The sequence below is a fragment of the Pteropus vampyrus genome, unplaced genomic scaffold (assembly GCF_000151845.1).
Source record: "Pteropus vampyrus isolate Shadow unplaced genomic scaffold, Pvam_2.0 Scaffold461, whole genome shotgun sequence".
NCBI lineage: Eukaryota > Metazoa > Chordata > Mammalia > Chiroptera > Pteropodidae > Pteropus > Pteropus vampyrus.
The window spans coordinates 841,931-914,019 of NW_011889242.1; positions in this window are offsets into that span (position 1 = coordinate 841,931).

Sequence of the window (72,089 nt, forward strand, 5' to 3'; positions counted from 1 at the left end):
CAAGTGTTTTCAAAACTTGTCTCATAAACTCTTATTTTCAATACTCAGCATTTAGTCTTTGGCCTTTAAGGAATTCTCTGTCGTCAGTAGTGGCCAGAGATTAGCATAAAAGAAAAATGTGGGAGTCCCATATGAAACTGTACAGAGTAATACTCACAATGACTCAGCATTTTTGCTATACTACAGAAAAATGGCGCTTACAGTGTACACCGCTCATAAGTAGCTTTGTCAACCAGAGTCAGCCTCCAAATATCAATGCAGTTAATGTTTGACAGCAGCTTCCATTGCATTCATGCAGGTTGCCTGACCACATATGAAACCTAAGGCCAGTTATCTAATAAGAATTGTGTGTTAACCTATGCTGACGTCCTCATGCGAACCTTCTCATGCAGACATGACCTTTTGATTAAAGTGCCATTAGGTGGTTATGTTACATAGACACTATAATTTTCCCAGTGGTTTTCTAAATTTTACCAAGGTTTAGAGTAATTCAAAACTGAGCACAACATCATCAACCCAATATCATGTGACTGTGTGATGCCCTGAGACCTATCTCTCGACGGTCACGTGAATCCCACAGGAAAGCCTCAGGAGTACCAGGAGATTCCTTAATTCTTGTTACAAGATTTCCAGATGACTTCCACCTCACTTTCCTCTGCTAGGTTACAATCAGCCCCTTCAGAACATGTTGAGGGAACATCCTCAATGTCAATATCTCAGATTTCTTTCCTTGATGATTAAGCCAGTTCCTCTCAGAATGTGTAGTCTGAGGTTTGTTATAGAGAAATTCTGAAGCAACTGTTCTTTCCGCCATCAAGTGGTATCCTCACAATGACAGCATTTTTCCTACAATACAAAAAAATATCAGCTATTGTTTCCACGACTATCCAGTCACTGCCTCACAGCACACTAAGGCAAATGATCAATGCTGCCAATGTGCGACTGTTGCCTCTCCAAACATAAGGCAAAATTAGAGGTGAATTAAAGATCATTGACTGTCTGCATATACCATTGACTTCAAATTAGATTTGTAATGCTGACTTGACATTCGTTTGGAGGTAAGTATGAAATCTGTCTCAGCTACCTTCTTTTCATGCATACTAATGATTTCTCAGTGTTGATGTGAATTTTCTAGTTATATGCACGTCCCTTCAAAAAAAAGCACTATATAGTCTTCCCTTGTAAGGATGTGGATTGGTGACATGGGCCGAAGGCACAAGGCCTGTCTTTTCCTAACAAAAAGTAGAAGGGAGACTGTGAACCAAGGCATTAAGCCTATCCTATTGAATACTAGTAGATAGGATAATTTAAAAAACAGGGTAAGTCAATCTTCAGGTAATTTAAGTCTCTTCTCGGAACCTAGGACTTTGTCTCCTACCTGCATTTCCTATTGTGCTCAAGGGTGCTGTCTATGTTTGCAGTTACAATCCCTACCTCTAGATCCAGGAAGTAGATTTAAGAAAATAGCCAAAAGCATTTCTTACAACTTTCTCCAACATAGACTGAATGGGTGGCATAAGCCCACAGTTTCAAGCCTGTTTTCTGTGAGTAAGTGTTACCTGAAGTCCTTGTCTCCAAACAAAAACCTTCTTAATGGAAGAAAAAATAAAATGGAGACTGAGGAAATCTTAACCAAGCCTGAATCTCCTTAAAGGATATAGTTAAAGACCAGCCCCACAATGTCAAAATCATCCAGTTGGTAACAATATTCATTCTGAAGACCTACACCCACAAACATCCAACCTGGCCTCTGCAACCTGAAACTATTTTGGACACCTTGACCAATAGAATCAAGCTGTTATGTTCTAGAAAAAGGAATAATGGAGGATTCGGTGCAGGGTTCCAAGACTGTTCTCCCTTGAAAATATTTATGATAGAAATTGTACCAACAACACCAACCTGTGTCATTATAACAGTACATTCAGCACAAACTAGTTCCTCATCACCAACTTTTCTTTCAGACAATTTTTGAAAGGTGACCATACCTTACAGCACCAACCCTTTTCTCTAGTAATAGAACATAGTTTGAGCACTAAGAAACCTGGATCAAAGCCTGAACTGTTTTGTCAGTTACTCAATTGAAGAACCTGGAAGCATGGCCAAGCATTGCTATTATTTTCAGAAAGTAGAGTGGAGACATTGGCACATATAAATGACTAACTTTACTTAAGAAATCTTTAGATAGATGACGTGGCACCCAGTCACAAGAACTTTTTGGTAGGAAAACATGTCGATAAAAGTCTATGACCCAGGTCCCAGTCATCTGCCAAAACTAGGATGAGTTCTGTGGACGCTTGAATACATTATACCATGCCAGAATCATTTACAGGGTACGCTCAAGTGCAAAACATTTCACAAATTGAAGCCTGATTCATTGTAAGAAGTAAGGTGAAAACCTACAGCAACAGGAACAAGACTAGTCACCTGGAAGACACAAGATTCCTGCAGGGTCTTCCTTTATCCCCACGTGAATACCTCCAGGCATCCCTTGACCGACATGTAATTCCATGGTGATTACTACGTGATTTTCCAGTGACTTCTACCTTATAGCTCTTCCCCTATCTGCAAACATGTGTTTTCGAAACATGTCTCATAAACATTTATTTTCAATATTTCAGCATTGAAGCATTGGCCTTTAAGCAATTTCTTCTTGAGAGTCGTAGCCTAAGGTTGACCTTCAAGAATAGTGTGGCTCTCTCACCAGAACAATTAAAGGTTATGCTGACAACACAGCATTTCTGCTACAATACAGCATAATAGTGCTTAGAGATTCCACTACTTGAAGGTACCTTCATCATTCAGACTCAGCCTCGAAATTCAAAGTGATGAATGTGTGAATGATGCTCCAGTTGTATACAAGCAACTTGCCTAACTTGAGACGAAACCTCAGGGCAGTTACTTAATGTCAAGTGTGTGTTTGACCATGCCACTGTCTTCAATCAAGTCTTTTCATGTATACATGAGCTTTCGATTGAAAGGCTGTTAGGTGGCTATATTGCATAGGTAATCTTATTTTCTCAGTGAATTTCACCAAGGAATGCAGAAAGGTAACACAAAAATGAGCGCCATAAAATCACCCACATTTCATGTGATTTTCATGTGTTGTCCTCAGGCCAGTCACTTATAAGTCACGTGAATCACGCGGTAAATCCTTGTGAGTAACGTGAGATTACCTAATTCTTGGTACTAGATTTCCATGCGATTTCCACCTCATTACCTCTGCTAGGCCTTTTAGAAGACGGTGAAGTAACTGCCTCAATGTCATTATCTCAGCTTTTTTTTTTTTCATATTGGTTAAGCCAGTCTCTGGCAGATTTTTAGTCTGTGCTTTGATATAGACAAATTCTTAAGTTGTCCTTCTTTTTGCAATGAAGAGGTATCTACACAGTGACTTAGCATTTATTTTTTTACAATAAAGCAATGTAGCAAGTATGTTTCAACCACTATCCATTCGCTTCCTCCTAGCACACTCAGGCACAAATATGAACAAGCCAATGTGTGATTTCTGCCTCCACTGACATAGGCAGGTTTCCTGACAAACAGACAAAATTAGAGACAAATTAAAGATCATTGACTGCCCACATATACCATTGACCTCACATAAGGTTTGGAATGTGAACATGACATTCGATTGGAGGTAAGTACGAAATCTATCTCGGCTACCTTCTGTTGCACGCATACTAATGATTTCTCACTGTTGATGTGAATTTTCTAAGTGATATGCACTTGTCACTTCAAAGAAAGCATTGCATCATCTTCTCTTGTGAGGATGTGGATTGGTGACATGGGCCCAAGGCACAAGATTTGTCTTTCCCTAACAAAAGTAAAAGGGAGACTGAGAACCAAGGAAGTAAGCCTATCCTCTTTGAAAAGTAGAGAAGATAACTTAAACCAAAGAACAAGACTGTCTTCATGTAATGTGAGACTTATATCAAAGCCTAAGACCTTGTCTCCTGCCTGCATTTCTTATTGGGATCCAGTGAGCTGTCTTTGATTTCAGTTACAATCTCTAACTCTATTTCAAGAATGTAGATTTGAGAAATTAGCCCAGAGCATTTTCTCTGACTATCTCTGACATAGACTGAAATTGTGGTGTAAGCCCACAGTTTGAAGCCCATTCTCTGTGAACAAATGTTGCCTGAACTCCTTGTCTCAAAACAAAAGCATGCTTTAGGGAAGAATAAATAAAACAGAGACTGTGGAAATCTGAACCAAGCCTAGACCTCCTAAAAGGACATAGTTAAAGCCCAGGCCCCAATGTCAAGACCATCCAATTGGTAACAATGTTCAGCCTCAAGACCTAGGCCCAAAAACATCCAGCCTGACCATTTTTCCTGAAAATCTTGGGCCTAAATAACCAAGCTGTCATCTCCTAGGAGGAGGATGAATGGAGGACTCTGCGAATGCCTCCAAGACTGTAATCCTTTGAAAGCATTTACAATAGAATTTGGGCAGATGGCACCCACCCTGTTATTCTAACAGTACAATCAGCACAATCTGGACCCACGTCACTAACTTTCCTTTTAGTCAATTATTGAAAGGTGACCATAGCTTGCAGCACCAAGTCTTTCTTCTGATAAGAGAAGATAATGTGGGCACTAATAAACCTTGCCAAATCCTGCACTGTTAAATAACTCATGTGGGGAGCTTGGAATCAAAATTATGTATTGTTCCTAATTCTAGGAAGTAGAGTGCAGCCTTGGCTAACAGAATCTAGCCTAACTTTACATAACAGATCTTTAGGTAGAGGACTTGGCAAACGGTCCCAAGACATTCTTGGTAGGAAAGGAAACTTCGTTGGAAGTCCATGGCCTAGGAGGCAGTCCTCTGCTGGAACTGGGGTAAGTTGGGTGGGCATTTGAAAACCCAGCACCACGCCAAGCTCATATATAAGGTAAACTTGTTTGCAATACCATTCAGGCTCTGAAGCTTGGTTCATTCTACGAAGTGAAATGAAAACCTATGGCCACAGGAACAAGACTGGTCACTTGGTACATACCAAATTAGTGTAGGCTATGTCTTGATCCCCATGTGAATTCTACCAGGTGTGTACTCAATCTCCATATGATTCCTAGAGATTTCTAAGTGAATTACAGGTTATGTCCATCTTATTCCTCTTCTCCTATTTTCAAACAAGTGTTTTCAAAACTCGTCTCATAAACTCTTATTTTCTGTATTTAGCATTGTGTCATTGGCCGTTAAGCAATTCCCTGTCGACAGCAGTGACCAAGTTCTGCATAAAAGAGTAATGCGGGAGTCCCGCATGAAGCCATTCAGAGTTATGACTCAGCATTTTTCCCTTAACAATGGAAAATGATGCTTACAGTTTATACAACTCCCAAGTAGCTTCGTCAATCAGATTCAGCTTCCAAATATCAACACTTTAATGTTCGACAACAGCTTTCATTGCGTGCAAGTATGTTGCATGATCACAGATGAAACCTAAAGCCAGTTATCTAACAACAATGGTCTGTTAGCCTATGCCCCCATCCTCAAGCGAATCTTCTCCTACAGACATGTCCTTTGAAGGGCCGTTGGGTGGCTATGTTACACAGACACTATCATTTTCTCAGTAGTTATCTAAATTTTACCAGGGAATGGAGAAGGGTAACTCAAAAGTTAATGTTACACCTGCAACCAATATTACGTGACTGTCTGTGATATCCTCAGATCCATCTCTTGACGGTCGTGTATATCATGCAGAGAAGCCTCATGAGTATCACGAGATTCCTTAATTCTTGTTATGAGATTTCCAGGCGTCTTCCATGTCACTTTCTTCTACTAGGCTAAAATAAGCTTCTTCAGAACACATTGATGGAACAGCCTCATTGTCAATTTCTCAGTTTTCTTCCTTGGTGGTTAAGCAAGTTCTTCTCAGAATTTGTAGTCTGAGGTGTGGTATAGAGAAATTCTGAAGCAGCCGTTCTTTCCATCAAGTGGTATCCTCATAATGACTCAGCATTTTTCCTGTAATACAGAAAAATTGTGGCTATTGTTTCCACCACTATCCAGTCGCTGCCTCACAGCACACTCAGGCTCAATTATCAACGCTGCCAATGTGCCACTTTTGCTTCCATGAATATGAGGCAGTATTCCAAACAGACAACACTTAAGGAAAATTAACGATCATTGACTGCCCTAATATACCGTTGACTTCAAATTAGATTCATAATGAGGACTCGAAATTGGATTACAGGACAGTTAGGAGGCAGTCTCAGCCATCTTCTGCTCCATGTAGACATTTGACTTCTCAGTGCTGATGCGAATTTTCTCAGTGATATGCACTTTTCACTACAAAGGGAAAACTATATCATCTTTTCTTGTGAGGATATGGATTGGAGATACGGGCCCAAGGCACAAGGCCTGTCTTTTCCAAACAAAAGTAGGTGGGAGTCTGGGACCCAAAGCACCAAGCCTGTCCTCTCAGAAAACTAGTAGATATGAGAACTTGTTCCAAAGGCCAAGCCTGTCCTCATATAATTTGAATCTTATCTAGAAAACTAGGACTTTGTCCCCAGCTCCTATTTCCTATTAGGAAACAGGGAACTGACTTTGGTTTTGAAGTTCCAATCTCTACCCGTATTTCCAAAAAGTAGATCTCACAAATTAGCCAACAACATTTCTTCCAACTTTCTCCGACATAGACTGAATTTGTGACTTAAGTCCAAGTTCCAATTCATTTTCTGTAACCAAATGTGCCTGCAGCCCTGGATCAAAGCAAAAGCCTTTCTTACTTAAGAAAAAATAAAATAGATACTTGTAAAAATATGATTCAAGCCTGGACCACTTAAAAGGAAGCAGTTAAACTCATGGCCACTATGTCGAGATCTTCCAATAGGTAACAATATCCAGTCTGAAGATATATGTCCACAAACATTCAGCCTGGCCCCTGCTAGCTGAAACTATTGTGGACACCTTGACCTACAGAATCAAGCTGTCATCTTCTAGAAGGAAGAAGAATGGAGGACTCGGTGCACGGTTCTAAGACTCTCTTTCCTTGAAAGTATTTATGATAACAATTGGGCAGAAGACACCAAATGTGTCATCATAACACTACATTCAGCACAAACTAGTTTTACGTCACCAATTTTCCTTTAACACAATTATTGAAAGGTGACCATACCTTACAGCAACAACCTTTCCCCTGGTAAGGGAACATAGTTTGGGCACTAAGAAACCTGGATCAAAGCCTGAACTATTTTGTAAATGACTTGATTGAAGAGCCCGGGAGCACAACAATGTATTGCTTTTATTTCCCGAAAGCAGGTTGGAGACCTTGGCACACAGAATCTACCCTAACTTTACTGAATGTATCTTTAGATAGAGTACGTGGCACATGGTCACAAGACCTTCTTGGTAGGAACAAATGTCGATGGAAGTCCATGGCTCAGGACCCTGTCCTCTGCCGGAACTAGGATGAGTTGTCTAGATATTTGAATACACAACACCACACCAGTCTCATTTACAGGGTACAATCGAGTGCAAAATATTATACAAACTGAAGGCTGATTCATTGTAAGTAATAAGGTGAAAACCTATAACCACAGCAACAAGACTCATCACTTGGTAGACACTAGATGACTGCCTGGTCTTCCGTGATCCCCATGTAAATCTCTCCAGGTATTCACTTGAATTCCATGTAATTCACTGCTTATTACTACGTGATTTTCAGGTGACTTCAATCTTATTCATCATCCCCTATGACTGTCTTCCAATCGAATGTCATGTCATAATTCCAAATCTCATTTCAAAACAACAGTATATGCAGGCAGTCAGTGATCTTTACTTCGCCTCCAGTTTTGTCTGTTTTTCAGGAAAACAACCTTTGTTCAGGGAGGCAACAGTTGTACATTGGCAGCCTTGATAATTGAGCCTCAGTGTGCTGTGAGGCAGTGATTAGATAGTGGTGGAAACAATAACCACCATTTTATGTATTGTAGAAAAAATTCTGAATCATTGTGAGGATACCACTTGACAACAGAAAAAATAGCTGCCTCAGAATTTCTGTATACCAAACCTCAGACTCTAAATTCTGAAGTGGACTGGCTTCACCACAAAGGAAAGAAAACTGAGATATTGACATTGAGACCCTTCCATCAATGTGTTCTGAACAGGCTTATTTTAGCCTAGGAGAGGAAAGTGAGGTGGAAGTCGCCTGGAAATCTGGTAACAAGAATTAGGGAATGACGAGTCTTCACTGCAGGATTCACGTGATCTTCAAGAGACAGGCCAGAGAGCATCACAGGGAATCACATGATATTTGATTGATGGTTTTGTTTTCAGTTTTGAGTAACTTTTCTCCATTCCTTGGTAATTGAGATAACCACTGAGAAATGATAGTGTCTATGGAACATAGCCACCTAATGGTCCTTCAATCGAAAGGTCATGTTGCCAGAAAAGGATCACTTGTGGACGGTGGAATAGGTTAATGGACGATTGTTGTTAGATAACTGGCCTTAGGTTTCATCTATGGTCAGGCAACCTGCGGGAACACAATGGAAGCTGCTGTCGAACATTAACTGCATCGATATTTGGAGGCTGAGTCTGCTTGATGAAGATACTTTAGAGCAGTGTAAAGTGTAAGCAGCATTTTGCTGTATTTTAGCAAAAATGCTGAGTCATTGTGAGTATCACTCTGAACACTTTCATGTGAAACTCCCGCACTATTTTTTATGTGGACCTTTGGACACTACTGACAACAGGGAATTGCTTAAATGCTACTGACTCAATGCTGAATATTGAAAATAGAGTTTATAGGACGAGGTTTGAAAACACTTGTTTGAAATAAGGGAAAAGGAATAAGTTGGAGATGACCTGAAAATCACTTAGAAATCATATGTGAATCATGCAGAGATCAAGTAAACACCTGGTGGATTTCACATAGGGATATAGAAATACCCTGTCCTTATCTGGTATCTACCAAGTGAACAGTCTTGTTGCTGTGGCCTTAGGTTTTCATTTTCCTTCCTAGAATGAACCAGGCTTCAGGGCATGAATCGTATTGCAATTGAATATGAGATTGGTGTGCTGTTGTGTTTTCAAATGTCCACCCAACTTATCTCAGTTCCAGCAGAGGACTGCCTCCTAGGCCATGGACTTCCAATGAAGTTTCCTTTCCTACCAAGAATGTCTTGTGACCGTTTGCCATGTCCTCTACCTAAAGATTCATTATGCAAAGTTAGGCTAAATTATGTGGGCCAAGGTTTCCACTATACATCCTAGAAATAGGAGCAATACTTGGTTATGATTCCAAGCTCTTCAAACGAGGTTTTTGAAGAACAGTCCACACTCTGGCCAGGGTTTTAGTGCCCACACTACCTTCTCTTACCAAAAGAAAGGCTTAGTGCTGCAAGCTATGGTAACCTTTCAGTATTTCTCTAAAAGGAAAATTGGTGATGTGGGACCAGGTTGTGCTGAATGCACTGTTATGAAGACACAGGGTTGGTGCCATCGGCCCAAATTCTATCATAAATGATTTCAAGGGAGGACAGTCTAGGAGACGTGCACCAAGTCCTCCATTCTTCCTCCTCCTAGATGACAGTTTGGTTCCATAGGCCAAAGTGTCCACAAGAGTTTCAGATAAAAATGCCCCATGCTGGATGTTTGTGGGCCTAGGTCTTGAGACTGGACATTTTTACCACTTGGGTAGTTTTAACGTTGTGGGCCACGGCTTTAACTATGGTTTTTTAGGAGGTCCTGGCTTGGTTCAGATTTCCACAGTCTCCTATTAATTTTTTTCTTTTTTAAAGAAGGCTTTTGCTTTAAGACAAGGAATTCAGTTAACATTTGTCCTTGGAACTGTGGGCTTAGGCAACCCTTTTAGTCTATCTCGGAGAGTCAGAAGAAATGCTCTGGGCTAATTTTTCATATCTACCATCTTGAAATAAAGGTAAGGATTTTAACTGCAACCAAAGATAGCACACTGGATCCCAATAGGAAAGGGAGGCAGTAAACAAGGTCCTAGGTATCAAGATGAGACTCAAATTACATGAAGGCAGACTTGCCCTGTTGGTTAAGTTCTCCTACCGACTAGTGTTCAGAGAGGATAGGCTTAGTGCCTTGGTTCTCAGTCTCCCTTCTACTTTTTGTTAGGAAAAGACGGGCCTTGTGCCTTGGGCTGGTGTCTCTAATACATATCCTAACAAGGTCAGATGGTGTAGTTTTCCCTTTGTAGTGAAAAGTGCATATCACTGAGAAAATTCGCATCAACACTGAGAAGTCATTAGTCTACATGGAGCAGAAGGTGCCCAAGACAGCCTCCTAACTGTTCTCCAATCGAATTCGTGTCCACATTATAAATCTAATTTGAAGTCAACAGTATACGCGGGCATTCAATGATCTTTAATTTGCCTCTAGTTTTGTCTGTCAGAAAAACTGCCTTATGTCCATGGAGGTAAGAGTCACATAATGGCAGTGTTGCTCATTGCGCCTAAGTGTGCTGTGAGGCAGCAACTGAATAGTGGTGGAAACAATAGCTGCCAGTTTTCTGTATTGTAGGGAAAATGCTGAGTCATTGTGAGGATACTACTTGATGGCAGAAAGAATGGCTGTCTCAGAATTTCTCTATAGCAAAACTCAAACTAAAAATCTGTGAGAGACTGGCTTAACCAATATGGAAAAAAAGTTGAGATTCTGACCTTGAAAGGACTTGTATTAGCCTAGCAAAGTTAATGAATTGAAAGTCACCTGCAATCTTGTACAAGAATGAAGGAATCTCAGAATACTCATGAGGCTTTCCCGCGGGATTCTCATGATCAGAAAGAAACTGCCCTGGGGGAAACACATGGAAATCACATGAAATTGGTGTGATGGTGTGGCACTCACTTTTGTGCAGCACTTTTACATTCCTTGGTAAAATTCTATAAGTACTGAGAAAATGAGATTACTTGTGTAACATAGTCACCTAACAGCACTTCAATCGGAAGGTCATGTCTGATGAGATTTATTTGAGGTCGGCAGCATAGGCTAACACACGCTTCTTGTTAGGCAATTATACGGAGTTTTTGTCTCTGGTCAGGCAACCTGTTTGTATACAATGGGAGCAATGGTCACACATGAACCCCATTGAAATTTAGAGGCTGAGTCTGAATGACGAGGCTACCTTAGAGCATTGGAAACTCAAAGCGCAATTATGCTTTATTATAGCAGAAGTGGTGAGTCATTGTGAGCATAACCCTTAACGGTTCTGGTGGGAGATCCACGCTATTCTCGAAGGTGAACCTTAGGATACTACTGTCGAGAAGAATTTGCTTAAAGTCCAATGACTAAATGCTGAAATCTTTAAAATAAGTGTTTCTGAGACGTGTTTTGAAAACACTTGTTTGAGGATGGTGGAAGAGTTATAAGGTGGAAGTAACCTAAAAATCACGTAGTCATCACCAGGGAATTACATGGAGGACAAATGAATACCTGGCAAGATTCATGTGAAGATCGAGGAAGAACTTGCAGGAATCCGGTGTCCACCAGGTGCCTAGTCTTGTTGCCCTGGCTTAGGATTTCACCTTACTTCTTACAATGAATCAGGCTTTAGTTTGTGAAATCTTTGGCTCTCGAATGTACCTTGTAAATGAGACCGGCATGGTATTGTGTATTGAAACATTCACACAATTTACCTTAATCCCAGCAGACGACTGGTCCTAGGCCATGGACTTCCATGAACATTTTTTTCCTACCAAGAAAGTCTTGTGACCTTGTGCCAAGTCCTCAATCTAAAGGTCCGTTAAGTAAGGTTAGACTATATTCTGTGTGCCAAGGTCTCCACTTTACTTCCTGGAAATTAAAGCATTGCTTGGCCGTGCTTCCATGGTCTCTACTTGAGTAACACAAAACAGTTCAGGTTTCGATCCAGGTTTCTTAGTGTTCAAACTATGTTCTATTACCAGTGGAAAAGCTTGGTGCTTTAAGATATGGTCATCTTTAAATAACAGTATCAAAGGAAAAGTTAGTGATGTGGAACCAGTTTGTGCTGAATGTACTGTTATGATGACACAGGTTGGTGTCTTTGGCTGAATATCTATGTTAAATACTTTAAATGGTGGACAGTCTTGGTACCATGCACCAAGTCCTCCATTCTTACTCCTTCTACGAAATGAGAGCTTGATTCTGTAGGCCAAGGTATCCACAAAAGTTTCAGGTAGCCGGTGCCAGGCTGGATGATTGTGGGCCTAGGTCTTCAGACTGGATATTGTTGCCATTAGATAATATTGATGTTGTGGCCCTGAGTTAAACAATTTTCTTTAATGTGGTCCAGCTTGGTTCAGATTTTCACAGTCTTCGTTTTGTTTTTTTCTTCCATATAGAAGCTTTTCCGTTGAGCCATGGACCAGGCAACATGCGTTCACAGAAAAAAGGCTTGGAACTTGACCTTATACCACCATTTCAGCCTATGTCAGAGAAAGTCAAAAGGAATGCTGTAGGCTAATTTCTCAGATAAACTTCCTGGTAATAAGAGTAGGGATTGGAACTGCAAAACCATGGTCAACTCTGATTCCTAATAGGAAATAGAAGCCGGAGACAAGGTTCTAGGTTTCTGGATAAGACTCAAATTACATGAAGACCGACTTGCCCTTTGGATTCAGTTCTTTAATCTACTCGTTTTCAGAAAGGACAGGCTGAGAGCTTTAGGTCCCAGTATCTTATCTAATTTTTGTTAGGAAAAGACAGGCCTCGTTCCTTAGGCCTGTGTCATTATTCTATATCATCACAAGGAGGATGATGTAATGCTCCCCTTGTAGTGAAAAGTGCATATCACTGAAAAAATTTGCATCAACACTGAGAAGTCATTAATCTACATGGAGCAAAAGGTGCAGAGACCGCCTCCTAACTGTCCTCCAATCGAATGTCCTGTCCAAGTTACAAATCTAATTTGAAGTCAATGGTATATGTGGGCAGTCAATGATCTTTTATTCGCCTCTTGTTTTGTTTGTTGCTCAGGAAAACAGCCTATGTTTGTGGAGGCAACAGTCGCACATTGGCGGCATTGGTCACTGAGCCTGAATGTGTTGTGAGGCAGAGACTGGATAGTGCTGGATACAATAGCTGTTATTTTCTTATATTGTAGGAAAAATGCTCTCATTGTGAGGATACCACTTGATGGTGGAAAGAACAGCAGCCTTACAATTACTCTATACCAAACCTAAACTATAAATTCTGAAAGGGGCTTGCTTAATCATTAAGGATAGAAATCTGAGATATTGACGTTGAGGCTGTTCCATCAAAGTGTTTTAAAGAGGCTTATTTTATCCTAGCAGAGGAAAGTGTGGTGTAAGTCACCTGTAAATCTCGTAGCAAGAGTTAAAGAATCTCGCGATATTCACGAGACTTCCCAGCGAGATTAACTTGATTGTCAAGAGACAGGTCTGAGGGCATCACAGGGTGTCAGGTTATATTGGGTTGATGGTGTGGCACTCACTTTTGAGTTACCTTTCTCCAAACTTTGGTAAAATTTAGATAACCACGGAAAAAATTTTAGTATCCATGGAACATACCCACCTAACAGCCCTTCAATCTAAACGTCATGTCTGCATGAGAAGGTTTGCGTGAGGACGATGACATAGATTAACAGACAATTTTTTTTAGAAACTGTCCTTGGATTTCATCTATGGTCAGGCAACCTGCTTGTAAGTAATGAAAGCTGCTGTCAAACATGAACTGCGTTGTTATTTGGAGGCCGAGTCTGCTTGACGAAGCTACTTTAGAGTCTTGTAAACTATAAGTGCCATTTTGCTGCAGTATAGCAAAAATGCTGAGTCATTGTGAGTATCACTCTTAACGGTTTCATGTAGGACTCCCGCACTATTATTTTTTGCAGAACTTTGTCTATTACTGTCGATGGAGATTTCCTTAAAGGCCAATGACTCGATGCTGAATATTGAAGATAAGAGTTTATGAGTTTTGAAAACACTTGTTTGAAAATAGGGGAAGAGAAATAAGGTGAAAATCATCTGAAAATCACTTAGAAAACACTAGGGAATCACACAGAGATCAAGTAAACACCTGGTTTAATTCACAGGGGGATCTAGGAATACCCTGCACTAATCTGGTATCTACCAAGTGACCAGTCATGTTGCTGTGGCCGTCGGTTTTCACTTTACTTCCTAGAATGAACCAGGCTTCAGAGCATGAATTGGACTGAAAATGAGTTTACGTTATATGAGATTGGTGTGGTGTTGTTATTTCAAACATCAACCCAATTAACCCAAGTTCCAGCAGAAGACTGCCTTGTAGGTCATGAACTTGCAACACCTTTTCCTTTCCTACCAAGAATGTCGTGTGACTGTTTGCTAAGTACCCTGTCTAAAGATTCGTTATGTAAAGTTAGGCTAAATTCTGTGGGGCAAAGTCTCCACTCTACTTTCTAGAAGTAGGAACAATACTTGGTTTATCATTCCGAGCTCCCCAGTCGAGTGTTTTAAAGTATAGTCCAGGCTTTGGTCAGGTTTCCTAGTACCCACACTACCTCCGCTTACCATAAGAAAGGCTTGGTCCTGAAAGATATGGACAACTTTCAATAATTCTTTAAAAGGAAAACTGGTGATGTAGGACCAGGTTGTGCTAAATGTACTGTTATGAAGACACAGGGTTAGTGCCATCCACCCAAATTCTATCATAAATGCTTTCAAGGGGTGAATGAAGTTTTCCATTCTTCACCCTCCTAGGTGATGACAGCTTGGTTCTGTCAGCCAAGGTGTCCACAGGTTTTCAGTTAACAAGGGCCAGGCTGGATGTTTATCAGCCGTGTTCTTGAGACTGGACATTGTTCCCCATGGGATGATCTGACGTTGCCAGCCTGGACTTCAACTATGTCCTTTTAGAAGGTCCAGGCTTGGTTAAGATTTCTACAGTCTCCATTTTATTTATTTATTTATTTTCAATGGAAGATTTTTATTTGAGAAAAGACTTCAGGCAACATTTGTTCACAGAGTACAGATTTGGAACTCTGGGCTAATTTCTCAAATCTACTTTCTGAAAATATAGGTAGGGATTGTTACTGCAACAAAAAACTGCACCTGGATCCCAATAGGAAATGTAGGCAGGAGGCAATGTGCTAGGTGTCGTGATAAGACTCAAATTACATGAGGACAGACTTATCCTATGGGTTAAGATATCACATCTACTAGTTTTCAGAGAACATAGGCTTAGTTCCTTGGTTCCCAGTCTCCTTTCTACTTTTTGTGGGGGAAAAGAGAGGCCTTGTGCCTTGGGCCCATGTCACCAATCCACATCCTCACAAGGGAAAACGATGTAGTACTTTTTTTGAAGTGACAAGTGCATATATTTGAGAAAATTCAAATCAACAATGAGAAAGCATTAGAATGCATGGAATGCAAAGATGCCAAGACAATTTTGTATTGACCTCCAATCCAATGTCATATCTACCTTACAAATTTGATGTGAGGTCAACATTATATACAGGCAGTCAATGATCTTTAATTCGCCTCTCCTTTTGTCTGTTTGTCAGGAAAACTGCCTATGTCAGTTCAGGTAGAATTTGCACATTGGCTGAGTTCATAATTGAGGCTGAGTGTGATGTGAGGCAGAGAATGGATAGCGGTTGAAACAATAGCTGCTATATTGCTTTATTGTAGGAAAAATGCTGAATAATTGTGAAGATATCTCTTCATTGCAAAAAGAACGAATGCTTAAGAATTTCTCTGTGTCAAACCAGAGACTTAAAATCTGCAAGAAACTGGCTTAACCACTATGGAAAAATAGCTGAGATACTGACATTGAGGCAGTTTCTTCAACATGTTTTGAAAAGGTTTGTATTATACTAGTGGAGGTAATGAGGTGGAAGTCACCTGGAAATCTCGTACCAAGAATTAGGGAATCTAGCCATACTCGAGAGGCTTTCCCATGGGATTCACATGACTAAGAAGGGACTGGCCTGAAGGAAGCACACGAAAATCATGTGAACTTGGGGTGATGATGTGGTGCTCACTTTTGTGTTATCTTTCTGCATTCCTCGGTAAAATTCACATAAGCACTGAGAAAATAAGATTACCTGTGTAACAGAGCCACCCAACAGCCCTTCAGTCGAAAGGTCATGTCTGCATGAGAAGACTTGCTTTAGGATGGCAGCATAGGCTAACACACACTTGTCATTAGGTAACTGTCCTGAGGTTTCATGTCTGCTCAGGCAACCTGCTTGTATACAATGAGAGCAAAGTTCGCATATTAACCGCGTTTAAATTTAGAGGCTGAGTCTAAATAATGAAGCTACCTTGGAGCAGTAGAACTCATCTTGCCATTATGCTGTATTGTAGCAGAAATGCTGAGTCATTGTGAGCATAACCCTTAACGTTCTGGTGGGAGATCATCGCTATTCTTGAAGGTGAAACTTAGGCTACTACTGTTGAGAGGAAATTGCATATGATTCAATGCAGAATATTGAAAATAAGAGTTTATGACATGAGTTTTAAAAGAATTGTTTGAAAAAAAAGAAGAGAAATAAGGTGGAATTCAACTGAAAATCACTTAGAAATCACTAGGGAATCATGCGCAGATCAAGTAAACAACTGGTGGAATTCACATTGGGATCAAGGATTACCCGCACTAATCAAATATCTACCAAGTGACCAGTCTTATTGCTGTGGCCGGAGAGTTTTACTTTACTTCCCAGAATGAACCAGGCTTCATAGAATGAATCGTACTGCAAACGACTTTACCTTATATATGACAATGGCGTGGTATTGTGTTTTCAAACATCCACACAACTTACCGTAGTTTGGGCAGAGGTTATTTCCTGGCCACGTATTTCAATTGACATTTTTCCAACCAGGAAGATCTTGTGACCGTGTGTCACGTCCTTTATCTAAAGATTTGTACAGTAAAGTTAGGCTAGATTCTGTATGCCAAGGTCTCCAACCTATGTTCTGGAAATAAAAGCAAAGCTTGGCCGTGCTTCCAGTCTCTCCAATCAAGTAACTTACAAAACAGTTCAGGTTTTCATCCAGGTTTCCTAATGCCAAAACTATATTCTATTAACAGGGAAAGGGCTTGATGTTGTAAGGTATGGTCACCTTTCAATAATTGTATCAAAGGAAAATTGGTAACATGGTACTAGTTTGTGCAGACTGTACTGTTATGATGACACAGGTTGGTGTCTTCGACCCAATTTCTATCGTAAATACTTTCAAGGGAGGACAGTGTTGGATCCATGCACTATGTCCTCCTTTTTTCCTCCTTAGAGAAGATTACAATTTAATTCTGTAGGCCACGTTGTCCACGATAGTTTCAGGTAGCAAGGTCCAGGCTGCATGTTTGTGGAACTAGGTCTTCAGACTGGATATTGTTACTGATTGGATAATCTTGCCATTGTGACCCTGAGTTTAGCTGCTTTTTTTTTAGGTGGTCAAGGCTTGCTTCAGATTTCCACAGTCTCTATTTTATATTTACTTCCATAAATATGGCTTTTGATTTGAGCCAGGGCTCCAGGCAACATTTGTTCAGAGGAAATAGGCTTGGAACTAGAGTTTTCGCCACCATTTCCATCTATGTCAGAGAAAGTCAGAAGAAATACTGTGGGATAATACCTCAGATCAACTTCCTTGAAGTAAGAGAAGGGATTGGAACTGCAAAACTGAGGTCAGCATCCTGGTTCCTAATAGGAAATAGAGGCCAGAGACAAGGTTTTAGGTTTCTAGATAAGACTCAAATGACATGAGGATAGGCTTACTATTTGGATTAGATGTTCCTATTTACTACTTGTCAGAGTGGACCGGCTTAGTGCTTTGTGTCCCAGTCTCATTTAAACTTTCTATTAGGCAAAGACAGGCCCTGTGCCTTGGGCCCTTGACACCAATCCGTATCCTCACACTGGAGGATGATGTAGTGCTCCATTTGTAGTGAAAAGTACATATCACTGAGAAAATTCACATCAACAATGAGAAGTCATTATTCTACCTGGAGCAGAAGGTGGCCCAAGACCACCTCCCAACTATGCTCTAATCAAATGTCGTGTCCATATTACAACTCTAATTTGAAGTCAACGGTATATGCAGGTAGTCAATGATCTTTACTTCGCCTCTAGTTTTGTCTGTTTGTCAGAAAACTGCCCTGTGTTCATGGAGGCAACTGTCCCACAATGGCAGCGTTAATCATAGAGCTTGAGTGTGCTGTGAGGCAGAGACTGGATAATAGTGTAAAAAATAGCCTCCAATTTTCTGTATTGTAGGAAAAATGCTGAGTCATTGTGAGGTTACCACTTGATGGCGGAAAGAATGGCTGCCTCAGAATTTCTCTATACCACACCTCAGTCTACAAATTCTGAGAGGGACTGGCTTAACTATCAAGGAAATAAATCTGAGATATTGACATTTAGCCTGTTCCATCAATGTGTTCTGTAGGAGATGATTGTAGCCTATCAGAAAAAAGTAAGGTGGAAGTCATCTTGAAGTCTCATAACAAGAATTAAGGAATCTGGCGATACAAGGCCCCTATGGGATTCATGTGACCATCGAGAGAGACCTGAGAGCATCACAGGAAGTCACGTGATATTGGATTGATGGTGTGGCACTCACTTTTAAGTTACCTTTCTCAATTCCTTGGTAAAATTTGGATAACCACTGAGAAAATTATAGTGCCTGTGGAACATAGCCACTTAATGGTCCACAATCAAAAGTTCATGTCTGCATGAGGAGGTTCGCTTGAGGACAGCGGCATAGGTTAACAGACAATTGTTGTTAGATAACCAGTCTTAGGTTTCATCTGTGGTCAAACAACCTGCTTGAAGGCAGTGGAAGCTGCTGTCGAACATAAACTGCATTGATTTGGAGGCTGAGTCTGCTTGACCAAGCTACTTTAGAGCAGTGTGTACTGTAAGCAGCATTATGTTGTATTAGAGCAAAAATGCTGCATCATCGTAAGTATAACTTTAAACGGCTTCATGTCAGACTCCTGAATTATCTTTTATATCTTAGAACTTTGGCCACAACTGTCAACCGAGAATTGCCTAAAGGCCAATGACTCAATGTTCAGTATTGAAAACAAGAGTTTATGAGATGAGTTTTTAAAACACTTGTTTGAAAATACAGGAAGAGAAATAAGGTGGAAATCACCTGAAAATTACTTAGAAATTACTAGGGAATCACGCAGAGATCAAGTAAACACCTGGTGGAATTCACTTGGGGGTTAAAGTATATCCCACACTAACCTGGTGTCTACCAAGTGACCAGTCTTGTTGTTGTGGCTGTAGGTTTCATTTTACTTTTATAATGAACCAGACTTCAGAGCATGAATTGTATTGCAATCGAGTTTACCTTATATATGAGATTGGTGTAATGTTGTTTCAAACGTCAACCCAACTTACCCCTGTTCCAGCAGAGGACTGACTCCTAGACCATGGACTTCCAATGACTTTTCTATTCCTACCAGGAATGTCTTGTGACTGTTTTCCAAGTCCTCTACCTAAACACTCATTACGTAAAGTAGGGTTAGATTCCGTGGGCCACGGTCTCTACTCTACTTTCCATAAATAGGAGCCATACTTGGTTGTGATTCCAAGCTCCCCAGTCCAGTTTTTTAAAGAATAGTCCAGGCTTTGGCCAGGTTTCTTAGTGCCCTCACTACCTACTCTTACCAGAAGAAAGGCTTGGTGCTGCAAGCTATGGTCACCTTTCAATAATAGTCTTAAAGGAAAATTGGTGATGCAGGACCAGTTTGTGCTGAATGTACTGTTATAATGACACAGGGATGGTGCAATAGGCCCAATTTCTTTCAAGGGAGTACAGTCTAGGAGGCATGCATCAAGTCCTCCATTCTTCCTCCTCCTAGGAGATGACAGCTTGTATCTATAGGCCACTGAGTCCACAAGACTTTCAGGTTACAAGGGCCAGGATGGATGTTTGTGGGCCTAGGAATTGAGACTGGACATTGTTACCATTTGCATTGTCTTGACGTTGTTGGCTTGGGTTTTAGCTATGTCCTTTTAGGATGACCCGGCTTGGTTCAGATTTCCGCAGTCTCTGTTTTATTTTTTCTTCCCAGGAAGATTTTGCTTTGAGAAGAAGACTTCAGGCAACATTTGTTCACAGATAACAGGCTTGGAGATGTGGGATTACGCCCCCCTTTCAAGTCTATGTCATAGAAATTAGGTAATACGAAAGGTTCTTGTGTAATTTCTTTAATCTACTTTCTGGAAATAGAGATATGGGTTGTAAAGGCAACCACGGAAAGCACCCTGGATCTCAATAGGAAATGCATGCAAGAGACAAGGTCCAAGGTTTCAAAATAAGATTCAAATTACATGAGAACAGACAGACCCTGTGGTATAAGTTATCCTATCTACGAGTTTTCAGAGATAGGCTTATTGCCCTGTTTCCCAATCTTCCTTCTACTTTTTGTATATCACCAATCCACATCCAAAACAAGGAAGAAATGTTGTACTTTCTATGCAGTCAGGAGTGCATATCACTGAGAAAATGCACATCATCACTGAGAATTCATTAATATGTATGGAACAGAAAGTGAACGAGATAGACTTCATACCCACCTCCAATTGAATGTCATGTCCACATTCCAAATCTTATGTGATGTCAACGTTATATGCGGACCATCAATGATCATTAATTCACTTTTGTCTGTTTGTCAGGAAAACTGCCTATGTCAGTGGAGTCAGAAGTCGCACATCATCTGCATTCATAATTGAGCCTGAGTGTGCTGTGAGGAAACGAATGGATAGAGGTTGAAACTATAGCTGCCGTATTGCTTTAATGCAGGAAAAAAGCTGAGTCATAGTGAGGTTACACCTTCATTGCAAAAAACAAAGAAAAACAAAAACAAAAAAACGGTGCTGCTGAAGAATTTCTCTATGTCAAACCATAGACTAAAAATCTGCGAGAGACTGGCTAAAGCAATATGGAAAAAATGCTAAGAAACTGACATTGAGGCAGTTTCTTCAACATGTTCTTAAAAGGCTTGTATTACCCTAACAGAGGTAATGAGGTGGAAGTAGCCTGGAAATCTCGTAGCAAGAATTAGGAGATCTTGCTATACTAAAGAGGCTTTCCCGCGAAATTCACGTCACCAGGAAGAGACTGGCCTGAGGGCAAATCTTGAAAAACACTTTTGTCTGACTCTTCTACATTCCTTAGTAAGATTCATATCAGCACTGGGAAAATAAGATTACCTGTCTAACATAGCCACCTCACAGCCCTTTAATCGAAAGATCATGTCTGCATGAGAAGACTTGCTTGAGAACAGTGGCATAGACTTACACACACTTGTCATTAGGTAAGTGCCCTGAGGTTTCATCTCTGGTCAGGCATCTTGCTTGTATACAACGGGAGAAGCGGTCACACATTAACCACGTTGAAATTTAAAGATTGACTCTGAATGATGAAGCTACCTTACAGCGGTGGAAACTCTAACTGCCATTATGCTTTATTGTAGCAGAAATGCTGAGTCACTGTGAACAGAATCCTTAACGTTTCTGGTGGGAGATCCACGCTGTTCTTGAAGGTGAACTTTAAGCTACTAATGTCGAGAAGAAATTGCTTAAATGCCAAAGACTCAATGTTGAAATATTGAAAATAATTGTTTATGAGATGTGTTTGAAACACTCGTTTGAGCATAGGGGAAGAGGAATTAGGTGGTAGTCACCTGAAAATCACGTAGTAATCACCAGGGAATGACACCGAATTCAAGCAAATACCTGCGGGGATTCACGGGAGAATCAATAAAGACCCTACAAAATCGGGTGTCTACCAGGTGACGAGTCTTGCTGCTGTGGCTGTAGGTTTTTACCTTACCTCTTACAATGAATCAGGCTTCAGTTTGTGAAATGTTTTGCACTTGAGTGTACCCAGTAAATGAAATCGGAGTGATGTTGTGTATTCAAAGTCCACACAACTTACCGTAGTTCTGGCACAGGACTGGGTCCTGGGCATGGACTACCAGTGAAATTTTTTCTTACCAAGAAGGTCTTGTGACCATGTGCCACATCTCCTACCTAAAAATTCATTAAGTAAAGTTAGGATAGATTGTGTGCCAAGGTCTCCACTCTACATTTTGGAAATAAAATCAATGCTTGGCTGTGCTTCCAGGCTCTCCAATCGAGTAACTTACAAAACAGATAAGGCTTTGATTCAGGTTTTTAGTGCCTAAACTATGTTCTATTATCAGGGGAAAGGCTTGTTGTTATAAACTATGGTCACCTTTCAATTATTGTATAAAAAGAAAATTAGTAATGTGGAACCAGTTTTTGCTGAATGTACTGTTATGATGACACAAGTTGCTGTCTTCTGCCCAATTTCTATCATAAATAGTCTTGGAGCCATGCACAGAGTATTCCATTCTTCCTCCTTCTAGGAGATGACAGCTTGATTCTCTTAGGCAAGGTGTCCACAATAGTTTCAGGTAGCAGGGGCCAGGCTGGATGTTTGGGGGCCTAGGTCTTCAGACTGGATATTGTTCCGAATTAGATGATTTGTTGTTGAGTCCCTGAGATTAACTGCTTCTTTTTAGGTGGTCCACACTAGGTTCAGTTTTCCACAGTCTCCGTTTTATTTTTTCTTCTATAAAGAAGGCTTTTGCTTTGAGCCAGGGCTCCAGGCACCATTCATTCACAGAAAAAAGGCTTGGAACTTGAGATTACGCCACCACTTCACTTTATGTTGGAGAAAGTTGGAAGAAATACTGTAGGCTAATTTCTCATCTCTACTTTCTGGAAATAGGAGTAGGGATTGGAACTGCTAAACCAAGGTCAGTACCCTAGTTCCTAAGAGGAAATAGAAGCCGGAGACGAGGTCCTAGGTTTCTAGATAAGACAAAAATTGCATGAAGACAGGCTTTACCTTTCAATTAAGTTCTTCTATCCACTCATTTTCAGAGAGGACAGGCTTAGTGCTTTGGGTCCTGGTCTTACTTCTACTTTTTCTTAGTAAAAGACAGACCTTGTGGCTTTGGCCAGTGTCACCAATCCATGTCCTCAAAGGTAGCATGATGTAGTGCTCCCTTCATAGTGACAAGTGCATATCACTGAGAAAATTCACATCGACACTGAGAAGTCATTAGTCTACTTGGAGCAGAAGTTGTCAGAGACAGCCTCCTAACTATCATCCAATTGAATGCCATGTTCACATTACAAATCTAGTTTGAAGTCAATGGTATATGCGGGCAGTCAATGATCTTTAGTTCACCTCTAGTTTTGTCTGTTTGTCAGGAAAACTGTCTTCTGTTCGTGGAGGCAACAGTCGCACACTGGCGAAGTTGATCATTGAGCCAGAGTGTGTTGTGAGGCAGCGACTGGATAGTGGTGGAAACTATAGCTGCCATTTTTCTGTATTGTAGGAAAAATACTGAGTCATTGTGAGGATACCATTGATGGCAGAGAGACCGCTACCTCAGAATTTCTCTATATAAAAAGACTACGAATTCTGAGAGAGACAGTCTTATCCATCAAGGAAAGAAATCTGAGATATTGACATTGAGGCTGTTCCATCAAAGTGTTCTGAAAAGGGTTATTCTAGCCTACCAGAGGAAAGTGAGGTGGAAATCACCTGACAACCTGTCCTAAGAATTAGGGAATCTCACGATACTCATGAGGCTTTCCCATGAGATTCACGTGACCAGGAAGTGACTGACCTGATAGCAACACATGAAAATTACATGAAATTGGAGTGATGGTTGGGTGCTCACTTTTCTGTTACCCTTCTACATTCTTTGGTAAATTTCATAAAAGAACTGAGAAAATAAGATTACCTGTGTAACATTGCCACCTTACATTCCTTCAATTGAAAGGTTATGTCTGCATGAGAAGATGTGCTTAAGGACAGCGGCATAGGCTAACACATACTTGTCATTCAGTAACTGCCTTGAGTTTTATCTCTGGTCAGGAACTTGCTTGTATACAATGTGAGCAGCGGTCACACATTTATCCGCATTGAAATTTAGAAGCTGAGTCTGAATGACGAGGCTACCTTAAAGCGTTCGAAACTCGAAGTGCCATTATGCTGTATTGTAGCAGAAATGCTGAGTCATTGTGATCAGAACCCTTAACTGTTCTGGTGGGTGATCCACACTATTCTGGAAGGTGAACCTTAGGCTACTACTGTAGAGAAGTAATTGCTTAAAGTCCGCTGACTCAATGCTGAAATATTTAAAAATAAGAGGTTATGATACATGTTTTGAAAACATTTTTTTTTCAGGTAAATGGAAGAGGAATAAGGTGGAAGTCACTTGAATATCACGTAGTCATCACCAGGGAATTACATGGAGGTCAAGTGAATATCTGGCAAGATTCACGTGGAGATCAAGGAAGAACTTGCAGGAAACTGGTGTCCATAAGGTGACTAGTCTCATTGGCTGTAGGGTTTCACCTTACCTCTTAAAATGAATCATGCTTCAGTGTGTGAAATATTTGGCGCTTGAGTGTACCCTGTAAATGAGACCAGCATGGTATTGTGTATTGAAACATCCACATAACTTATTCTAATTCCAGCAGGAGACTGGGGCCTGGGCCGTGGATTTCCATGGACATTTTTTCTACCAAGAAGGTCTTGTGACCGTGTGCCAAGTTCTCTAAAAATCCGTTAAGTAAAGTTAGGCTGGATTCTGTGTGCCAAGGTCTCCACTCTACTTCCTGGAAATTAAGGCAATGCTTGGCCGAGCATCCAGGGTCTCGAATCAAGTAACTTACAAAACAGTTCAGACTTCGATTCAGGTTTCTTAGTGCCCAAACTATGTTCTATTATGAGGGGAAAGGCTTGGTGGTTTAAGCTATGATCACCTTTAAATAATCATATCAAAGCTAAAATTGGGGACGTGGAACCAGTTTGTGCTGAATGTACTATTGTGATGACACAGATTGGTGTCTTTGGTCCAATATTACGGTATATACTTTAAATTATGGACATTCGTGGTTCCATGCACCAAGTCCTCCATTATTCCTTCTTCTACGAGATGACTACTTGATTCTGTAGGCCAAAGTATCCACAAAAGTTTCAGGTAGCCGGTGCCATGCTGGATGTTTGTGGGCCTAGGTCTTCAGACAGGATATTGTTACCAATTAGAGGATCTTGATGTTGTGGCCCAGAGTTAAACTATTTTCTTTAAGGTGGTCCAGACTTGGTTCTGATTTCCATAGACTTTGTTTTGTTTTTTCTTCTGTAAAGAAACTTTTCTTTTGAGCCAGGGCCCAGGCAACATTTGTTCACAAAAAAAAAAAAAAAAAAGGCTTGGAACTTGGGCTTACACCACCATTTCAGTCTATGTTGGAGAAAGTTGAAAGAAATGCTGTGGGCTAATTTCTCAGATATACTTTCTGGAAATAGGAGTAGGGATTAGAACTGCAAAACCAAGGTCAACACTAGTTCCTAATAGGAAATAGAAGCCAGAGAAAAGGTTCTAGGTTTCTGGATAAGACTCAAATTACTTGAGGGTAGACATACCTTTTAGATCAGTTCTTTTTATCTACTCATTTTCAGAGAGGATAGGCTTACAACTTTAAGTCCCAGTCTCCCTTCAACTTTTTGTTAGGAAAGTACAGGCATTGTGCCTTGGGCCCGTGTCACCAATCCATATTCTCATAAGGATGATGATGTAGTGCTCCCCTTGTAGTGAAAAGTACATATCACTGAAAAAATTTGCATCAACACTAGGAAGTCATTAGTCTACGTGGAGCAGAAGGTGCCCGAGACATCCTTCTGTTTCCTAATCTAATGTCGTGTCCACATTACAAATTTAATTTGTAGTCTATGGTATATGCAAGCAGTCAATGATCTTTTATTGGCCTCTAGTTTTGTCTGTTTGTTAGGAAAACAACCTTATGTTCATGGAGGCAACAGTTACACACTGGCGGTGTCGATTATTGAGCCTGATGGTGCTGTCAGGCAGCAACTGGATAGTGGTGGATACAAAAGCTGCTATTTTCTTGTGTTGTAGGAAAAATGCCGTCATTGTGAGAATAACACTTGATGGTGGAAGAATGGCATCCTCACAGTTATTCTATACCAAACCTAAGACTACAAATTCTGAGAGGGTCTGATTTAACCACTAAGGATAGAATACTGAGATATTGATTTTGAGGCTATTTAATCAAAGTGTTTTGAAGAGGGTTATTTTAGCCTAGCAGAGGAAAGTGAGATGGAAGTAATCTGTAAATCTCATAACAAGAATTTGGGAATCCTCCAATACTCAGGAGACTTCTCTACGGGATTCACTTGAGTGCCAAGTGACAGGACTGAGGGCATCACAGGGTGTCACGTGATATTGAGTTCATGGTGTGTTGCTCACTTTTGAATTATCCTTCTCCAAACCTTGATAAAATTTAGATAACCACTGAGAAAATGATAGTGTCTGTGTAACATAATCCTCTAAAGGACCTTCTATCGAAATGTCATGTCTACATGAGAAGGTTCGCAGAGGACGTCACCATAGGTTAACAGAAAATTGCTGCTAGATAACTGGCCTTAGGTTTCATCTGTACTCAGGCAATCTGCTTGAACGCAATGGAAGCTGCTATCGAACATGAACTGCGTTGATATTTGGAGGCTGCGTCTGCTTGATTAAACTACTTTTGAGCTTTTTAATTGTAAGCCCCATTTTGCTGTATTAGAGCAAAAATTCTGAGTCATTGTGAGTATCACATTTAACTGTTTCTGTGGGACTCCCACACTATTATTTGTTGCGGAACTTTGGCCACTGCTGTCAACAGAGATTTCCTTAAAGGCCAATGACTCGATGCTGAATATTAAAGATAAGAGTTTATAAGACAAGTATTGAAAACACTTGTTTGAGGAGGAAGCTGTCTTCGTTTCTCATAGAAAATGACTTCTCATTGTTGATGTGAATTTTCTCATTGCAATGCACTTGTCACTTCAAGGTGGAAATCACCTGAAAATCACTTAGAAACCACTAGGGAATCACATGGAGATCAAGAAAAAACCTGGTTTAATTCACATGGGGATCAGGGAATACTCAGCACTAATCTGGTATCTACCAATTGACCAGTCTTGTTGCTGTGGCTGTCAGTTTTCACTTTATTTCCTAGAATGAACCAGGCTTCAGAGCATGAATCATATTGAAAACGAGTTTACCTTATATATGAGATTGACATGGTGTTGTCTTTTTCAATGTTCACCCAAGTTATCCCAGTTCCAACAGAGGACTGCCTCCTAGGAAATAGACTTCCAATGCCATTTATTATCCTATCTAAAGATTCGTTATGTAAAGTTAGGCTAGATTCTGTGGGGCAAGGTCTCCACTCAACTTCCTAGAAATAGGGCAATAGTTGGTTTATGATTCCAAGATCCCCAATCTAGTGTTTTAAATAATTGTCCAGGCTTTGGCCAGTTTTCTTAGTGCTCACGCTATGTTCGCTTACCAGAAGAAAGGCTTGGTCCTGCAAGATATGGTCAACTTTCAATAATTGTCTAAAAGGAAAGTTGGTGACGTTGTACCAGGATTTTCGAATGTACTGTTTGGATGACACAGGGACATGTCATCGGCCCAATTTCTATTGTAAATTCTCTCAAGGGTGTACATTCTTGCAGGTGTGCACAGAGACTTCCATTCTTCCTCCTCATAGGAAATGACAGCTTGTTTCTATTGGACAAGATGTCCACAAGATTTTCAGGTAAAAAGGCCAGGCTGGATATTTGTCGGCTGAGTTCTTGAGACTGGACATTGTTCCCAATTGGATGATCTTGACATTGTTGACCTGGGCTTCAACTATGTCCAGGCTTGGTTAAAATTTCCACAGTTTCGGTTTTATTTTATTTTTCTAAAGAAGGCTTTTGCTTTGAGATAAGACTTCAGGCAACATTTGTTCACAGAGTACAGATTTGGAACTCTGGGCTAATTCCTCAAATCTACTTTCTGAAAATACAGGTAGGGATTGTTACTGCAACCAAAAATAGCACTCTAGGTCCAACAGGAAATGCAAGCAGGAGAAAAATTTCTAAGTGTCAAGATAAGACTCAAATTACATGAGGACAGACTAGCCCTGTGGATTAAGTTATCCTATCTAATAGTTTTCAGAGAGGATAAGCTTAGTGCCTTTTCCCCTGTCTCCCTTCAACTTTTATGAGAAAAGAGAGGCCTTGTGACTTGGGCCCATGTCGCCAATCTACATCCTCACAAGGGAAAATGATGTAGTGATTTTTTTTAAGTACAAGTGCATATAATTGAGAAAATTCATGTCAACAGTGAGAAATCATTAGTATGCATGGAACGCGATGTGGCCAAGAAAACTTTGTACTGACCTCCAATCAAATGTCATGTCTACATTACAAAACTGATGTGAGGTTAACGGTATATGCGAACAGTCAATGATCTTTCATTTGCTTCTACTTTTGTCGGTCAGGAAAACTGCCTATGTCAGTAGAAGCAGAAGTCGCATATTGGCTGCGCTCATAATTGAGCCTGAGTGTACTGTGAGACAGCAAATGGATGACAGTTGAAACCATAGGTGCTATTTGCTTTATTGTAGGAAAAATGCTGAATCATTGTGAAGATACCTCTTCATTACAAAAGAATGGCTGCTTAAGAATTTCTCTGTATCAAACTAGAAAAAATCTGCAAGAAACTGGCTTAACTAATATGGAAAAATAGCTGAGATACTGATATTGAGGCAGTTTCTTAAACGTGTTCTAAAAAGGCTTATATTAGCCTAGCAGAGGTAATGAGGTGAATGTTGCCTGGAAATCTCGTACCTAGGATTAGGAAATCTTTCTATACTCATGAGGCTTTCCTTCCTAATTCTCATGACCAGGAAGAGACTGGCCTGAGGGCAACACACAAATATCACGTGAAATTGAGGTGATTGTGTGGTGCTCACTTTTGTGTCATCCTTCTACATTCCTTGTTAAAATTCACATAAGCACTGAGAAAATAAGATTATCTGTATAACAGAGCCACATAACAGCCCTTCGACTGAAAGGTCATGTCTGAATGAGAAGACTTGCTCGATGATGGTGGCATAGGCTAACACACACTTGTCGTTAGGTAACTGTCCTGAGGTTTCATCTCTGTTCAGGCAACCTAATGTATATAATGGTAGCAAAGGACGGATATTAACCGTGTTTAAATTTAGAGGCTGAGTCTGAATGATGAAGTTTTGTAACAGAAATGCTGAGTCATGGTGAGCATAACCCTTAACAGTTCTGGTGGGAGATTCTCGCTATTCTTGAAGGTGAACCTTAGGCTACTACTGTCAAGAGGAAATTGCCTAAAAGCCAATGATTCAATGCAGAATATTGAAAATACGTGTTTATGAGATGAATTTAAAAAAATGTTTGTAAATAAAAGAAGAGGAATATGGTGGAATTCAACTGAAAATCACTTAGAATTCATTAGGGAATCACACGGAGATAAAGTAAACAACTGGTGGAATTCACATTGGGATCAAGGATTACTCCACACTAATCGGATATCTACCAAGTGACCAGTCTTATTGCTGTGGCCAGTGTTTAAACTTTATTTCATAAAATGAACCAGGCTTCATAGCATGAATCATATTGCAAACAGTTGACCTTATATAAGAGATTGGTGTGCTGTTGTGTTTTCAAACGTTGACCCAACTTACTCCTGTTCCAGCATAGGACTGCCTCCTAGTCCATGGACTTTCAACGACTTTTCTTTTCCTACCAGGTCTTCTACCTAAAGATTCGTTATGTAAAGTTAGGCTAGATTCTGAGGGCCAAGGTGTCCACTCTAGGTCCTAGAATTAGAAGCAATACATGGTTGTGATTCCAAGCTCCCCAATCAAGTTTTTTAAAGTTTGGTCCAGGCTTTGGCCAGGTTTCTTAGTACCCACACTTCCTTCTCTTACCCAAATCAAAGCTTGGTGATGCAAGGTATGGTCGCCTTTCAATAAATGTCAAAAAAAAATTGGTGAAATGGGACCAGGTTGTGCTGAATATAGTGTTATAATGACACAGAGTTGGTGCCATTGGCCAAATTTCCATCATAAATGCCTTTAAAAGTGTACAGTCTTGGAGGTGTGCACTCTGTCCTCCATTCGTCCTCCTGTAGAAGATGACAGCTTGGTTCTATAGGCCAAAGTGTCCACAACAGTTTTAAGTAACAAGGGTCAGGCTGGATGTTTGTGGGCCTAGGTCTTGAGACTGGACAATGTTACCAATTGGATGGTCTTGACGTTGTGGGCCTGGGCTTTAACTATGTCCTTTTAGGAGGTCCAAGCTTGGTTAAGATTTCCATAGTCTCCTTTATTTTTTCTTCCCTAAAGAAGGCTTTTGCTTTGAGACAAGTCCTTCAGGCAACATTCACAAAGAAGATACTTAAACTGTGGGCTTACGCCACCCTTTCAGTCTCTGTCAGAAAAGTCTGAGGAAATGTTCTTGGCTATTTTCACAAATCTATTTTCTTGAAATAGAGGTGGAAATTGTAACTGCAACCAAGGACAGCACACTGGATGTCAATAGGAGATGCAGGCAGGAGACAAGATCCTAGGCTTTGAGATAAGACTCAAATTACATGAGGACAGACTTGCCCTCTGGTTTAAGTTATCCTATCTCTAGTGTTAAGAGCGGATAAGCTTAGTGCCTTAGTTTCCAGAATCCCCTTTACTTTTTGTAAGGAAAAGACAGGCTTTGTGCCTTGGGCCCATTCACAATCCACATCTTCAAAAGAGAAGATGATGTAGGGCTTTATTTGAAGGGACAAGTGCATATAACTGAGGAAATTCACATCAACACTGAGATATCATTAGTATGCGTGGAACCAAAGGTGGCTGAGGCAGACTTCATTCTGACTACAAATCGAATGTCATGTCCACATTACAAATCTAATGTGAGGTCAGCTGTATATGTGGGCAGTCAATGACTTTTAATTCACCTCTACTTTTGTCTGTTTGTCTGAAAAACTGCCTATGTCAGTGGAGGTAGAAGTCGCACATTGCCTGCGATCACAATTGAGCCTGAGTGTGCTGTGAGGCAGCAAATAGATAGCGGCTGAAACCATAGTTGCCATATTGCTGTATTGTAGGAAAAATGCTGAGTCCTTGTAAGAATACTTCGTCATTGCAAATAGAATGGCTGCTTAAGAATTTCTCTATATCAAACCACAGACTAAAAATCTGTGAGAGACTGGCTTAACAGATATGGAAAAAAATGCTGAGATACTGAATCAAGGCAGTTTCTCAACATGTTCTGAAAAGGGTTGTTTTAGTCTACTAAAGTTAATGAGCTGGGTATCACCTGGAAATCTCATACCAAGAAATTGGAAATCTCGCGTTACTCACAAGATTTTCCCACACAATTCACGTGACCAAGGAAGAGCCTGGCCTAAGGGCAACACTATGATCTATTACCAGGGAAAATTCTTGGTGCTGTAAGGTTTGGTCAGCTTTCAATAATTGTATCAAAAAAAAATTTTGAAATGGAATGTACATAACAGTACATTCCATACAAACTGTTATGATGACACAGGTTGGTGTTTTCGGCCCAATATTTATGGTAAATATCTTAAAGGGAGGAGAGCCTTGGAACCATGCACCTAGTCCTCCGTGCTTCCTCCTTCTAGGAGATGACAGCTTGATTCTGTAGGCCAAAGTGTCCACAATTGTATAAAGTAGCAGGGTCTGGCAGGATGTTGGTAGATTGGAAAGCCTCATGAGTATCATGATATCCCTATTCTTAGTACGAGATTTCCAGGTGAATTCCACCTCATTACCTCTGATAGGCTAATACAAGTCTTTTCAGAACAAGTGGAAGAAATTGCCTCAATGACAACATCTCACTTTTTTTTCATATATCTTAAGCCAGTCTCTTGCAGATTTTTAGTCTGTGGTTTGATATAGAGATATTTTTAAGCATTCATTCTTTTAGAAATGAAGAGATATCCTCACAGTGACTCAGCATTTTTCCTACAGTAAAACAATATGGCAGCTATGGTTTCAACTGCTATCCATTTGTTTCCTCACAGCACACTCAGGCTCAAATTTGAACGCAGCCAATGTGCGAATTCTACCTCCACTGACAAAGGCAGTTTTCCTGACAAACAGACAAAAGTAGAGGTGAATTAAAGATCATTGCCCGCATGTACTGCTGAACTCACAGAAGTTTTTTTAATGTGGAAACGACATTCGATTGGAAGTCAGTACAAAGTCTGACTCCACCACCTTCGGTTCTACGTATACAAATGCTTTCTCAGTGTTGATGTGAATTTTCTCAGTTATATGTTCTCATCCCTTCAAAGAAAGCACTACATCGTCTTCCCTTTTGAGGATGTGGATTGGTGACACAGGCCCAAGTCATAAGGCCTATTTTTTCCTAACAAAAAGTAGACGAGAGACTGGGAAATAAGGCACTAAGCCTATCCTTCCTGAACAAATAGTAGATAGAATAACTTAAACCACAAGGTAAGACTATCCTTGGGTAATTTGAGTCTCATCACGAAACCTTGGACTTTGTCTCCTGCCTGCATTTCCTATTGGTATCCAGTGTGCTGTCCTAGTTGCAGTTACATTCCCTAACTCTATTTTCAGAAAGTAGATTTGAAAATTTAGCCCAGAGCATATCTGAAGAGTTACTCTGATAAAGACTAAATGGTGGCATAAGCCCACAATTCCAAAGGTTGCCTGAAGTCGTTGTCTCAAAGTAAAAGCCTTCTTTGTGGAAGAAAAAATAAAACAAAGACTGTGGAAATCTGACCTAAGCATGAACCACATAAAATGACATAGATAAATCCAGGCCCACAGCATCAATATAATCAATTGCTAACAAAATCCAGTCTGCAGAGCTAGGCTCACAAAGATCCAGCTGGGGTCCTGCTATCTGAAACTATTGTGGACACCTTGCCCTACAGAATTAAGCTGTCATCTCCTAGGAGGAGGAATAGAAGACTCAGTGCACGCCTCCAAGACTATACCCCTTTGAAAGCATTTACGATAGAAACTGGGCCGATGGCAATAACTTTGTGTCATCCTAACAGTACTTTGAGCACAACTTGGTCCCACGTCACCCATTTTTCTTTTAGACAGTTATTGAAAGGTGACCATAGCTTGCAGCACCAAGCCTTTCTTCTGGTAAGAGAAGGCAGTGTGGGCACTAAGAAACCTGGCTAAAGTCTAGACTGTTTATTAAAAAAATTGATTGGGAAGCTTGGAATCACAGCTAAGTACTGCTCCTATTTCTAGGAATTAGAGTGCAGAACGTGGCCTAAATTTACATAATGAATCTAGCCTAAATTTACATAATGAATCTTTAGGTAGAGGACTTGGCAAATGGTCACAAGAAATTCTTAGTAGGAAAGGAAAAGTCATTGGAAGTCCTTGGCCTAGGAGACAGTCCTCTACTGGAATTGTAGTAAGTTGGGTGGATGTTAGAAAACACAACCCCAAGCGAATCTCATATATAAAGTAAATTCATGTGCAATACCATTCATGCTCTGAAGCCTGGTTCATTATATGAAGTAAAGTGAAAACTTATGGCCACAGCAACAAGACGGGTCACTTGGTAGATACCAGATTAGTGTGAACTTTTCTTTGATCCCCATATGAATTCCACCAGATGTTTACTGTATCTCCGCAGGATCTTTAGTGATTTCTAAGTGATTTTCAGGTTATTTCCACCTTATTTCTCTTCACGTATTTTCAAACAACTATTTCCAAAACTCGTCACATAAACTCTTATTTTCAATATCCAATATTTTCAATATTCAGCATTGAGTCATTGTTTTTTAAGCATTTCCCTGTTGACAATAGTAGCCAAAGATCCACATAAAAGAAAAGTGCAGGAGTCCCACATGAAGCTGTTCAGAATTGCACTCACACGGACACAACATATTTGCTATACTACAGCAAAATGGTTCTTACAGTACAGACTGCTCTAAAGTAACTTCGTCATCCAGACTCAGCCTCCAAATATCAAGGCAGTTAATATTCAATTGCAGCTTCTAAGGTGGCAAAGCATGTTGCCTGACCACAAATGAAACCTAAGGCCAGTTATCTAACAAAAATTGTCTGTTAACCTATTCCTCCATCTTAAAGAGAAACTTTTTCATGCCTACATGACTTTTTGATTGAAGGACTGTTAGGTGGCTATGTTCCACAGACACTACCATTTTCTCAGTGGTTATCTAAATTTTATCAAGAAATGGAGAATAGTCACTCTAAAGTGAGCACCACACTATCAAACCAGTATCACGTGACTCCCTGTCATGATCTTAGGCATGTCTCTTGATGGTGAGGTGAATCCAGCAGGGAAGCCTCCTGAGTATTGCGATTTCCCTAATTCTTGTCACAAGATTACCAGGCGACTTCCACTTTACTTTCTCTGCTAGGCAAAAATAAGCCTCTTCAGAAGACGTTGAATGAATAACCTCAATGTCAATATATCAGTTTCCTTTCCTTCGTGGTTCAGTCAGTCATTCTCAGAATTTGTAGTCTGAGATTTGGTAGAGAGAAATTGTGAGGCAGCCGTTCCTTCCGCCATCAAGTGGTGTCCTCACAATGACTCAGCATTTTTCCTACAATACAGGAAAATGGCAGCTATTGTTTTCACCACTATCTAGTAGCTGCCTCACAGCATGTGCTGGCTCAATTATCAACCCGACCAATGTGCGACTGTTACTTCCACAAATATAAGGCTGTTTCCCTGACAGACAAAACTAGAGGCGAAGTAAAGATTATTGACTGCCCGCATACACCGTTGAATTCAAATTAGATTTGTAATGTGGCACTCAATTGGAGGATAGTTAGGAGGCTGTCTCGGCCACCTTTTGCTCCACATAGACTAATGACTTCTCAGTATTGAAGTGAATTTTCTCAGTAATATGCACTTGTCACTACAAAGGGAGCATTACATCATCCTTCCTTTTACGATATATATCCAAAGGAACAAGGCCTGTCAATTCTTAACAAAATCAAAGGGAGACTGGGACTCAAAGCACTAAGCATTCCTCTCTGAAAACTTATAGAAAGGAGAAGTTAATTCAAGGAGCAAGCGTGTCCTCATGTAATTTAAATCTTATATAGAAACCTAGGACCTTGACTCCTGCCTCTATTTCTATTAGAAACTATGGTGCTGAAGTTGCTTTTTCAGTTCCACACCCTACCCCTATTTCCAGGAAGTAGATCTGAGAAATAATCCCACAGCATTTCTTCTGACTTTCTCCGATATAGACTTCTGACTTTCTCCGATATAGACCGTGCACTACCAGAAACTATTGTGGACACCTTGACCTAAAGAATCAAGTTGTTGTATTCTAAAAGGAGGAAGATGACTCAGTGCACAGTTCCAAGACAGGCCACTTTTTAAAGTATTTACGATAGAAATTTGGCCGAAGAAACCAACCTGTGTCATCATAACAGTACATTCAGCACAAACAGTTACACATAACCTATTTTCCTTTTAGACAATTATTGAAAGGTGACCATACCTTAGAGCACCAAGCCTTTCCTTGGTAACTGAACAAATTTGGGGCACAAAGAAACTTTGATCAAAGTCTGCACTGTTTTAAAATTACTCGATTAGAGAGCCTAGAAACACAGAATAGCAATACTTTAATTTCCAGGAAGTAGAGTGGAGACCTTGGCACACAGAATGTAGCCTAATTTTACCTAATGGATCTTTAGATAGTGGATTGACACATGGTGACAAGACCTTCTTGGTAGGAAAAATGTCGATGGAAGTCCACGGCCCAGGACCTAATCCTTTCTGGAATTAAAGTAAGTTGTATGGACATTTATATACACAACACAACACTGGTCTCATGTACAGGGTACACTTGAGTGCAAAACATTTCACGAACTGAAGCCTCATACATTGGAAGTGTTAAGGTGAAAGCCTACAGCCACAGCAACAAGACTAGTTACATGGTAGACACCAGATTCCTGCAGAATTTCCCTTGATCCCCATGTCAATCCCTCCAGGTACTCACTTGAACTCCATGTAATTCCTTGGTAATTACTACGTGATTTTCAGGTGACTTCCTCCTTATTCCTCTTCCCCTATCCTCAAACAAGTGTTTTCAAAATATGTCTCATAAACTCTTAGTCATATTCTTCTTGACAGTAGTAGCCTAATATTCCCCTTCAAAAATCTACCACCAAAACCGTTAAGGGTTATGCTTATAATGACTCAGTATTTCTGCTACGATACTATAATTATACGATAGTATAATGGCGCTTAGAGTTTCCACCGCTGTTAAGTAGCTTTGTCATTCAGACTTAGCCTCTAAATTTCAACACGGTTAATGTATGATCGCTGCTCCTATTGTATACAAGCCGGGTGCCTGACAAGAAAGGAAACTTCAGGTCACTTACCTAATGACAAGTGTGTGTTACCATAAGCCGCTGTACTCAAGCAAGTCTTCTCATGCAGATATGACCTTTTGATTGAAAGACTGTTAGGTTGCTATGTTCTATAGACACTATCATTTTTTTAGTGGTTATGTTAATTTTACCAAGGAATGAAGAAGGGTAACTCAAAAGTGAGCACCACACCAACACCCCAATTTCACGTGATTTTTGTTTTTTGATCTAATGCCAGTCCTTCCTGGTCACATGATTCCTGTGGGAAAGTCTTGTGAGTATCACGAGATTTCCTAATTTTTGAATGAGATTTCCAGGTGACATCTACCTCATTAACTCTACTAGACTAAAAAAAGCCTTTTCAGAACAGGTTGAAGACTGCCTCTATTCAGTATATCAGCTTTTTTTCCATATTAGTTAAGCCAGTCTCGCAGATTTTTAGTCTACTGTTTGATATAGAGAAATTCTTAAGCATCCGTACTTTTTGCAATGAAGAGATATCCTTACAATGACTCAGTATTTTTCCTACAATACAGCAATATGGCAACTATGGTTTCAGCCACTATCTATTTGCTGCCTCACAGCACACTCAGGCTCAATTATGATCGCAGGCAATGTGCGACTTCTTCCTCCTGTGACATAGGCAGTTTTCCTGACAAACTGACAAAAGTAGAGGTGAATTAAAGATCATTGACTGCCCACGTATACAACTGACCTCACATAAGATTTGTAAAGTGGACATGACATTCGATTGGTAGTCACTACGAAGTCTGGTTCAGCCACCTTCGGTTCCACAGATATTAATGATATCTCAGTGTTGATGTGAATTTTCTCAGTTATATGCACTTCAAAGAAAGCACTATATCGTCTTTCCTTGTGAGGATGTGGATTGGTAAATGGGCCCAAGGCATAGGCCTGTCATTTCCTAACAAAAAATAGAAAGGATACTGAGAATTAAGGCACTAAGCTTATCTGCACTTAACACAAGCGATAGGATAATGTAAATCAGCTGGCAAGTCTATTCTCATGTAATTTGAGTCTTTTCTCAAAACCTAGGACTTTGTTTCCTGCCTGCATCTCCTATTGATATCCAGTGTGCTGTCCTTGGTTGCAGTTACAATCCCTACCTCTATTTCCAGGAAGTAGATTTGTGAAATTAGCCAAGAGCATTTCCTCGGACTTTCTCCAACAGAGACTGAAAGGGTGGCATAAGCCCACAGTCCAAGCCTCTTCTTTGTGAAGAAATGTTGCCTGTAGTCCTTGTCTCGAAGCTAAAGCCTTCTTTTGGGGGGAAAATAATAAATCGGAGACTGTGGAAACCTAAAGCAAGCCTGGACCATCTAAAAGGACATAGTTAAAGCCTAGGACCAAAACGTCAGGACAACCCGATTGGTAAAAATGTCCAGCATCAAGACCTAGGCCCACCAACATCCAGCCTGGCCATTGTTACCTGAATCTTTGGTGGACATCTTAGCCTATGGAACCAATATGTCATCTCCTGTAGGGGGAAGAATAGAGGACTCAGTGCACGCCTCCAAGATTGCACTTCTTTGTAAGCATTTATGAGAAAAATTGGGCTGATGGCACCAGCCCTATGTCATACTAACAGTACATTCAGCACAACATGGACCCACATCACCATTTTTTTTTATATTTATTGAAAGATAACCATACCTTGTAGCACCAAGCCTTTCTTCTGGTAAGAGAAGGTAGTGTGGGCACTAAGAAATCTGGCCAAAGCCTGAAAAAACTAATTGGGGAGCTTGGAATCACAACCATGTATTGCTTCTAATTCTAGGACCTAGAGTGGACACCTTGGCCCTCAGAATCTAGCCTAACTTTACATTATGAATCTTTCGGTAGAGAACTTGGCAAACGGTCACAAGACATTCTTGGTAGGAAAAGAATAGTTGTTGGAGTCCATGGCCTAGCAGTCTGTCCTTTGCTGGAACAGGGATAATTTGGGTGAACATTTGGAAACACAACACCACCTCAATGTCATATATAAGGTAAAGTCGTTTGCAGTACGATTCATGCTATGAAGCCTGGTTTATTTTACGAAGTAAAGTGCAAACCTCTGGCCACAGCAATAAGACTGGTCACTTAGTAGTTATGCGATTAGCGCGGGGTAATCCTTGATCCCAATGTGAATTCTACCAGTCGTTTACTTGATCTCCGTGTGATTCCCTAGTGATTTTCAGGTGTTTTCCACTTTAGTTGTCTTCCTCTATTTTCAAAAAAAGTGTTTTCAAAACTTGTCTCATAAACTGTTACTTTCAATACCCAGCATTGAGTCATAGGCATTTAAGCAATTCCCTGTCATCGGTAGTGGCTAAAGTTCAGCATGAAAGAATACTGCAGGAATCCCATATGAAGCCCTTCAGAGTTATACTCATAATGACTCAGAATTTTTGCTATTCTACAGAAAAATGGCGCTTACAGTGTACACCTCTCGTAAGTAGCTTCGTCAAGCAGAGGCAGCCTCCAAATATCAACACGGATAATGACGGCAGCAGCTTCCATTGTCTTCAAGCAGATTACCTGAAAACAGATGAACCCTAAGGCCAATAAGCTAACAGTCGTCTGTTAACCTATGCCGCCGTCCTCAAGCAAACCTTCTCTACAGACATGACCTTTCGATTGAAGGGCCGTTAGGTGGCCATATTACACAGACATTTTCATTTTCTCAGTGATTATCTAAATTTCACCAAGGAATGGAGCAGCGTAACTCAAAAGTGAGCGCCATACCATCAACCCATTATCACACGACTCCCTCCGATGCCCTCAGGCTTGTCTTGACGGTCACATGAATCCCGTAGGGAAGCCTAGTGAGTATAATGAGATTCCTTAATTCTTGTTACGAGATTTCCAGATGAATTGCACCTCACTTTCCTCTGCTGGGCTACAATCAGTCTCTTCAGAACACGTTGATGGAACAGCCTCAATGTCAACATCTCAGATTTATTTCCTTTGTGGTTAAGCCAGTCCATCTCAGAATTTGTAGTCTGAGGTTTGGTAGAGAAATTCTGAGGCAGCCATTCTTTCCGCCATCAAGTAGTATCCTCACAATGACTCAAAATTTTCCCTACAATCCCGAAAATTAGTGGCTATTGTTTCCACCACTATCCAGTCGTAGCCTCACAGCATACTCAGGCTCAATTATCAACGCTGCCAATGTGGAACTGTTGCCTTCAGAAATGTAAGGTAGTTTTTCTGACAAACAGACAAAACTAGAGATGAATTAAAGATCACTGACTGCCCGCATATACCGTTGACCTCACGTAAGATTTGTAATGCAGACATGACATTCGACTGGAGGTCAGTACGAAATTCTCTCGGTCAACTTGCGTTCCATACATACTAATGCTTTCTCAGTGTTGATGTGAATTTTCTCAGTGATATGTACTCATCATTTCAAAAAAAGCAATACATCGACTTCCCTTGGGATTATAAGGATTGATGACTAGGGCCCAAGGCACAGGCTTCTCTTTTCTTCACAAATGTAGAAGGGATAGTGGATACCAAGGCACTAAGCCTATCCTCTCTGAAAACTAGTAGATACGATAACTTAACCCACAGGACAAGGCTGTCTTCATGTAATTTGCATCTTATCTCGACACATAGGACCTTGTTTCCTGCCTGCATTTCCCATTGAGATCCAGTGTGCTATTTTTGGTTGCAGTAACAATCCCTACCTCTATTTCCAGAAAGTAGATTTGAGAAATTGGCCAAGAGTTCCAAACCTGTTTTCTGTGAACGAATGTCTCCTGAAGACTTTTCTCAAAACAAAAACCTTCTTTAGAAAGAAAAAAATAAAACAAGATCGTGGAAATCTTAACCAAGTCTGGACCTCCTAAAAGGACATAATCTTAACCAAGTCTGGACCTCCTAAAAGGACATAGCCTAGGAGGGAAATGTTAAGACCATCCAATTGGGAACAATGTCCAGTCTCAAGAACTAGGCCCACAAACATCCAGCCTGACCCTTGTTACCTGAAACTCTTATGGACACCTTGTCCGATAGAACCAAGCTGTCATCTCCTAGGGAGAGGAAGAATGGAAAACTTTGTGCATGCCTACAAGACTCTACTCCCTTGAAAGCATTTACAATAGTAATTGGGCTGATGGCACCAATCCTGTGTCATCATAACAGTACATTCAGCACAACCTAGTCCCACATCACTAATTTTCCTTTTAGTCAATTAGTGAAAGGTGACCTTAGCTTGCAGCACCAAGCCTTTCTTCTGGTAAGAGAAGGTAATGTGGGCACTAAGAAACCTTGCCAAAGCCTGGACTGCCCATTAAAAAACTCGATTGGGGAGCTTGGAATCACAATTATGTATTGTTTCTATTTCTAGGAAGTATAGTGTAGCCTTGGTCGATAGAATCTAGCCTAAATTTATAACGGATCTTTAGGTAGAGGACTTGGCAAATGGTCACAAGACATTCTTGTTAGGAAAAGAAAAGTCGTTAGAAGTTCGTGGCCTAGTCAGTAGTCTTCTGCTGGAACTGGGGTAAGTTGGGTGGACATTTGAAAACACAACACCATGCCAAACTCATATATAAGGTAAATTCATTTGCAATACCATTCATGCTCTGAAGCCTGGTTCATTCTATGAAGTAAAGTGAAAACTTATGGCCACAGGAACAAGACTGGTCACTTGGTACACACCAGATTAGTGCAGGGTATGTCTTGATCCCCATGTGAATTTCACCAGGTATTTACTTGATCCCCGCATGATTCCCAAGAAATTTTTAAGTGAATTACAGGTGATTTCCATTTTATTCCTCTTCTCCTATTTTCAAACAAGTGTTTTCAAAACTCATCTCATAAACTCTTATTTTCTGTATTTAGCATTGAGTTATTGGCCGTTAAGCAATTCCCTGTCGACAGTAGTGACCAAAGGTCCTCATAAACAAGTATTACAGGAGTCCTGCATGAAGCCATTCAAGTTATGACTCAGCATTTTTTGCCTTAACAAAGGAAAATGATGCTTACAGTTTACACTACTCCCAAGTAGCTTTGTCAAGCAGATTCAGCTTCCAAATATGAACACTTTAATATTTGACATCAGTTTCCATTACATACAAGCAGGTTCCCTGATCACAGATGAAACCTAAGGCCAGTTATCTGACAAAAATTGTCTTTTAACCTAAGCCCCTGTTCTCAAGCAAATCTTCTCCTGCAGACATGTCTTTTAGATTGAAGGACCATTGGCTGACTATGTTACACAGATATTAACATTTTCTCAGTGGTTATCTAAGTTTTTCCAAAGAATATAGAAGGGTAACTCAAAAGTGAACGCCACACCTGCAACCAATATCACATAACTGTCTGTGATACCCTCTGGCCTGTCTCTTGATGGTCACATGAATCTTGCGGTGAAGCCTCGTGAGTATCACGAGATTCCTTAATTCTTGTTATGAGATTTCCAGGTGACTTCTACATCACTTTCCTCTACTAAGCCTCTTCAGAACACGTTGATGGAACAGCCTCAATGTCAGTATCTGAGGTTTGGTATAGAGAAATTCTGAGACAGCCGTTCTTTCCATCGAGTGGTATCCTCATAATGATGCAGCATTTTTCCTACAATACAGAAAAATTGGGCTATTGTTTCCATCACTACCTGGTCGCTGCCTCACAACACGCTCAGGCTCAATTATCAACACTACCAATGAGCCACTGTTGCCTCCACAAATATAAGACCGTTTTCCTGACAAACAGACATCACTCAAGGAGAATTAACAGTCATTGACGGCCCTCATATACTCTTGACTTCAAATATTCAGTCTGAAGACATATGTCCACAAACATCCAGCTCAGGCCCTGCTACCTGAAACTACTGTGGACATCCTTGTCCTACAAAATCAAGATGGTATCTGCTAGAAGGAGGAAGAATGGAGGACTTGGTGCATGGTTCCAACGCTTTCTTCCCTTGAAAGAATTTATGATAGAAATTGGGACGAAGAAACCAACCTGAGTCACCATAACAGTACATTCAGCGCAAACTGGTTCCACGTCACCAATTTTCCTTTTAGATAATTATTGAAAGGTCACCATATCTTACAGTACCAAGCCTTTTCCCTGATAATAGAACATACTTTAGGTACTAAGAAACCTGGATAAAACCTGAACTGCTTTATAAGTTACTTGAATGAAGAGCCTGGAAGCACGGCTAATCATTGCAAGGTTAGAGACCTTGGCACACAGAATGTGCCTAACTACTGAATGAATCTTTAGATAGATTATGTGGCACATGGTCACAAGACCTTCGTCGTAGGAGAAAATGTCGATGAAGTCCATGGCCCAGGACCCTGTCCTCTACCAGAACTAGGATATGTTGTCTGGACGTTTGAATACACAACACCATGCCGGTCTCATTTACCGGGTACAATCGAGTGCAAAATATTGTACAAACTGAAGACTGATTCATTGTAAGTGGTAAGGTGAAAACTTACAACCACAGCAACAAGACTCGTCACCTGGTAGACACTAGATGACTGCATGGTCTTCCATGACCCTCACGTGAATTCCTCCAGGTATTCACTTGAACTCCATGTAATTCCTTGGTGATTACTACGTGATTTTCAGGTGATTTCAACCTTATTCGTCATCTCCTATAACTGTCTTCCAATCGAATGTCATGTCATTATTACAAAACTCATTTGAAAATAACGGTATGTGCGGGCAGTCAGTGATCTTTACTTCGCGTCCAGTTTTGTCTGTTTTTCAGGAAAACAGCCTTTTGTTCATGGAGGCAACAGTTGCACATTGATGGCCTTGATAATGGAGCCTCAGTGTGCTTTGAAGCAGTGACTGGATAGTGGTGGATACAATAATCGCCACTTGCTGTATTGTAGGAAAAATGCTGAATCATTGTGAGGATGCCACTTGACGGCAGAAAAAATGGCTGCCTCAGAATTTCTGTATACCATACCTCAGACTACAAATTCTGAGAGGGACTGGCTTAACCACAAAAAAAGGAAAACAGATATTGACATTGAGGCTCTTCCATCAATGTTTTAGCATAGCAGAAGAAAGTGAGGTGGAAGTCATCTGGAAATCTCGTCACAAGAATTAGAGAATGATGTTTTAGCATAGCAAAGAAAAGTGAGAAGACATCTGGAAATCTCGTCACAAAAATTAGGGAATGACGCAATATTCACTAGTCTTCACTGCGGGATTCACATGACCTTCAAGAGACATGCCTGGGGACATCACAGGGAATCACGTGATATTGGATTGATGACATGGCTCTCAGTTCTGAGTTACCCTTCCCTGTTCCTTAGAAAAATTTAGATAACCAAAGAGAAAATGAGAGTGTCTATGGAACATAGCTACCTAATGGCCCTTCAATCGAAAGGTCATGTCTGATGAAACAGGGTAGCTCGTGGTCGGCGGCATAGGTTAACAATCGTCATTAGATAACTGGCTTTAGGTTTCATCTGTGGTCAGGCATCCTGCTGGAACACAATGAAAGCTGCTGTCTAACACTAACTATGTTGATATTTGGAGGCTGAGTCTGCTTGACAAAGTTCTTTAGAGCACTGTAAAGTGTAAACGTGATTTTTCTGTAGAATAGCAAAAATGCTGAGTCATTGTGAGTATCATTCTGAATGGTTGCATGTGAAACTCCCACACTAATTTTATGTTGACCTTTGGACACTACTGTCTACAGAGAATTGCTTAAATGCTACTGACTCAATGCTGAAAATTGAAAATAAGAGTTTATGAGATGAGGTTTGAAAACACTCGTTTGAAAATAAGGGAAAAGGAATGTAAATGACCTGAAAATCACTTAGAAATCATATGTGAATCACATGGAGATCAAGTAAACACCTGGTGGATTTCACATGGGGATCAAGGAATACCTTGTTCTTATCTAGTATCGACTAAGTGACCAGTCTTGTTGCTGTGGCTTTAGGTTTTCACTGTTCTTCATAGAATGAACCAGGTTTCAAAGCATGAATTGTACTGCAATCAAATTTACCTTATATATGAGTTTGGCATGGTGTTGTGTTTTCAAACATCCACCCAACTTACCCCAGGTCCTGAAGAGGACTGCCTCCTAGGCCATGGACTACCAACAACTTTTTCTTACTACCAAGAATGTCTTGTGACTGTTTTCCATTTCCACTACATAAAGATTCGTTATGTGAAGTTAGGCTAAATTATGTGGGACAAGATCTCTACTATACATCCTAGAAATAGGAGCAATACTTAGTTGTGCTTCCAAGATCCCCAGTACAGTTTGTTAAATAGTCCAGTCTTTGGCCAGGTTTCTTAGTGCCCTCACTACCTTCTCTTACCAAAAGAAAGGTTTTGTGCTGCAAGTTATGGTCACCTTTCGATAATTGTCCTAAAGGAACATTGGTATTCTGGGACCATGTTGTGCTGAATGTACTGTTATGAAAACACAGGGTTGGAGCCATCAGCCCAAATTCTATCATAAATGCTTTCAAGGGAGTACAGTCTAAGAGGTGTGCACCAAGTCCACCATTCTTCCTCCTTCTAGGAGATGACAGTTTGGTTCTATAGGTCAAGGTGTCCACAAGAGTTTCAGATAACAAGGGTCAGGCTGGATGTTTGTGGGCCTAGGTCTTGAGACTGGACATTGTTACCAATTGAATGGTTTTAACGTTGAAGGCCATGGCTTTAACTATATATTTTTAGGAGATCATGGCTTGGCTCAGATTTCCACAGTCTCCTATTATTTTTTTCTTTTCTAAAGAAGGCATTTGCTTTGAGACAAGGACTTCAGTTAACATTTGTTCACAGAAAGCAGACTTGGAACTGTGGGCTTAGGCCACCCTTTCACTCTATCTCAGAGAAAGTTGGCAGAAATGCTCTAGGCTAATTTTTCAAATCTACCTTCTTGAAATAGAGGTAAGAATTATAGCTGCAAACAAGGACAGCACACTGGAAATGGAGGCAGTAAGCAAGGTCCTAGGTTTCGAGATGAGACTCAAATTATAAGACAATAGACTTTCCCAGTTGTTTAAGTTATTGTATCTACTAGTGTTCAGAGAGGATAGGCTTAGTGTCTCAGTTCCCAGTCTCCTTTCTACTTTTTGTTAGGAAAATATAGGCCTTGTGCCTTGGGCCCATGTCACCAATCCATGTCCTCACAAGGAAGGATGATGTACTGCCTTTTTTGTAGTGAAAAATGCATAACACTGAGAAAATTCACATCAGTACTGAGATACGGGTTGGAGACATGGGCCAAAGGCAAAAGACCTGTCTTTTCCTGACAAAAATTAGAAAGGAGACTGGGACCCAAATTACTAAGCCCGTCCTCTCTGAAAACTCATAGTTAGGAGAACTTAGTGCAAAGGGCAAGCCTGTCTTCATGTAATTTGAGTCTTATCTATCTAAGTAGAACCTTATCTTCTGCCTCTATTTTCTATTAGGAACCAGGATACTGACCTTGATTTTCTAGACATTAGTGGTCTAAAGTTCACCTTCAAGAATAGCATGGATCTCCCAGCAGAAGCGTTAAGGGTTATGCTCACAATGACTCATGATTTCTGCTAAAATACAGCATAATGGTGCTTAGAGTTACCACCGCTCTAAGGTAGCTTGGTCATTCAGACTCTACCCCTGCATTTCCACACGGTTAATGTGTGACTGCTGCTCCAATTGTACACAAGCAAATAGCTGACTTGAGAAAAAACCTCAAGGCTATTACCTAATGACAAGTGTGTGTTAGCCCTTGCCACCATTCTCAAGCTAGTCTTTTCAGGCAGACATGAGCTTTCCATTGAAGGGCTGTTAGGTGGCTATGTTACACGGGTAATCTTACTTTCTCAGTTCTTATGTGAATTTCACTAAGGAATGTAGAAGGGTAACTCAAATGGATGCACCACACCATCACCCCAGTTTCACGTGATTTTTGTGTAACGCCCTGAATTTAGTCTCTGTCTGATCACCAGAATCATACAGAAAAGCCTCGCAAGATTTCCTAATTCTTGGTACGAGATTTCCAGGCGACTTTCACCTCATTACCTCTGCTAGCCTAATACAAGCAAGCCTTTTAAGAACATATTGAAGAAACTGCCTCAATGTCAGTTTCTCAGCTTTTTTCCATATTGGTTTAACCAGTCTCTTGCAGATTTTTAGTTTCTGGTTTAATATAAATAAATTCTTCAGTAGCCATTTTTTTTTTTTGCAATGAAGAGATAACCTCACAATGACTCAGCAGTTTTCTTACAATAAAGAAATATGGCAGCTATGGTTTCAACCGCTATCCATTCTCTTCCTCATAGCACACTCAGCCTCAATTAGGAACCCAACAATGTGTGACTTCTGCCTCCACTGACATTGGCAGTTTTCCTGACAAAGGGACAAAAGTTGGAGTGAATTAAAGATCATTGACTGCCCGCATATTCCTTTGACCTCAGATAAGATTTGGAATGTGCACATGACATTCAATTGGAGGTTACTATGAAGTCTGTTTTGCTCACTTTCTGTACCACACATACTAATGATTTCTCAGTTTTGATGTGAATTTTCTCAGTGATATGCACTCGTCACTTCAAAGAAAGCACTACATCATCATCCCTTGTGAGGATGTGGATTGGTATTATAGGCCCAAGGCACAAGGCCTTTCTTTTTCTAACAAAAAGTACAAGGGAGACTTGGAAATGAGTCATTAAGCCTATCCTCTCTGAAAACTAATAGATAGGATAGCTTAAACCACAGGGCATGTTAGTCCTCATGAAAGTTGAGTCTTATCTCAAACCTAGGACCCTGTCTCCTGCCTGCATTTCCTATTGGGATCAAGTGTGCTATCTTTGGTTGCAATTACATCCCTACTTCTATTTCTAGAGTGGATGTGAGAAATTATCCCAGAACATTTCTTTACTCTTTCTTCATAATAGACTGAAACGATGGCCTAAGCCCACATTTCTAAACCTGTTCTCTGTGAACAAATGTTGCCTGAGAAACTTGTCTCAAAACAAAAGCCTTCTTAGGCAACAACCAATAAAAGGGAGACTGTGGAAATCTGAACCAAGCCTGGATCTCCCATAATGACATAGTTAAAATCCAAGCACACAACATCAAGACCATCCAACTGATAACAATGTCCAGTCTCAAGACCTAGGCCTACAAATATCCAGCTAGCTCTTTTTTCCTACAAATCTTGTTGACACCTTGGCCTATAGAAATAAGCTGTCATCTCCTAGAAGGAGGAAGAATGGAGAACTCTGTGCACACCTCTAAGACTGTAGTCTTTTAAAAGCATTTATGATAGAAACTGGGCCAATGGCACCAACCCTGTGTCATCGTAACAGTACATTCAGCACAAACTGGTTCCATGTCACCAATTTTTCTTTTAGACAATTATTGAAAGGTGACCATACCTTGCAGCACCAAGCCTTTCTTCTGGTAAGAGAAGGTAGTTTGTGAATTAAGAAATCTGGCCAAAACCTCAACTGTTCCATAAAAATCTCGATTGAGAAGCTTGGAATCACAACCAAATATTGCTCCCATTTCTAGGAATTAGAGTGGAGATCTTGGTCCACAATATCTAGCCTAATTTTACATAATGAATCTTTAGATAGAGGACTTGGCAAATGGTCACAAGACATTCTTGGTAGGAAAAAAAAACAGTCATTGGAAGTCCATGGCCTAGGAGTCAGTCCACTGCTGGAACTGGGGTAAGTTGGGTGGATGTTTGAAACACAACACTACGCCAGTCTCATATATAAGGTAAACTCATTTGCAATACTATTCATGCTATGAAGCTTCATTTATTCTACAAAGAGTGAAAACCTACACACACAGTAACAAGAATGGTCACTTGGTAGATACCAGATTAATGTGAGGTATTCCTTAATCCCCATCTGAATTCCACCAGATGTTTACTTGATCTCCACATGATTCTCCAGTGATTTCTAAGTGATTTTCAGGTAATTTCCACCTTATTCCTCTTCTCCTATTTTCAAACAAGTGTTTCAAACTCATCTCATAAACTCTTATTTTCAAAATTCAGCTTTGAGTCACTGGCCTTTAACAATTCCCTGTCAACAGCAGTGGCTAAAGGTCAGCATAAAAGAATAGTATGGGAGTCCCACATGAAGCCGTTCACAGTTATACTCACAATGACTCAGCATTTTTGCTATCATACAGGATAATTGCACTTAGAGTTTACACTAAAGGAGCATCGTCAAGCAGACTCAGCCTCCAAATATCAACGCAGTTAATTTTCGACAGAAGCTTCCATTGCATTCAGCAGGAATCCTGACCACAGATGAAACCTATGGCCAGTTATATAACAACTACTGTTTGTTAACTTATGGCCCCGTTCTCAAGTGATCCTTCTCATGCAGACATGACCTTTCGATTGAAGGGCTGTTAGGAGGATATGTTACACAGATACTATAATTTTCTCAGTGGTCATCTAAACTTTTCCAAGAAATGGAGAAGGTTAACTCTGAAATGAGCACCATACCATCAACCCAATATCATGTGACTTCCTGTGGTGCCCTCAGGCCTGTCCTTCGACGGTCATGTGAATCCCTCATAGAAGCCTCGTGAATACTGCGACTTCTCTTATTCTTGTGACGAGTTTTCAAGGCAACTTCCACCTCACTTTCCTCTGGTAGGCTAAAGTAAGGTTCTTTAGAACACGTTGATGGAACAGCCACTATCAATATCTAAGTTTATTTTCCTTGGTGGTTAAGCCTCTCCCTCTCAGAATTTGTTGTCTGAGGTTTGGTATAGGAAATTCTGAGGTTGCAGTTCGTTCCATCAATAAGTGGTATCCTCACAATGACTCAGCATTCTTCCTACAATACAGAAAAATGGTGGCTATCGTTTCCACCACTATCCAGTAACTGCCTCACAGCACACTCAGTCTCAATTATCAATGTCGACAATTTGTGACTGTGGTCTCCACGAATGTAAGGCAGTTTTCCTGAAAACAGACAAAACTAAAGGCGAAGTGAAGATCATTTACTGCCCACATATACTGTTGAGTTCAAATTAGATTTGTAGAGTGGACAAGACATTTCATTGGAGGATTGTTAGGAGGCTGTGTCGGCTACTTTCTGCACCACGTAGACTAATGACTTCTCAGTGTGGACGTGATATGCACTTGTCACTACAAAGGGGGCACTACATCATCCTCCTTTGTGAAGATATGGATTGGTGACAGAGGCCTGTCTTTCATAACAAAAAGTAGAAGGGAGACTGGGACCCAAAGCTTTAAACCTTTATTCTCTGAAAAACCAATAAATAGGAGAATTTACTCCAAAGAGTAAGCTGTCCTCATGTAATTTGAGTTTTATCTAGACACCTAAAACCTTGTCTCTTGTCTCTATTTCTTTTTAGGAACCAAAGTGCTGATCTTGGTTTTCCAGTTACAATCCCTATCCCTATTCCCAAAGGTAAATCTGAGAATATAGCCCATAGGATTTCTTCCTACTTTCTTCGATACATATGAAATCATGGCCTAAGTCTAAGGTCAAAGCCTGTTTTCTGTGAACAAGTGTCACCTGAAGACATGGCTCAAAGCAAAAGCCTTCTTTATGAAAACAATAAAATTAAATGGAAGCTGTGGAAATCTGAACCATCTCTGAACCACCTAAAAGTAAGCAGTTAAAATCAGAGCCACAACATAAAGTTCATCCAATTGGTAACTATATCCAGTCTGAAAACCTAAGCTCACAAACATCCAGCCTGGCCCATGCTACCTGAAACTATTGTGAACACTTTGACCTATAGAATCAAGCAATCATATCCTAGAAAAAGGAAGAATGGCGAACTCGGTGAACGGTTCCAAGACTGCCCTCTCTTTAAAGTATTTCTGATAGAAATTGGGCCTAAATCACCAACGTGTGTCAACATAACAGTACATTCAGCTCAAACTGGTTTTAGGTTACCCATTTTCCATTTCTACAATTATTGAAAGGTGATCATATATAACAGCACCAAGCCTTTCCTCTGTAATAGAACATTATTGGGCTCTAAAAAACCTGGATTAAAGCCTGAACTGTTTCATAAGTTACTAGATTGGCGAGCCTGGAAGCACAGGCAAGCATTGCTTTTATTTCCAGGTAGTAGAGTGGAGACCTTGGCACACATTGGACATGGTTAAAATATCTTTTTGGTAGGAAAAATGTCAATAGAAGTCCATGACCCAGGACCCAGTACTCTGTCAGAACTAGAGTAAGTAGTGTGGTCGTTTAAATACACAACATCACGCCCGCCTCATTTACACGGTACACTCAAGTACAAAACATTTCACAAATTGAAGCCTGATTCATTGTAAGAGGTAAGGTAAAAACCTACCGCTGCAGCAAGACTAGTCACCTGGTAGACACCAGATTCCTGCAAGATTGTCCTTGATCCCATGTAATTCTCTAGTTATCACTATGTTATTTTCAGGTGAGTTCCACCTTATTTCTCTTCTCCTATCCTCAAAGAAGTGTTTTCAAAAATCGTCTCATAAACAATAATTTTCAGTATTTCGCCATTGAGTCATTGGCCTTTAAGCAATTTCTTCTCGACAGTAGTAGACTAAGGTTCACTTTAAGAATAGAGTGTATCTCCCACCAGAACCGTTAAGGGCTATGCTCACAATGACTGAGCATTTCTGCTATAATATAGCATAATGACACTTAGAGTTTCCACCTCTCTAAGGTAGCTTCGTCATTGAGACTTATCCTCTAAATTTTAATGTGCTTAATGTGTGACCTCTGCTCTCATTGTATACAAGCAGGTATCCAAACCAGAGATGAAACCTCAGGGCAGTTACCTAACGACAAGTGTGTGTTAGCTTTTGCTGTCGACCTCAAGAAACTCTTTTCATGCAGAAATGACCTTTCCATTAAAGGGCTATTAAGTGGCTATGTTACATAGGTAATTTTATTTTCTCAGTGCTTATGTGAATTTTACCAAGGAATACAGAAGGATAACAGAAAAGTGAGTTCCACACTGTCACTGCAATTTCATGTGATTTTCGGGTGTTGCCCTCAGGCCAGTCTCTTCCTGGTCATGTTAATCCCCCGGGAATGCCTCATGAACATCGCCAGATTTCCTCATTCTTGGCACAAGATTTCCAAGCGACTTTCACCTCAATACCTCTGCTAAGCTAATACAAGCCTTTTCAGAACATGAAGAAAATTCGATAACGTTAGTATTTCCGATTTTTTTTCTATATTGTTTAAGCTAGTCTCTCGCAGATTTTTAGTCTGTGATTTGATATAGAGAAATTCTTAAGCAGCCATTCTTTTTGCAATAAACAGGTAGCCTCACAAAGATTCAGCATTTTTCCTATAGTAAAACAATATGGCAGCTATTGTTTAATCCACTATCCATTCGCTGCCTTACAGCACACTCAGGCTCAAATTTCAAAGCAGCCTCCACTGACAGGCAGTTTTCTTGACAAACAGACAAAAGTAGAGGCGAATGAAAGATCATTGACTGCCCACATATAATGTTGACCTCACATAAGATTTGTAATGTGGACATGACATTCGATTGGCGGTCAGAACGAAGTCTGTCTTGGCCACCTTCTGTTCTAGGCACGCTAATGATTTCTCAGTGTTGATGTGAATTTTCTCAGTTCTATGCACTTGTCACTTCAAAGAAAGCACTACAATGTCTTCCCTTGTGAGGATGTGAATTGGTGACACGAGTTCAAGGCACAAGCCTGTTTTTCCTAACAAAAAGTAGAAGAGAGACTGGGAACCAAGGCACTAAGTATATGCTCTCTGAACACTAGTAGAAAGGAGAACTTACCACAGGGCAAAATCTGTCCTCATATAATTTGAGTCTTATCTCCAAATCTAGGACCTTATCTCCTGCCTGCCTTTCTTATTGGGATCCAGTGCAGTCCTTGGTTGAAGTTACAATCCCTCCCTCTATTTCCAGAAGGTAGATTTGAGAAATTAACCCAAACCGTTTCTTATGACTTTCTCTGACATAGACTGAAAGGGATGGGTAATCCCAAGTTCCAAGCCCTCTCTCTGAACAAATTTTGCCTGAAGTCCTTGTCTCAAAGCAAAAGCCTACACAGGGAAGAAAAAATAAAATGGAGACTTGGACTTCTGAACCAAGCCTGAATCTCCTAAAAGGATACAATTAAAGCTCAAGCCCACAATGTGAAGACCATCCAATTGGAAACAATGTCCCGTTTCAAGACCTATGCCCACAAACATCCAGCTGGCTCTTGTTACCTGAAACTCTTGTGGACACTTTAGTTTACAGAACTAAATGGTTACCTCCTAAGAGGAAGAATGGAGGACTCGGTGCACACCTCCAAGAATATACTCCCTTGAAAACATTTATGATAGAAATTGGGCTGATAGCGCCAACCATCTGTCATCATAACGGTACATTCAGCACAATCTGGTCCCACATCACCAATTTTCCCTTTAGACATTTATTAAAAGGTAATCATAACTTGCAACATCAAGCCTTTCTTCCGGTAATAGAAGGTAGTGTGGCAATAAAACCTGGTCAAACCTGGGCTGTTATTTTAAAAAATCGACAGCTTGATTCTATAGACCAAGGTGTCCACAATAGTTTCAGGTAGCAGGGGCCAGGCTGGATATTTGTGGGCCTAGGTCTTCACACTTGATACTGTTACCACTGGATGATCTTGACGTTGTAGCCCTGAGTTTAACTGCTTTCTTTTAGGTGGTCCAAGCTTGGTTCAGATTTCCATAGTCTCCTTTTTGTATTCTCTTTTATAAAGAAGGCCTTCTCTGAACTAGGGATCCAGGCATCATTTCTTCACAGAAAACCTGCTTGGAATTTGGTTTACAACACCATTTCAGTCTATGTCAAAGAAAGTCAGAAGAAATGCAATGGGCTAATTTCTTAGATCTACTTCCTGGAAATAGGGGTAGGGATTGGAACTCCAAAAACAAGACCAGCACCCTGGTTCCTACTAGATAAAGAGGCAGGAGACAATGTCCTAGGTTTCTAGATAAGACTCAAATTACATGAGGATAGGCTTGCCCTTTGGATTAAGTTCTCCTATCTACTTGTTTTCAGTGAAGACAGGCTTAGTGCTTTGCATCCCAGTCTCCTTTCTATTTTTGTTTTAAAAGACAGGCCTTGTGTTTTGGGCCTGTGTCACCAATCCATTTTCTCGCAAGTAAGATTGATATTGCATTCCCTTTGGTGTGATAAGTGAAAATCTCTAAGAAAATTCACATCAATAGTGAGAATTCATTAGTCTACATGGAGGAGAATGTGGCCGAGAAAGCCTCCTAACTGTCCTTTAATCAAATGTTGTGTCCACATTAAAAAACTAATTTGAAGTCAACGGTATGTGCGGGAAGTCAATGATCTTTATGTTGCCTCTAAATTCGTCTGTTTGTCAGGAAAACTGCCTTTTGTTCATGGAGGCAACAGTCGCACGTTGGCGGCATTGATCAATGAGCCTCAGTGTGCTGTGATTCAGTGACTGGATAGTGCTGGAAACAATAGCCACCATCTTTCTTTATTGTAGGAAAAATGCTGAGTCATTGTGAGGATACCACTTGATGGCAGAAAGAATGGCTTCCTCAGAATTTCTCTATACCAAACCTAAGACTACAAATTCTGAGAGGGACTTATTTGACTACCAAGGAAAGAAATCTGAGATATTGACTTTGAGGCTATCCATCACCTTGGTCTGAAGAGGCATATTTTAGCCTAGCAGAGGAAAGTGAGGTGGAAATGCCTTGAAATCTCCTCCAAGAATTAGGAAATCTCGCGATATTCACGAGGCCTCCCTGAGGGATTCATGTGAACATCAAGAGACAGGCCCGAGGGCATCACAGGGAGTCACGTGATATTGTGCTGATGATGCGGAGCTCACTTTTGAGTTAGGATTCTCCATTCCTTGGTAAAATTTAGATACTCACTGAGGAAATGATACTGTCTGTGTAACACAGCCACCTAAAGGCCCTTCAATCAAAAAGATATGTCTGCAGGAGAAGGTTCGCTTGAAGACTGTGGCATAGGTTAACAGACAATTGTTAGATAACTGGCCTTAGGCTTCACCTGTACTCAGGCAACCTGCTTAAACGCAATGCAAGCTGCTGTGGAACATTAACTGCATTGATATTGGAAGGCTGAGTCTGCTTGACGAAAGTACTTTAGAGCGGTGTAAAGTGTAGGCACCATTTGCTGCAGTATAGCAAAAAAGCTGAATCACTTTGAGAACAACTGTGAACAGCTTCATATGGGACTCCCTCACTATTCTTTTATGTGGACCATTGGCCACTGCTGTCGACAGAGAATTGCTGAAAGGCCAATGACTCAATGCTGAATATTGAAAATAAGAGTTTATAAGACGAGTTTTGAAAACACTTGTTTGAAAATAAGTGAAGAGGAATAAGGTGGAGATCACCTGAAAATCACTGAGAAATTACAAGGGAATCACGCGGAGATCCAGTTAACACCTGGTGGAATTCACATGGAGATCAAGGAATACCCCACACTAATCTGGTATCTACCAATTGACCAGTCTTGTTGCTGTGGCCATAGGTTTCCACTTTTCTTCAAAGATGAACCAGGTTTCAGAGCATGAATCATATTGCAATCGAGTTTGCCTTATATAAGAATTTGGCGTGGTGTTGTGTTTTCAGACATCTACCCAACTTACCCCAGTTCCAGCAGAGGACTGCTTCCTAGGCCAAGAACTTCCAACGACATTTCTTTTCATACTAAAAATGTTTTGTGACTGTTTGCCAATTCCTTTACCTAAAGATTGTTATGTAAATTTAGGCTAGATTCTGTGGACCAGGGTCTCTACTCTACTTCTTAAATAGGAGGAATACTTACTGTGATTCCAAGCTCCACAATCGAGTTTTTTAAAGAACTTTCAAGGCTTTGGCCAGGTTTCTTAGTGCCCACAGTACCTTCTTTTACCAGAAGAAAGGCTTGGCTCTGCAAAGCATGGTAACCTTTCAATAATCGTCTAAAAGTAATATTGGTGACATGGGACCAGATCGTGCTAAACGTACTTGATGACACAAGTTTGGTGACTTTGGCCCATTTTCTATCGTAAATGCTTTCGAGAGAGTACAATTTTGAAGGTGTGCACCAAGTTCTCCATTCTTCCTCCTCATAGGAGTTGATAGCTTGGTTCTATAGACCAAGGTGTCCACAAAGTTTCAGGTAACAAGGACCATGCTGGATGTTTGTGGCCGTAGGTCTTGAGACTGGACAGTGTTACCAACTGAATACTCTTGACATTATGGGCCTGGGCTGTAATCTCCTTTTAGGAGGTTCAGGCTTGGTTCAGATTTTCAGTCTCCATTTTATTTTTTCTTCCCTAAAGGTTTTTGCTTTGAGACAAGGACTTCAAGCCACATTTGTTCACAGAGAATAGGATTGGAACTGTGGGCTTACACCACCTTTTCAGTCTATGTTGGAGAAAGTTTTAAGAAAAGCTCTGGGCTAATTTCTCAAATCTTTTTTCTAGAAAAAGAAGTAGGGATTTTAACTGCTACCAAAAACAACACACTAGATCCCAACAGGAAATGCAAGCAAGAGACAATGTTTTAGGTTTTGAGATGACACTCAAATTACAGACTTGCCCTGTGTTTTAAGATATCCTATCCACTACTTTTCAGAAGATAGGCTTAGTGCCTTGGTTCAGTCTCCCTTATACTTTTTGTTAGGAAAAGACAAGCTTTGTGCCTTGGGCCCCTGTCACCCATCCACATCCTCACAAGGGAAGATGATGGAGTGCTTTCTTTGAAATGACAACTACATATCACTGAGAAAATTCACAGTAACACTGAAAAAATTATTAGGATGTGTGAAACAGAAATTGAGTGAGACAGACTTCGTACGGACCTCCAATTGAATGTCATCTCCACATCCCAAAAATTATGTGAGGTCAATTGTATAAGAGGGTAGTCAATGATCTTTAATTCGCCTCCACTTTTTCTACTAGTCAGGAAAACTGTCTAAGTTAATGGAGGCAGAAGTCGGACATTGGCAACGCTCATAATTGAGCCTGAGTGTGCTATAAGGGAGTGAATGGATAGCAGCTGAAACCATAGCTGACATATTGCTTTATTGCAAGAAAAATGCTGAGTCACTGTGAGGATACCTCTTCATGTAAAAAGAATGGTTACTTAAGAATTTATCTATATCAAACCACAGACTAAAAATCTGCGAGATACTGGCTTAAACTCCAAAGAAAGAATACTGAGGTATGGACATTGAGGCTGTTCCATCCGAGTGTTCTGAAGAGGCTTATAATAGCCTCACAGAGGTAATGCAGTTGAAAATGCCTGGAAATCTCAGGCAAAGAATTAGGGAATTTTACGATACTCATGAGGATTTCCCGCTGGGTAATGTGAATAGGAAGAGACTGGCCTGAGGGCAACACACGGAAATTACTTGAAGTTGGGGTGATGGTGTGGTGCTCACTTTAGAGTTATCCTTCTACATTCCTTGGTAAAATTTACATAAGCACTGAGACAATAACATTACCTGTGTAGCAAGGACACTGAATAGCCCTTCAATCGAAAGGTCATGTCTGCATGAGAAAACCTGCTAGAGGACAGCGGCATAGGCTAACACACACTTGTCATTGGGTAACTGCCTGGAGAATTTATCATTGGTCAGGCAATCCGCTTATGTACAATGGGAGCAGAAGTCACACATTAAAAGCATTGATGTTTAGAGGTTGAGTCTGAATGACGAAGCTACCTTAGAACGGTGAAAACTCTAAGCACCATTATGCTGTATTGTAGTAGAAATGCTCAGTCATTGTGAGCATAAAGGTTCTGGTGGGAGATCCATGCTATTCTTGAAAGTGAACCTTAGGCTACTGCTGTTGAGAAGAAATTGTTTAAAGGCTAAGGACTTAATGAAGAAATATTGAAAATATTTATGAGACATGCTTTAAAAACACTTGTTTGAGGAAAGGGGAAGAGGAATAAAGTGGAAGTCACCTAAAAGTCATATAGTAATCACCAGGGAATTACATGGAGATCAATTGAATACCTGGAGGGGTTCACGTGGGAATCAAGTACGACCCTGCAGGAATCTGTTGTCTACCAGGTGATGAGTCTTGTTGCTGTGGGTATAGGTTTTTACAATACCTCTTACAATGAATCATGCATCAGTTTGTGAAATGTTTTCACTAGTGTACCTTGTCAATGAGACCAGCGTGGTGTTGTGTATTCAAACGTCGAAACAACTTACCATATTTCTGGCAGAGGACTGGGTCCTGAGCCATCGATTTCTATCAACATTTTTAATACCAAGAAAGTCTTTTGACCGTGGACCACATCCTCTATTTAAAGATCTGTCAAGTAAGGTACGCTAGGTTCTGTGTGCCAAGGTGTCCACTCTGCTTCCTGGACATAAAAGCAATGCTTGGCTGTGCATCCAGGCTCTCCAATTGAGTAACTTACAAAATAGTTCAGGCTTTGATTCAGGTTTTTTAGTGCCCAAAGTAGGTTCTATTACCACAGGAAAGCACCATTATGCTGTATTGTAGCAGAAATGCTCAGTCATTGTGAGCAGAACTCTTAACGGTTCTGGTAGTATAGTCACCTTTCAATAATTGTATCAAAGGAAAATTATAACCAGTTTATGCTGAAGGTACTGTTATGATGACAAAGGTTGGTGTCTTCAACCCAATTTCTATCGCAAATACTTTAAAGGAAGGACAGTCTTAGAACCATGCACCAAGTCCTGCATTATTCCTCTTTCTAGGACATGTCAGCTTGATTCTGTAGGCCAAGGTGTCCACTATAGTTGCAAGTAGCAAGGGCTAGGCTGCTTTTTGTGGGCTTAAGTCTTCAGACTGGATGTTGTTACCAATTGGATGATATTGATATTGTGGGCCTGAGTTTAACTGCTTCTTTTTAGATGATCTAGACTTGGCTCAGATTTCCACAAACTCTGTTTTATTTTTTCTTCCATAGAGAATGCTTTTGTTTTGAGCCAGGGCTCTAGGCAACATTTGTTCACAGAAAACAGGCTTGGAACTTGGTCTTATGCCACCATTCAGTCTATGATGAAGAAGTCAAAAGAAATACTGTGGGCTATTTTCTCAGATCTACTTTCTGGAAATAGGGGTAGGGATTGGAACAGCAAAACCAACTTTAGCACCATGATTCCTAATAGGAAAGAGAGGCTGGAGACAAGGTCTTAGGTTTCTAGTAAAGACTCAAATTACATGAGGACAGGCTTTCCCTTTGGATTAAGTTCTCCTATCTACTTGTTTTCAGAAACAACAGGCTTCGTGCTTTGGGTCCCAGTCCTCTTCTACTTTTTATTTGGAAAAATCAGGCCTTGTGCCTTGGGCCCATGTCACCAATCCATATCCTTACAAGGGAGGATGATGTAGTGCTCTCTTTGTAGTCACAAGTGCATATCCCTGAGAAAATTCACATCAACACTGAAAAGTCATTAGTTTACATAGAGCAGAAGGTGGCCGAGACCGCCTCCTAACTGCCCTCCAATCAAATGTCATGTCCACATTACAAATCTAGTTTGAAGTCTACATGTGGCAGGTCTGTGATCTTTAATTTGCCTCTAGTTATACCTGTTTGTCAGAAAAACTGCCTTCTGTTCGTGGAGGCAACAGTCGCACATTGGCGGCATTGATAATTAACCCTGAGTATGCTGTGAGGCTGCGACTTGACAGCGGCCGAAACAATAGCCTCCATTTTTCTGCATTGTAGGAAAAATTCTGAGTCATTGAGAGGATATCACTTGATTGCAGAAAGAACGAGTACCTCAGAATTTTCTCTATATCAAACCTCAGCCTACAAATTCTGAGAGGGACTGGCTTAAGCACCAAGAAAAGATAAATGAGATAGTGACATTGAAGTTCTTCCATCAAAGTGTTCTGAAGAGGCTTATTATAACCTAGCAGAGGAAAGTGAAAAGGAAGTTGCTTGGAAATCTCGTAATAGGAATTAAGGAAGTTCGCTATATTAACGAAGCTTTCCCGCAGAATTCATGTGATCAGGAAGAGACTGGCCTGAGGGCAACACAGAAAAACCACATAAAATTGGGATGGTGGTGTGGTGCCTCTTTTGTGATACACTTTTACATTTATGGTAAAATTCACATTAGCACTGAGAAAATAAGATTACCTGTATAACATAGCCATCTAACAGGCCTTCAATTGAAAGGTCATGTCTGTATGACAAGACTTATTTAAGGAAAGCGGCATAGGCTAACACACATTTCTCATTAGGAAATGCCCTGAGGTTTTGTCTGTGGTCACGCAACCTGCTTGTATATAATGGGAGCAGTGGTCGTACATTAACCACTTTGAAATTTAGAAGCTGATTCTGAATGACAAAGCTACCTTAGAGCGGTGAAACTCTAAGAGCCATTATGCTGTATTGTAGCAGAAATGCTAAGTCAATGGGAGAATAACCCTTAATGGTTCTGGTGGGAGATCCACAGCATTCTTGACATTGAACCTTAGGCTACTACTGTCTAGAAGAATTGCTTAAAAGCCAATAACTCAATGCTGAATTATTGAAAATAATTGTTTATTAGATGTGTTTTGAAAACACTTGTTTCAGGAGGAGGCTGTCTCTGCTACCTTCTGCTCCACGTAGAGTATTGACTTCTCAGTGTTGATGTGAATTTTCTCAGTGATATGCACTTGTCACTTCAAAGGGAGAACTACATCATCCTCTCCTTTGAGGATATGGATTGGTGATATGGGCCCTAGGCACAAGGCCTGTCTTTTCCTGAAAAAAGTAGAAAGGAGACAGGGACTCAAAGCACTAAGCCTGTCCTCCCTGAAAACTAGTAGAAAGGAGAACATAATCCAAAGAGTAAGCCTGTCCTCATGTAATTTGAGTCTTATCTAGAAACCTAGGACTTTGTCTCCAGCCTTTATTTCGTATTAGGAAACATGGTGCTGACCTTGGTTTTGAAGTTCCAATCCCTACTTCATTTTCCAGGAAGTAGATCTGAGAAATTAGCCACAGTATTTCTTCCAACTTTCTCTGACTTAGACTGAAATGGTGACGTAAGCCCAAGTTCCAAGTCTGTTTTCTATGAACAAATGTTTCCTCGAGCCCTGGTAAAAGCAAAAGCCTTCCGTATGTTAGAAAAAATAAACGAATACTGTGGAAATCTGAACCAAGTCTGGATCAATTAAAAGGAAGCAGTTAAAATCAGGGTACAAGGTCAAGATTATCCAATTGGTAACAATATCCAGTTTGAAGACCTAGTTCTACAAACATGCAGCCTGACACCTGCTATCTGAAACTATTATGGGCACCTTGGCCTACAGAATCAAACTTTCATCTCCTGGAAGGAGGAATAATGAAGGACTCTCTGCATGGTTCCAAGAGTGTCCTCCCTTTAAAGTATTTGTGCTAGAAATTGTGCCAAAGACACCAAATGTGTCATCATAACAGTACATTCAGCACAAACTGGTTTTACATCACCAATTTTCTTTGATACAATTATTGAATGAGGACCATACCTTACAAGACCAAGCATTTTCCCTGATACTAGAACATAGTTTGGGCACTAGAAAACCTGGATCAATTCCTGAACTGTTTTGTAATTTATTTGATTCGATACCATGGAAGTACGGCCGAGCATTGCTTTTATTTCCAGAAAGTAGAGTGGAGACCTTGGCACACAGAATCTAGCCTAACTTTACTTAATGGATCTTTAGATAGAGGATGTGACACATGGTCACAACCTTCTTCATAGGAAAAAATGTCAATGGATTTCCAAGGCCCAGAACCCAGTCCTTTGCTGTAACTAGAGTAAGCTGTGTGGACTTTTGAATACACAACACCACGCCAGTCTCATTTACAGGGTACTCTCCAGTGCAAAATATTTCACAGTCTGAAGCCTGATTCATTGTAAGAGGTAAGGTAAAATCCTAAAGCCACAGCAACAAGACTAGTCATCTGGTAGAAACCAGATTCCTGCAGATTCTTCCTTGATCCCCACATCCATTTCTGCAGGTATTCACTTGACCTTCATGTAATTCCCTGCTGATTACAATGTAATTTTCAGGTGACTTCCATCTAATTCCTCTTACCCTATTCTCAAACAAGTGTTTTCAATACATGTCTCCTAAACTCTTATTTTCAATATTTCAGCATTGAGTCAATGGTCTTTAAACAATTTCTTCTCGACAGTAGTAGCCTAAGGTTCACCTTTAAGATTAGTGTCGATCTTCAACCAGAACCCTTAAAGGTTATGCTCACAATGACTAATCATTTCTGCTACAATACAGCATAATGGCACTTAGAGTTTCCACTGCTCTAAGGTAGCTTCATCATTCAGACTCAGCCTCTAAATTTCAACTCAGTTAATGTGTGATCGCTGCTCCCATTGTAACAAGGAGGATGCCTGACCAGAGATGAAACCTCAGGGCACTTACTTAATGACATAGATGTGTTAGCCTATGGGCTGTCCTCAAGCAAGTCTTCTCATGCAGACATGACCTTTCGATTGAAGGGCTATGTTACACTGGTAATCTTATTTTCTCAGTGCATATGTGAATTTTAGAAGTAATGTAGAACGGTAAAACAAAAATTAGCGCCCCAGCATCACCCCACTTTCACGTGATTTTCATGTGTACCCTCAGGCCAGTCTCTTCCTAGTCACCTGAATCCCACCGGAAAAACTTTGTGAGTATGGTGAGATTCCCTAAATCTTAGTACGAGATTTCTAGGTGACCTCATCACCTCTGCTAAGCTAATACAAGCCTTTTAAGAACATGTTCAAGAAATTGCATCAATGTCACTTTCTCAGCTTTTTTTCCATATTGGTTTAGACAGTCTCTCGCAGATGTTAGTCTTTGGTTTGACATAGAGAAATTCTTATGCAGCATTTTTTTTTTTTTTGGCAATAAGAAGCAACCTCACAACGACTCAGGATTTTTCCTACAATAAAGCAATATGGCAGCTAAGGTTCCAAATGCTATCCATTCTCTTTCTCACTGCACACTCAGGCTCAAATATGAACACAGCCAAAGTGTGAATTTTGCCACCACTGACAAAGGCAGTTTTCCTGAAAAATAGACAAAAGTTGGAGCGAATTAAAGATCATTGACTGCCCGCATATACCCTTGACCTCACATAAGATTTGTAATGTGGACATGACTTTCATTTGGAGGTCAGAACGACATCTGTCTCGACCAAATTTGGTTCTACATATACTAATGATTTCTCATTGTTGATGTGAATTTTCTCAATTATATGCATTTGTCATTTCAAAGAAAGCATTACAACATTATTTCTTGTGAGAATGTGTATTGGTGACATGGGTCCAATGCTAAAGGCCTGTCTTATCCTAACAAGAATTAGAAAGGAGACTAGGAAATAAGGAACTAAGCCGATCCTCTCTGAAAACTAGTAGATAGGATAACCTAACCCACAGACGAAGGTAGTCCTCATGTAATTTGATTCTTATCTCAAAACCCTGGGCCTTGTCTCCTGCCTGCATTTCCTATTGGGATCAAATGTGCTGTCCTTGGTTTCTGTTATAATCCCTACCTTTATTTCCAGAAAGTAGATTTGAGAAATTAGCCCAGAGCTTTTCTTTGGACTTTCTCTGACATAGGCTGAAAAGGTGGCTTAAGCCAACATTTCCAAACCTATCTCTGTGAACAAATGTGGCCTGAAGTATTTGTCTCAAAGCCAAAGCCTTTTTTAGGGAAGAAAAAATAAAACAAAGACTTTGGAACTCTTAACCAAGCCTGTACATCCTACAAGTACATAGTTATAGCCCAGGCCCACAACTTGAAACCATACAATTGGTAATAATTTCCAGTCTGAAGACCGAGGCACACAAACATCCAGCCTGGCTCTTGTTACCTGAAACTCTTATGGACACCTTGGCCTATAGAACAAAACTGTCACCTCCTAGGGGGAGAAAGAATGGGAAACTTTGTGTACACCTCCAAGACTCTACTCCTTTGAAAGCATTTACAATAGAAATTGGGCCGATGTCAACAATCCTGTGTCATCATAACAGTACATTCAGCACAACCTGGTCCCAGGTCACTAATTTTCCTTTTAGTCAATTATTGCAAGTTGATCATACCTTGCAGCATGAAGCCTTTCTTCTGGTAAGAGAAAGTAGTGTGGGCACTAAGAATCATGGTCAAATCTTGAATTATTCTTTAAAAAACTTGATTTGAGAACTTGGAATCAAAACCAAGTATTGTTCCTATTTCTAGGAAGTAGAGTGGAGACAATGGTCCACAGAATCTAGCCTAACTTTACATAACGAATTTTTAGGTAGAGGATTTGGCAAACGGTCACAAGACATTCATGGTAGAAAAAGTAACGTGGTTGAAAGTCCATGGCCTAGGAGGCAATACTCTGCTGGAACTGGAGAAAGTTGGTTTGATGTTTGAAAACACGACACCACATCAATCTCATATATAACGTAAACTCGTTTACAATACGATTCATACTCTGAAGCCTGGTTTATTCTACGAAGTAAGGTGAAAACTACAGCCACAACATGACTGGTAACTTGGTAGGTACAGGATTAGTGCAGGGTATTCCTTGAACCCCATGTGAATTACATCAGGAGTTTATTGATTTCCACATGATTGTCACTACAAAGGGAACACTACATCATCCTCTCTTGTGAGGATATGGATTGGTGGCACGATCCCAGGCACAAGGCCTGTCTTTTTCAAACAAAAAATAGAAGGGAGACTGAGACCCAAGCACTAAGCATGTCTTCTCTGAAAATTTATAGATAGGAGATATTAATCCAAAAGGCAAGCGTGTTGTCATATAACATGAGTCTGACCTAGAAACCTAGGACCTTGTCTCCGGTCTCTATTTCTATCAGGAACCAGGGTGTTGTCCTTGCTTTTGCAGTTCAATCCTGACCCCTGTTTCCAGGAAGTAGACCTGAGAAATTAGCCAAAAGCATTTCTTTCTACTTTCTCGACATAGACTGAAATTGTGGCATAACCCCAAGTTCCAAGTCTGTTTTAGGTGAACAAATGTTGTCTGAAGCCCTGCCTCAAAGAAAAATCTTTCTTTAGGGAACAAAAAGGAAAATGGAGAATGTGGAAATCTGAACCAGGCCTGGACTTCCTAAAAGGACATAGTTAAAGACCAGGCCTACAAAATCAAGACCATCCAATTGGTAACAATATTCAGTCTCAAGACCTAGGCCCACAAACTTCTAACCTGGCCCTAGTTCCCTGAAACTCTTGTGGACACCTTGGACTTTAGAACCAATCTGTCATCTCTTACGAGGAGGAAGAATGGAGGACTCAAGGTACGCTCTAAGTCTGTGCTACTTTGAAAGCATTTACGATAGAAATCGGGACAATGACACCAACCCTGTTTCATCATAACACTACATTCAGCACAATGTGGTCTCAAGTAACCAATTTTCCTTTTAGACAGTTATGGAAAGGTGACCGTAACTTGCAGCACCAAACCGTTCTTCTGGTAAGGGAAAGTAGTGTGGGCACAAAGAAACCTGGCCATAGCCTGGACTGTTCTTTAAAAAACTCATTTGGGGAGCTTGGAATCACAACCATATATTGTTTCTATTTCTAGGAAGTAGAGTGGAAACCTTGGCCCTCAGAATCTAGCCCAGGTTTACATAATGAATCTTTAGGTAGATGACTTGGCAAACGGTCACAGGACATTCTTGGTAAGAAAAGAAAAGTGGTTAGAAGTACATAGCCTAGGAGGCCGTCCTCTTCTGGAACTGGGGTAAGTTGGGTGGACATGTGAAAACACAACACCATACCAATTTCATATATAAGGTAAACTTGTTTGCAATACAGTTCATGCTGTAAAGCCTGGTTTATTATCTGAAGTCAAAATGAAAACCTACGCCACAGCAACAAGACTGGTCACTTGGTAGATACCAGATTAGTGTGGGATATTCCTTGATCCCCATGTGAATTCCACCTGGTGTTTATTGATCTAAGTGTGATTTCCTAGTGATTTCTAAGTGATTTTTCGGGTGATTTCAACCTTTTTCCTCTTCTTCTATTTTCAAACAAGTGTTTTAAAAAATGATCTTATTAACTCTAATTTTCAGTATTCAGCATTGAGTCATTGGCTGCCGCAGTCCAACCACGACAGGATCCAGGGGGCCCCAAAGGTGGGCAAGGCGTCAGAGTGGGAGACAGTCGACTACACAACTCAGAGGCAGTGTGACACTGTTCCGTCTTATTGTGATTTGAGTACAACTTTTATGCTTTCTATTTTGGCATTTGATTATACTTTGTGGTTAAGATAGCAAGGAGTTAAATGTCTGTGGTTAGGCAAAGCAGAAAATCTTATAAAGTATATTATTATTAATATTCATGATTAACTAGTACATTTTTCTCTCAATCATTAGAACAGAACTACCTGATGGAACAATCTAAACTTTTAATTCTTACATCTATTATGTAAGATACAGTTTGATTTAAATAAGGTGATAGATGTATTCATAACAGCAAGCATTGGCTTGTGGGCAGACATTGTTCTTCTTTCTGCCTGAAGAAATCTTTTAAATGCTATTTGATTTATGCTACATCTAAAGTTCAAACTGAACCTTTCTCATAGCTGTTCGAAAGCTTCCTTGGTGCAGTATTGAGGAAAATATTTATAAAAATCAGTTTTACAAAGCTGTTTTCGTAAGCTAAGTTTTTGTTCCTTTGTTTTTTAAGCACCAAGGAGGTCCTGACCTAGCCAGCCTTTCTATAAAACTTAAACTACTATAAGGCACATGAATTCCATCTTTATTCACCACACATATGCTATCTTCATTATAAGCTCCTGTATAAGGCAAAGGAGGATCAGGTAATCTTTTCATACTATTAGCCCCCCTAGGTGGATACCAGAGTTTTCCATTTATCCAGTAGGCCACAAAAGTAGGCCCTTCCACAGTAGGCACAGGCTTATGAGTAAATTTCTTTTCCTTTACTAATTTTTCTACTAACTGCATGGGAACAGGAGTATAAACTGGTTCTAGTAATTCAGCTTGTTATAATTTATTCATAACATCTTTAAGAGGTGCATCAAAAGGAATTTCTCTTAATAATTGTTCAAATAAAGGGTTTACGCATTCTGGACATGTCAAGGTGACTAGAGCTGATTCCATACGCAGGGAATTTACTATGTTTTCCTCAGAGCCAATTTTGAGGAAATCCATTTGTACAGTGTTTACACTTACTAGAATTTGTGCTACTCAAATTCCCCCTATTAATAGGATCGTTTCTAAGAAACCAATTATCCCTAAACACATGCCACGTCCTCATTCTTGACGATGCATTCCTTGAAGCCTCTGTCCCCATCTCCGGACCTTGTCACACAGTAGGGTAGAAAGAGGACGCGGCAATTGGCCTTACAGCAATTCCCTGTCAACAGTATTTGCCAAAGGTTCACATAAAAGAATAGTGTGAGAGTTTTACATGAATCCATTCAGAGTGATACTCACAATAAGAAAAATAAAACTTTTTCTGTGATACAGCAAAATGGGGCTTTCAGTTTACAGTGCTCCAAAGTAGCTTCGTCAAACAGACTCAGCCTCCAACTATCAATGCAGTTAATGTTCGCCACCAATTTCCATTGCGTTCAAGCAGGTTGCCTTACCACAGATGAAATCTAAGGCCAGTTATATAAAAACAATCATCTGTTAACCTATGCCACCGTCCTCAAGCAAATCTTCTGCAGAAATACCTTTCTATTGAAGGGCCAATAGGTCGCTGTGTTACACAGACACCATCATTTTCTCAGTGGTTTTCTAAACTTTCCCAAATAATGGAGAAGGGTAACTCAAAAGTGAGCACCACACCATCAACTCAGTATCACGTGACTCCCTGTGATTCCATCAGGCCTGCTTCTTGAGGGTCACATGAAACCCACAATGTAACCTCGTGGGTATCGCAAGATATCCTCATTCTTGGTATGAGGTTTCCAGGTGACTTGCACCTCACTTTCCACTGTGAGACTAAAATAAGGCCCTTCAGAACACTTTGTTGGAACAGTCTGAATGTCAATATCAAAGTTTTCTTTCCTTGGTGGTTAAGCCAGTCCCTCTCAGAATATGTAGTCTGAGGTTTGGTATAGAGAAATTCTGTGGCAGCCATTCTGTCTGCCATCAAGTGGTATCCTCACAATGACACAACATTTTTCCTACAAAACAGAAAAGTGTCAGCTCTTGTTTCCACTGCGCTGCCTCACAGCACACTGAGGCACTATGATCAATGCTGCCAAAGTGCAACTATTGCCTCTGAGAACAGAAGGCATTTTTCCTGACATGCAGACAAAATTAGAGGCAAATTAAAGATCATTGACTGTCCACATATACCTTGACTTCAAATTAGATTTATAATGTGGACATAACATTCAATTGCAGGACAGTTAGGAGGCTATCTCAGCCACCTTCTGCTCCACGTAGACTCATGTCTTCTCAGTGTTAATGTGAATTTTCTCAGTGATATGCAGTTTTTACTACAAAGGGAAAACTACGTCATCCTCCCTTGTGAGGATATGGATTGGAGACATGGGCCCAAGGCACAGGCCTGTCTTTGCCTAAAAAAGTAGAAGGGAGTCTAGGATCCAAAGCATTAAGCCTGTCCACTCTGAAAACTAGTAGAGAGGAAAACCTAATCCAAAGGGTAAGCCTATCTTCATGTAATCTGAGTCTTATCTAAAAACCTAGGACCTCGATTCCTGCCTCGATTTCCTATTAGGCACCAGGGTACTGACCTTGGTTTTGCAGTTCCAACACCTACCCCTATTTCAAGGAAAAAGATCTGAGAAAATAGCGCACAGCATTTCTTCTGACTTTCTCCGACATAGACTGAAATGTTGGCATAAACCCAAGTTCCTAGCCTGTTTTCTGAGAACAAATGTTGCCTGGAGCCCTGACTCAAAGCAAATGCCATTTATGGAGGAAAAATATAATGGAGCGTGTGGAAATTTGAAGCAAGCCTGGACCACCTAAAAGGAAGCAGTTAAACTCAGGGCCACAACATCAAGATCATCCAATTTTAATAATATACAATCTGAAGACTTAGGCCCACAAATATCCATCCTGTCCCCTGCTATCTGAAACTACTGTGGACACCTTGGTCTACAGAATCAAGCTGTCGTCTCCTAGAAAGAGGAAGAATAGAGAACTCAGTGCATGGTTTCAAGACTATACTTCCTTTAAAGTATTTATGATAGAAATTGGTCCAAAACCACCAACCTATGTCATTATAACAATACATTCAGCTCATACTGGTTGCACGTCACCAATTTTTCTTTTACACAATTATTGAAAGGTGACCATACCTTATGGCACCAGCCTTTCCGTGGTAATAGAACATGGTTTGGGCACTCGAAAAACTGGATCAAAGCCTGAACTGTTTTGTAAGTTACTCGATGGGAGAGCCTGGAAGCATGGCCAAGCATTGCTTTTATTTCCAGGAAGTAGTGAAGAGATTCTAGCCTAATATTACTTAATGAATCTTTAGAAAGGAAACGTGGCACAAAGTCACAAGACTTTCTTGGTAGGATAAAATGTCGATGGAAGGCCATGGCCCAGTACCCAGTTCTCTGCAGGAACTAGGGTATGTTGTGTATACGTTTGAGTACACAACACCACGCCAGTCTCATTTACAGGGTACACTCGAGTGCCAAATCTTCCACAAACTGAGGCCTGATTCATTGTAAGAGGTAAGGTGAAAACCCAAAGCCAAAGCAACAAGACTCGTCACCTGGTAGATGCCAGATTCCTGCAGGTTCTTATTTAATCCCCACATGAATACCTCTAGGTATTCACTTGACCTCCATGTAACCCCATTGTCATTACTATGTGATTTTCACTTTATTCCTTTTCCCCATCTTCAAACAAGTGTTTTCAAAATACGTCTTATAAACTCTTATTTTCAATATTTCACTATTGAGTCATTGGCCTTTAAGAAATGTCTTCTCGACAAAAGTAGCCTAAGGTACACCTTTAAGAATAGCATGGATCTCCCACTAGAACCGTTGAAGATAATTCTGACAATGACTCAGCATTTCTGCTAAATACAGCATAATGGCGCTTAGACATTCCTCTCCTCCAAGGTAGCTTCGTCATTCAGACTAATTCTCTAAATTTCAACGTGGTTAATGTGTGACTCCTGCTCCCATTGTACACAAGCAGGTCACCTGACCAGAGAGGAAACCTCAGAGCAATTACCTAATGACAAGTATGTGTTAGCCAGTGCCACTGTCCTCAAGCAAGACTTCTCATGCAGGCATGACCTATCAGTTGAAGGGGTGTTAAGTGGCTGTGTTACAAGGTAATCTTATTTTCTCAGTGTTATGAGAATTTTACCAAAGAATGTAGAAAAGTTACACAAAAGGTTTTTTCGAGATTTGCCCTCAGGCCATGCTTTTCCTGGTCATATGTATCCTGTGGGAAAGCATGTTGAGTATTGCCAGATTTCCTAATTCTTGGTACGAGATTTAGGTGACTTCTACTTCATTATCTCTGCTAGGCTAATAGAAGTCTTTTCAGAACACATAGAAGAAACTCCCTCAATGTCAGTTTCTCAGCTTTTTTTGCATGTTGGTTTACCCAGTCTCTCACAGATGTTTAGTCTTTGGTTTGATATAGAGGAATTCTTCAGCAGCATTTGTTTGTTTGTTTGTTTTTAGTAATGAAGAGATAAACTCACAATGACTTGGCATTTATCCTACAATAAAGCAATATGGCAGCTCTGGTTTCAACTGCTATCCATTCGCTTCCTTACAGCACACTTGGGCTTAATTATGAACACAGCCAATGTGTGACTTCTGTCTCACTGACAGAGGCAGTTTTCCTGACAAACATACAAAAATAGAGGCGAATTAAAGATCATTGACTGCCCACATATGCCTTCGACCTCACATAAGATTTGGAATGTGAACATGACATTCGCTTGAAGGTCAGCATGAAATCTGTCTCGGCCACCTTCGATTCCACGCATACTAGTGATTTCTCAGTGTTGATGTGAATTTTCTCAGTAATATGCACTCGTCATTTCAAAAAAAGTACTACATCATCTTCTCTTTTAAAGATGTGGATTGGTGATATGGACCCAAGGCACAAAGCCTGTCTTTTCCTAACAAAAAGTAGAAGGGAGACTGGGAAACAAGGCATTAAGCATATGCTCTTCTTTTGGTAAGAGAAGGTACTAGGGGCACTAAGAAACCTGGTAAAACCTGAAAACTAGTAAATCACAGAGCATGTCTGTCCTCATGAAATTTGATTCTTATCTTTAAACCTAGGAACTTGTCTCCTGCCTGCATGTTCTATTGGAATCTAGTGTGCTATCCTTGGTTGCAGTTACAATCTCACCTCTAATACCAGAAAGTGGATTTGAAAAATTATCCCAAACCATTTCTTACGACTTTCTCCAACATAGACTGAAACAATGGTGTAATCCCACATTTCCAATCCTGTTCTCTGCGAACAAAAGTTGCCTGAAGTCCTTGTCTAAAGCAAACACTTTCTTAGAGAAGAAAAATAAAACAAAGACTGTAAAAATCTGAACAAAGCCTGGACCTCCTTAAAGGACATAATTAAAGGCTAGGCCCACTACTTCAAGTATATCCATTTGGTAACAATGTCCAGTCTCAAGAACTAGGTCAGCAAACATCCAGCCTAGCCCTTATTACCTGAAACTCTTGTGGACACTTTGGCATATAGAACCAAGCTGTCATCTCCTAGGAGGAGAAAGAATGTTGGACCATGTGAACATCTCTAAGACTATACTCCCTCAAAAGCATTTATGATAGAAATTGGACCGCTGGCACCAATCCTCTGTCATCCTAACTTTACCTTCAGCAAAACCTGGTCCCACATGGCTAATTTTCCTTTTAGACAATTATTGAAACATGACCATAGCTTGCAGCACCAAGCCTTTCTTTTGCTAAGAGAAGGTACTAGGGGCACTAAGAAACCTGGTAAAAGCCTGGACTGTTCTTTAAAAAACTTGACTGTAGAGCTTGTAATCACAAGCAAGTACTGCTTCTATTTCTAGGAAATAGAGTGGAGACCTTGGCCCACAGAATCTAACCTAACTTTACATAATGACTCTTTAGGTAGAGGCCTTGGCAAATGGTTACAAGACATTCTTGATAGGAAAAAAAGAGTTGTTTGAAGTCCATGGTCTAGGAGTCAGTCCTCTGATGGAACAGGGGTAACTTGGGTGGACATTTGAAAACACAACACCAGGCAACCTCATATATAAGGTAAATACATTTCATGCTCTGAAGTCTGGTTCATTATATGAAGTAACGTGAAAACCTATAGCCACAGCAACAAGACTGGTCACTTGGTAGATACCAGATTAGTGCAAGGTATTTCTTGATCCCTATGTGAATTCCACCAGGTGTTTAGTGAATCTCTGCATGACTCCCTAGTGATTTTCAATTGATTTTCAGATGATGTCCACCTTGTTTCTCTTCCCCTATTTTCAAAAATGTGTTTTCAAACTCATCTCATAAACTCTTATTTTCAATATTCAACATTGAGTCATTCATTGCCCTTTAAGCAATTTTCTATTGATAGCTGTGGCCAAAGATCCACATAAAAGAATAATGCAGGAGTTTTACATGAATCCATTTAGAGTTATACTCAAAATGACTCAGCATTTTTGCTATATATAGCAAAATGGCGCTTATAATGTATACCGTTCTAAAGTGGCTTCGTCAAAAAAACTCAGCCTCCAAATTAAAACGCAGTTCATGTTTGACAGCAGCTTCCACTGCATTAAAGCAGTTTGCCTGAACACAGATGAAACCTAAGGCCAGTTATCTAACAACAATTGTCTCAACCTATGCCACCATCATCAAGTGAATCTTGTCATGCAGACATGATCTTTCTTTTGAAGGGTCGTTAGATGGCTATGTTCCACAGACACTATAATTTTCTCAGGGATTATCTAAATTTTACCAAGGAATTG